At 37.9% G+C, this 72,089-nt stretch overlaps 6 protein-coding genes, 2 long non-coding RNA genes and 1 pseudogene across 8 annotated transcripts; 6 read left to right on the top strand and 3 right to left on the bottom strand.

The window, feature by feature from the left end:
* Positions 1 to 12,400: 12,400 nt before the first annotated feature.
* On the top strand, positions 12,401 to 13,325 carry LOC128133433 (uncharacterized). The gene is made up of 3 exons (XM_052770879.1): positions 12,401 to 12,492; positions 12,582 to 12,774; positions 13,008 to 13,325. The coding sequence occupies exons 1-3, from the start codon at positions 12,401 to 12,403 to the stop codon at positions 13,323 to 13,325; spliced, it is 603 nt and encodes a 200-aa protein (XP_052626839.1).
* Positions 13,326 to 15,812: 2,487 nt separating this feature from the next.
* Positions 15,813 to 16,274, top strand: LOC111878584 (uncharacterized). Its single transcript, XM_023875105.1, has one exon. The coding sequence runs from the start codon at positions 15,813 to 15,815 to the stop codon at positions 16,272 to 16,274; it is 462 nt and encodes a 153-aa protein (XP_023730873.1).
* A 22,139-nt stretch (positions 16,275 to 38,413) lies between these two features.
* On the top strand, positions 38,414 to 40,923 carry LOC111878565 (protein WHAT'S THIS FACTOR 1 homolog, chloroplastic). The gene is made up of 2 exons (XM_023875085.3): positions 38,414 to 38,852; positions 39,393 to 40,923. Exon 2 carries the CDS (start codon positions 39,524 to 39,526, stop codon positions 40,835 to 40,837), a length of 1,314 nt encoding a protein of 437 aa, XP_023730853.1. The 5' UTR covers positions 38,414 to 38,852; positions 39,393 to 39,523; the 3' UTR covers positions 40,838 to 40,923.
* A 704-nt stretch (positions 40,924 to 41,627) lies between these two features.
* Positions 41,628 to 46,299, bottom strand: LOC111878585 (disease resistance protein RPV1-like; annotated as a pseudogene).
* A 2,021-nt stretch (positions 46,300 to 48,320) lies between these two features.
* Positions 48,321 to 51,201, top strand: LOC111878571 (putative pentatricopeptide repeat-containing protein At1g19290). The gene has a single exon (XM_023875092.3). The coding sequence runs from the start codon at positions 48,352 to 48,354 to the stop codon at positions 50,968 to 50,970; it is 2,619 nt and encodes an 872-aa protein (XP_023730860.1). The 5' UTR covers positions 48,321 to 48,351; the 3' UTR covers positions 50,971 to 51,201.
* A 3,017-nt stretch (positions 51,202 to 54,218) lies between these two features.
* On the bottom strand, positions 54,219 to 55,180 carry LOC111878531 (uncharacterized). Its single transcript, XR_006190345.2, has 2 exons — positions 55,042 to 55,180; positions 54,219 to 54,949 (listed from the first exon to the last, which is right to left on the bottom strand). It is a non-coding gene; the product is annotated as an uncharacterized LOC111878531 (long non-coding RNA).
* LOC111878530 (cytochrome P450 76T24) lies at positions 54,512 to 56,253 on the top strand. The gene is made up of 2 exons (XM_023875046.2): positions 54,512 to 55,414; positions 55,505 to 56,253. The coding sequence occupies exons 1-2, from the start codon at positions 54,512 to 54,514 to the stop codon at positions 56,108 to 56,110; spliced, it is 1,509 nt and encodes a 502-aa protein (XP_023730814.1). The 3' UTR covers positions 56,111 to 56,253.
* Positions 56,254 to 64,855: 8,602 nt separating this feature from the next.
* LOC122197297 (uncharacterized) lies at positions 64,856 to 67,065 on the bottom strand. Its single transcript, XR_006190344.2, has 2 exons — positions 66,024 to 67,065; positions 64,856 to 65,199 (listed from the first exon to the last, which is right to left on the bottom strand). It is a non-coding gene; the product is annotated as an uncharacterized LOC122197297 (long non-coding RNA).
* A 53-nt stretch (positions 67,066 to 67,118) lies between these two features.
* LOC111878563 (mavicyanin) lies at positions 67,119 to 68,182 on the top strand. The gene is made up of 2 exons (XM_023875083.3): positions 67,119 to 67,443; positions 67,560 to 68,182. Exons 1-2 carry the CDS (start codon positions 67,266 to 67,268, stop codon positions 68,000 to 68,002), a joined length of 621 nt encoding a protein of 206 aa, XP_023730851.1. The 5' UTR covers positions 67,119 to 67,265; the 3' UTR covers positions 68,003 to 68,182.
* The last annotated feature ends 3,907 nt before the right edge of the window (positions 68,183 to 72,089 follow it).

Below are 72,089 nucleotides of genomic sequence, written 5' to 3'. Positions count from 1 at the left end.
CAGGTCGAAGATCTCGATACATCTTCGTCGCCCCTGGGTGGATAGAAAACCGAGACTTATGAGCCTCATCCATCAACACTTGTCGTACTCCACCCCAGTACGGTACCCACACCCTCCCGTGGAGCGTCAGCAATCCCCGACTATCATAATCAAACGAGGCTACTCGGCCTACGATCCTCTCACACTTCTGTCTCTCCTCCTTGAGGCCCTCCACCTGTGCCTCCTTGATCCGCTCCAACAACGGAGTGATCACTGTCAACCTCAAACACAGATCTCTGATAGGGGCCGCCGACACTTTGCGGCTTAGGGCGTCGGCCACCACGTTGGCCTTCCCTGGGTGGTAAAGGATCTCACAATCATAATCCTTTAGCACATCCAACCACCTCCTCTGCCTCATGTTCAGACTCGGCTGATCCATAAGGTACCTCAAACTCTTGTGATCCGTGTAAATAGTACAACGGACCCCATAAAGGTAATGCCTCCAAATCTTGAGGGCAAACACAACCGCCCCCAGCTCCAAATCATGGGTAGGATAATTAGCCTCGTGAGGCTTCAACTGTCTCGAGGCATAAGTTATCACATGGCCTCGCTGCATCAATACTGCTCCCATACCTGTGATCGAGGCATCACAGTAGATTACGAAGTCCTCTACTCCCTCTGGCAAGGTAAGGATCGGAGACTCGCACAATCTCTGTCTGAGGGTCTCGAACGCTGCCTGCTGCTCAGGCCCCCAACGAAATACCACCGACTTCTTGGTCAGTCGGGTGAGTGGCACTGCTATTTTGGAGAAGTCCTGAATAAATCTCCGATAATACCCTGCCAACCCTAGGAAGCTCCGAATCTCAGATGGAGACTTCGGGACCTCCCACTGCATCACGGCCTCTATCTTGGCCGGATCTACCAAAATACCCTTCTGGTTGACGAGGTGACCAAGAAACTGCACCTCGCGCAACCAGAACTCACATTTGGAGAACTTTGCGAAAAGTCTCTCCCTCCTCAAAGCCTCCAGCACCTCCCGCAGGTGCTCCTCGTGCTGCTCCTGCGTCTTGGAATATACCAAGATATCATCTATGAATACTATCACTGACCGATCCAGCATCGGCCTGCACACGCGGTTCATGAGATCCATGAACGCGGCTGGAGCATTGGTGAGCCCAAATGGCATCACCACAAACTCATAATGACCATACCTGGTCCTGAAAGCAGTCTTCTGAACATCCTCATCTCTAACCCGCATCTGATGATAACCGGAGCGTAGATCGATCTTGGAGAACCAAGACGCTCCCTGAAGCTGATCAAACAAGTCATCTATCCTCGGAAGTGGGTAACGTTTCTTCACCGTTACCTTATTCAACTCCCGATAATCTATACACATACGATGCGACCCATCCTTCTTCCTCACAAACAAGACCGGCGCTCCCCAAGGTGAACTGCTTGGCCGAATGAAACCCTTGTCTAACAGCTCCTGCAGCTGTGTAGACAACTCCTGCATCTCAGGGGGAGCTAGTCGATACGGTGCCTTGGCTATCGGAGCCGCACCAGGAATTAGGTCGATCCTGAACTCAACCTGTCTCTCAAGAGGTATCCCCGGCAAATCCTCGGGAAACACATCCGGGTAGTCTCGCACTATAGGAACATCATCAACTGTCGTCTTGCCCTTCTCCCGGGCATCCAAGACGTAAGCTACAAAACTGGCGCAACCCTGCTGAACATAGCGTCTCGCCCTTTGCGGCGGAACAAAAGGTCGGTCCACGCTATGGCCTCTCGCCCTGAATCACTAACTCTCCCCCACTGGGAGTGCGAACCCTCACCAGCTGAAGCTCACAATCAATCACCGCCCTATTGGGGCTTAGCCAATCCATGCCCACAATAACCTTATTCCCTCGCAGGGGAATAAGTACCAGGTCCACTGAAAACTGCTCATCAAACAACTGAAGGGAACACCCTCTATGCACTCTGCCGACCCTCACGGTCCTATCATCTGCTATCTCAACCTCTAATGGACAATCCAGCTCCCCAGGAGCTCTACTAAATCTCTTGCTAAGCGCAAGCGATACGAATGATCGGGTAGCCCCCGAATCGAACAATACCATAGCAGCAATGCCGTTCACGGAGAACGACCCTAAATAAAACATACAATCATAAGCAATATTCAAACGATAATAATAATAAAGAGATGAAGGGAAGATACATACCCGTCACCACATCAGGAGTCGCTCGCGCCTCCTCTGATGTCATCTGAAACGCCCTGCTCTTCGCCACTGGCTTCTCGGCTCGGCCCTGCCGACCATCTGTAATCCTCAAGGTAGCAGGGGCAGGTGCAGCCACCTTCCCTGCTGCAGCTAAACTCGGACACTGGGACTTTTTATGTCCCCTCTGATTGCACTGAAAGCAAATCAGATCTGATGCTACAACGGCAGTAGCAGGGGCCGTATAATCCCTACTCAAATGCCCAATCCGACCGCACTTGTAGCAGCCGGAACTCCCTGCCTTGCACGCCCCCTCGTGCAATCTCCCACACTTGCCACATCGACCGTGGCTCTGCTGACTCCTAGATCTGTGATCTGAAACCCTGGGCTTTTTGCCCGAACCGCCCGAACCGCCTGAACCCAAAACCGCCTCCGGTTTCCTCTTCTTCTCCATCTCGAGATCAATCTCCCTCTCCCGAGCCCTAGCAATCATATCTTCCAGCGTTTTACAGCTGGACCGGCTCACAAACTGGCAGATATCGCTCTGTAACATCTCATGATAACGGGCCTTCTTCATTTCCTCATCAGCTACGTACTGAGGAACGAGAAGAGCCCTCTCCCTGAACTTGGCGGTGATCTCTGCCACTGTCTCTGTAGTCTGGGTGAGGTCCTGAAACTCCCTAGCTAACTGTTGCACCTCAATGACCGGTGCAAACTCCGCCCTGAACCTGGTAGAGAAATCAGCCCAGGTCATGGCGTCCAATGCTGCATCATCCCCGATGGCATGTCCGACCTCCTCCCACCAATCCCGTGTCCTGTCCTTCAGAAGACAGGACGCCAATCTGACCTTGTCCCCCTCGGGACACCTGCTAGTGCGGAAAGCGTTGGCTACATCCGCCAACCATTTGGTACTCGCTATGGGGTCCCGCGCCTCATGATAGTCCGGAGCTCCACATGCCCTGAACTCCCTGAAAGTAACGGTGCGCGACCCCATCATGGCCGCCACCTCGGCACGGAAGGTGCCCAATCTCTCATCCATCAGCTCCAGGATCCCCTCCTTGATCGAACCGAAGATCACAGGAGTCTGCTCTAAAATGATGCGCGTAATCTCCGAAGAAAGAAACTCTCGGGTCTTCTCATCCATGCGCTCGTCACCCGAGCCTGAACCTGATCCCTCCCCGGCACCTCCGCTGCCGGCTGCTGGTCTGGAACGCAAAACCACCATTCTGAAACACATCACAACTACATCAGAAAACTGAAATATCTTAAGGGATCATTGATACTACAACTAGCTCCCTTGTCTTGTCTCAGCCTTTCTTGATTCGAGTACGGATCCTCTGCTTTCAGTAGTACGGGCCCATACTACCTTCCACATCTATCCGTACTTTCTTCAAGAACTGCCTTGACTTCACCAAGTCACTTCTACTACTACAGATCTCTGCTACTCTCATCCTAGGCTTGCCCTAGGGAAACCTCAGACTCAACTCAACTAGTCCTCAGCTGCTGAAGGTCTCCTTATAATGCTAATTAGCCACCACCTGAACACCATCACATGTGACGAGGATCAGATAATCCTTCAAGTAAAAGACCCGTCCCTATAACGGTTGGACTCAAACAAGAGCTGCGCAATAGGTCCAGTTCCAGCACTCTGGGATTATTCAACCCTGATCACATGTGGTGTGACGTGTTCACCTAATGGCTAACTCCCATCACTCAGAACCCCACAAAGCACGAAGCAAGCATCATTCGGATAAAGGAAACATACTCAGGCAAAACTATTCTCATAATGAGAAACTGTACTAGCATACAATGCTAAGCTCATACTATCAGGCATAACCTAAACAGGCTATCCTACTGCTGTCTACTCAATACTAGCATGCAATACTCATAAAGCTGTAACACATAAAGCAGGCACATAAGGCATCCTCCTAGATCCTTAGTCCTATACTAGCATGCTGTTCTACTGAAACTGAAACTGAACAAATAACTTGTATGGGTAATTTGGGAGTACTTACTTGAGCTCGGCTGATCGCATGCACCACACCCTTATCTCGTTTAAAAATTTCTTTCTTTCTAAGTGCTTTCAAAATTCTTTTAGAAAACATTTTCCTTTTAAAAATCTTTTTATTTCCCCTTAGTTTGAGCTCAGATACACCCGGAAGTGTATCCGAATCCCTCAAACCAGGGCTCTGATACCAACTTGAAACGACCCAAAAATACAACCCAAAAATTTCATTTTTCGATATAACTAAAAACCATAATCTGAGTGTCATATCATAAAACCATACGTAATATATCTCAACATAACAAAACACTGTGCGGAAAACTGTACCATATCTATGTCATAACAAATCAAAAACTAAATCAACTCCCAGGATAAAAGCTGAAGCTGTGGTGTGTGCGATGCCATCATCCTGAGCTCTTCCCTCTGCTTGCGGAAGTACCTGAAACCAAAACTGAAACTGTAAGCACGAAGCTTAGTGAGCTCCCCCAAACTACCACATACCATACAATACATAAATAAAGCACATACTGGGCCTTGCCCACTGCATCAGACCGAAGTCTGGAACTAGCTGCATCGGACCAAAGTCCGAAACTGACCGGGACCTTGTCCCCTGCATCGGACCAGAGTCCGGAACTAACTGCATCAGACCGAAATCCGGAACTGATTGCATCGGACCGAAGTCCGGAACTGACTGCATCGGACCGAAGTCCGGAACTGACTGCATCGGACCGAAGTCCGGAACTGACTGATCATGGCATAGCATAATACATAACAACTATTATAATCACATATACTGCATACTGCATCGGAACAGAGTCCGGAACACATAACACAAACATGCTTGTATCACAAAGACATCAAGCACTCCAACTACTGCATCAGACCAAAGTTCGGAACTACTGATAATTAAACGGGCCGGCATTGTGGCCGTAGACCCGTTCCTACTGAAGGGAAACTCACCTCGTGAACTGGCTGCTGAGTGTATGGCTCTGGAAGCTAACTGCTGCTGCTCCGGTATCTCCCCGGCTACAAGTCCATAAACACACTCAATCAAATACTAAACACTGTATTGGGTAAAATGACTCTTTTACCCTCGGTCAAAGTCAACTCTCGGTCAAGGTCAACTCTCGGTCAAAGTCAACTCTCGGTTGACCTGACTCGCCGAGTTGGGCCGCCAACTCGCCGAGTCCTTATTCTCACTCCTCGACCCTACTCGCTGCTACTCGTCGAGTATGGCATCGACTCGACGAGTACCCTCTCGATCCAAGAACTCAGACAATCTTCATCCGACTCGCCGAGTCATATGAACAACTCGACGAGTTGTTCTTGAGCTTAAGAAGATTGCCTTGGACTCGCCGAGTTGTATGAACAACTCGCCGAGTCCCTCCATTACTGAGTCTACCCTCAAACTCGCTGAGTCCACTCCACTACTCACTGGTACCACTCGACACCGCTCAAAAGGAAGAAGTCGGGGACTCGCGACTCGACTCGCCGAGTCGTTCTTCCGACTCGCCGAGTCACCGCCATGCAACTATTCTACACTCGATTCTGCTCGAATCCAAAACATACAAATGATAGATCTGAGTCCAATAAGCTGATTTACCACGTAAAGTTTCCAACTTTACGTGTACAAACACATGAACAAGGGAATAAAGGCTAAAAAGGCACTTAAAGGGTAGATCTAGGGTTATGATGCAAAATAGCTCCATAAAGGCAATAGATATGGGCTCTACAACTCCTAAATGAACAGATCTAAAGATATCTTGACATAAAAGGGCTTCCATATCAACATAAGGCTTGAGAAAAGCATCAACTAGATCTAGAGGGGGTTTTAAAGCATAAAAGGGAAGGAAATCCGAAGAATACCTCAAAGAACTCTTGTTTTCCCTTGAATCTCTGCTCTACAATCCTTCTCCTTGCTCCTTTCTTCTTCTCCTTCTTCAAGCCTTCACAATTGCACACAAAATCACTTAGAATCACTCAAGAACGAATTAGGGTTTTCTCACAGCTTCTGAGGGTGAAGGAGGCGAGAATGGAGGCCATAAGGTGGCTTAAATAGTGGGCAACCCGGGGATTTAGGGTTTCTCCCAAACGGACAGACTCGCCGAGTCGCCAGCTAACACGTGCTCGAAATCCCGTCCCTACTCGGCGAGTCAGGCTATGAACTCGCCGAGTCCCTCTTGCAAAACTTCAAAATAAATACCAAGGAATCATCATACCGGAGACGGGTCGTTACATTAGATGTAGGAAACGGAAGCATTCAAAAATAATCCTAAGTGTACCTGCACCCTAGATCTAGGTTTTACTATTATAGCAGCCTACCTTCAAAACTATGAATTTTAACTATCAAAAGGGAGAGGATTATTAAACTTTCAAGTATAGTCTTATATACTTGTGATTCCTTTGAAGATCTTGAATTCCTTGCAATTACTTGGAAAGACTAGCACCCAAAGTAGAATGTCTCGAATGGGTCACACCCAAAAAACTAAAACCATATAGTAGTTAGGAGAGAGGAGGGACGCTATCAAAACCGAATTCTGAAGCCTTTCAGCATGTTGGATCAATTTTCTCAAAGGCCATAGGATTCTAATTATACTTGAGGTAGCTTGCAGACAAAACGGATTTGAATCAATTAAATAATCAGATTTAATCCAGATTCAGATCATAACATTATCAACTACCAGAGATAGTTCCAGAAGCCTTCCGAAACTTCTCAAAACCGTCCACCCTCATAGGGTTCCAAAATGTTTATGTTAGGTGTGTCAAACCCAATGAATAATATAGGCACAATAGACTCCAAATACATTATTGTAATGCACTATAAAGTAGTATGAGGCAAGCACGGTTGATCCTTAGAGACATGGGATAAAAGTCTATACCTTTTTGCACAAGGTACTTTAGTCACAAAAAGGGGGGGGGGTATATGCAAAATCTGAAATAATGTAAATAACAATCTACTTTGAAAACATGTGGAAAACTAAAAAGATTTGTAAACAGTTTGTTAGAATGGTTCTAGTTCTAGTTCTCAATGTTGTTGTTTAATTTGATTATGACTTGATGTAATTCATGATTGTTATTCTATCTTTGTACTAAAAGATATTAACACGCTCTAACGTAAAATCCCGATGATAAGGTACTTTTGATTTCAACCCTATAATTTAATTATGTAGCATTTTGGTCCCTATGTTCAAGAAAGTGTGCAAAAGGAGCCATAGTGGCATTTTTTTTTTAATTTTGGCCTTGGGAGTACGCAATGCGTACGTGATATACCGTGTACATTGAGCATACTAGGGCGCGCCCTAGTACGCGGGGCGTACATCAGTGTACGCTAGGCGTACTTGCCAGATATGGAAATCCTAATTTTTAGGGTGTGACTCGTATTTAAGCACTCGTATGGCCTCATTTCATCCACCTTATCTGCCTCCATCCCTCTCATACGTCCTTGCAACCATAGTTTCACCTTGAGGAGCCTTTTCAAGCTTAGAGTGTGTATTTTGGTACCTTAGAAGAAGAAGGGAGGAAGCCAAGCTCATCTTCATGGAGGGAAACACTTGGATCTAGGATTTCTACATCATTTGCAACCTTCCTAATATATAAAGCTTGCAGCTTTATCCCTCTAACATATAGATCCAGTTTTGGATGTCTTTATGGAGCTTTTTGGTCCCAAAATGTTAGAACTTGAACATGGCATGTTCTTGACCTTTAAGATATCCTTTTAGACCATAGGAGGGGTCTTAAGTCATAAAATGGGTTCCAAATGGTTAGTTTTGCTTTATGCATCATTTAGAAGGTCTTAATGGAAAAAGACCTTGAGCTAAACACTTATTGGTCATGCTAAGTCATAAAGTTGGAGACTTTATGACTCCTAAGAGTATTTTAGTCATGGACCTAAAGTATGGACGTAAGAGCTTAAGGCATTAAGCTCTTAATGGAGTTTTAGACTTCTATGAGTACGCCCTATGTACGAAGTAAACCATCCCGATGGTGGTCAACATGCGAGAACGGAGTACGCCCTGCGTACCATCGGAGTACTCCCCGCGTACTTACACTAGGTCAATTCGATTGAGTTGACTCGTTTGGGTTGACTCAGTTAACTTAGTTGGTTCGACCAGCTGACTTTGACTTTGATTTTGACCAAGTTTAACCTTAAGGATATTTTAGGAAATTTTGGGATTTTGATGGAGATTGGTCATTTGTTTGGAATAGGTGTTGGTTAGAGAGCTGACATTCGGAGTCGAGACCTCATCAACTTTGTCCAGTTTGCGAGGTGAGGTTTCCTCACTGTACTTGCGAGTCGAAGTCACCAAGACCAGCCATTTGGATTTGATATCTTGTTATGCGATAGTATGTTATCAAGCTGTAGTGATCTGTTAGATCTGTATCCTGGTATATAGGATGTTTCTATGCTTAGTGATCAATAGATCTGTTTGTTTATCTGTTGGCTGATTATATATGTTATGTATATGTCCACATATTTGGTTGGTGGTTGAGGCTTTACTGCTTTGTGCGTGAGCCAACAGACCGGGGGCATTCCGACTCGATGGTTGAGCGGGTCCGAGGGTATTCCATCCTTATGATGACATGACCCATTGTATGTTGGCATTCCAACCCGATGGTTGATGGGCTTGGGGTATCCTAATCTGATGGTTGACTGGACCCATAGTTTATTGGCATTCCAACCCGATTGTTGATGGGCCTGGGGTATTCCAACCCATGGTTTGGACCTGACATATTGTTAGTGTATATGTTATTTGTTTGTGTGTTGGTACTTTAGGGATCACGCTAAATTTTGGGTTATATTTTAAGTACTTCTGATAGTTTCGTTTTTATTACTTCTTTTCATAGTTTATTTTTAGTTAAAGCCATCTCATTTTAGTTAATCTTCATACATATTTTCTCTTTTTGTTATTTTTCTCCTTTACCGAGTGCTTTCCAGTCTTTTAACCTTATTTGCAGGATTTATCGAAGACTATTTGTTATTAGAGGCTTCGAAGGAGTGTGAGACTTATGGAGGCTTGCGAGTTGCTTGTGGATCTGAAGTGGTGCGATTGAGCTTGGTGTTAGCATAAACAAGAAATCAATTTGGACTTAATATTTGAGCAAGAATGATGATGAGGCGACGCGGACTCGAGCTATGGAAGATTGAAGGAGCATTGGATCAATCATTAGAGGCTTTGGAAAGGCACAAATGAGCTATAAAGAGCTATGCATGTGGGATGAAGTGTGAATGAGAAAATTGGGCTAGATTGTATTTTAAATGGCCCAAGTCCCACATTCAGCGTGACCCACGCGGTCCGCATGGACCCATACGCGGTCTGTGTGAATTATGATGAAATGAAGCCGGGTTTTAACTTGTTGACCCTATTTGTGGAAGGTTGGTGGGAGGCTTTTGGCACCTTTTTAAATCCGGAAACCAACTCCTTTTTGCTGGAGGGTGGAGGTATTATAGCATATGATGACTTAAAGAACACATACCATTCTCTCCCAAGAAGGCTTTGGAAGATTTGAAGATTTGTTTTGAAGATTACTGTAATTTCTTTCCATTTTGCAACTAGAACAATGTTTAGTACCACTAAACTATATTACATTTCTCTTACTTTGGCCATGCTTGGCTAAACTTTCATTTGGTTGATTAGGGTTTAACCCATGGATAATTAGTTGCTTTGAAGACTTATTATTATCTTGTCTTTGAAGTTTATGGAAATATTTTATAGTCAAACATCTTGTTGTGTTTATTTATCTTTGATCATGAGCTTAGATGAATGAATGCTTATTTTTGTTGACTAATTTCTTGGTTAAGTAATGGACCCTCAAATTAGTAAGCAACAAATGGTTTATATGTTTGTTTTCATTTCATTTAGACCATGGAAATGTTTCCTCCATAATGATAATGTAAGCATTTGATTATCTTTTGTACTTGGTAACTCTTAGAACTTAAAGCTAATTGATTTTCACAAGATTATACGTTTCATTAGTTTTGTGACTTTAATTAAGGAAATGTATTAAGAGCTCCTCTATCCATTTTAATATTTAAGAATAGTTGAGGTAATTTGTGCTTATGAATTGCTATAGCCAAGTTAAACCAATTCATAAGTGTTATTCCATTTGGTCTAATTATAAGTCAACCATGTCATCCATGTGGTGTACCCAAAATCAACCAATTTCACTTCATTGAATTTAATCAAATCTTTTACTTGTTTACTTGTCATATTTACATTTTAGCTAGTTTTAACTTTGTCAACCAATCAAAAAGAACTAACCCCCCTATTTTACTTTTATTTATGTTTTACTAGTACTTGAACAAGTCATTTACATAGAGATTTAAATTGAACCAATCTCCGTGGATACGATCCCTTTACCACTATACACTATTGTAGTGTGTAGTATTTAGGGTATTTATTTTGTTGGCCTCGACGACCACCAAATTTTGGCGCCGTTGCCGGGAATTGGTTTATTTTTAATCAATCTGTTTCTCTATGCCCAGATCTCAGCGTACAGGTGACTTGATTTACAACCCGGAAATTGAAAAAGAAGCAAGGCGTTTGGCGAAGGAAAAGCGAATTAAACATGGTCAAACTTCTAATCCTCATGGGGATCCGGAGGTTGAACCCGCTTCATCAAGTGATACGGAACCCGAATCTAGTACCGACCCTCGCCAAGAAATTCCCGAAACACCACCTCTACAACAAAATCCACCCATTATTGAACCAATTACAATGGCGGACGGATGAGAAGCTCCTGAAAGAACTTTGAGGCAAATGATGGAAACTGATGTTACACAAACTCCAATCGGTATCAACTACCCGGTTTTGGAAGGAGGTTCGGAATTGAAGTCAAGTTTAGTCCATCACCTCCCAACTTTTCATGGATTAGAGAACGAAGACCCACGTAAGCATTTGAAGATGTTTTACATTATTTGCACTAGCATGAAGCTACAAGGGTCAACCGATGACCAAATCAAGCTAAGGGCATTCCCCTTTTCATTGGCCGATAGAGCAAAGGATTGGTTATTCTATCTTCCTTCGGGGTCGATCAACTCATGGACCGAAATGGCAAGAGCTTTTCTTGATAAGTTCTATCCCGCTTCAAGAGTCTCAAGTCTTAGAAATGAGATTTGTGGAATCCGCCTAGGTCAAAATGAGACTTTTCATGATTATTGGGAGAGGTTCAACAATTTGTGTTATAGTTGCCCACAACACCAAATTCCGGAACAACTCCTCATTCAACACTTCTATGAGGGATTGTTGCCAATGGAGAGGAGACTAGTTGATGCCTCAAGTGATGGTGATGTCTTTAGTAAAACCTCACAACAAACAAGACAACTTTTCAACACCATAGTCGCGAATTCTCAACATTTTGGCCCGCGCCAAAATATGAAAAGAGACACACAACACAAAGTAAATGAAGTGGGATCATCGAACCTCGAGTCTCAAATCAAAGATCTAACCTCCGTTGTCCAAAAGCTAGCCATGGGACAAACTCCACAAGTGATGGTTTGTGGAATATGTGCAACAATGGGACATCCTACGAATATGTGCCCCATTCTTCAAGAAGATGCGGAACATGTAAATGCCACGGGAGAATTCCAAAACTACCACAACAAGCCACCCGGTTATCAAAATCCATATAATTAGAGTTGGAAGCCAAATCCCAACATGAGCTACAACCCAAGACCATTGCCTCAAAATGCATTGGTTATACCATCCTATACACCACCACAACCTCACTACCAACATCCACAACCACATTATCAACCCAAACCGCACCCTCCACAACATCACCAACAACCTCCTCAATCCCAACTAAGTAACTCCGGAATGTCTCTTGAAGAAATTGTCAAATCCTTAGCTACTAGTACCCAACAATTCCAAAAAGAGACAAGAACTAGTATCTCCAACCTTGAAGCACAAATGGGAGATATAGTCACATCCATAAGCAGTTGTAGTCCCGTGGTAAACTCCCTTCCCAAACTGAAAAGAACCCAAATGGCAATGTGGTGACCTTGAGAAGTGGCAAACAAACCGGGGAAAGTAGTTCAAAGAAGAAGCCAAGGGATGAAGAGGAAGAAATAGAAGTCATTCCCATTTAAGAATCTATAGTAAAGAATGATGCACAAGCCGGAGCCCTAAAGAAGACAACCCGTCTAGTGACTCCAATAGCCACTCAACCGCCATTCCCCTCCCGACTTGCAACTTCAAAGAAGAAAATGGAGGAGAAAGAGATTTTGGACACCTTCCGAAAGGTGGAAGTAAACATCCCTCTACTTGATGCAATTAAGCAAATCCCAAGATATGCAAAGTTTTTGAAAGAACTTTGTACCAACAAGAGAAATTGAAGGGAAATGAGAAAATTTCAATGAACGAAAATGCATTCGTGGTTTTACAAAGGAAGCTTCCACCCAAGTGCAAAGATCCGGGAATGTTTACGGTTCCTTGCAAGATAGGAGATGTCACTTTTAGTAGTGTCATGCTTGACCTTGGTGCTTCTATTAATTTCATGCCATGTTCGGTGTATGAATCATTGAATGTTGGACCTTTAAGTGAAACCGGTGTCATAATCTCTCTTGCGGATAAATCAAGTGTCTTTCCTAGAGTTGTTTTGGAAGATGTCCTAGTGTAAGTAAACCAACTGGTCTTCCCGACGGATTTCTATGTGATTGATCTAAATGAACAAGTGTCCTCAAAGTCGGGTATAATTTTACTTGGGAGACCATTCTTGAAGACAGATAGAACAAAGATTGATGTGTATGCGGGAAGCTTAACAATGGAGTTTGATGGTGAAATAATAAGTTTTAACATTTATGATGCTATGAGATATCCTATGATGTTTCATCCTTGTGTTTTGTTGATGTTATTGAACCATTAACCCAAGAGTTGTTCGAGTTGTCTAATGATGACATGTTGGAGATGGTTTTGAGAAAAGGGTATGATTGTGGAAAGTTAGCCAAGAAGTTGAAGCTCTACTCACTAGACCTCGAAGTTGAAAGATTGGTTAACAATCTAGAGATCAAGAAGACCACTCAATTTAGTGTGAAGCAAATTGAATTACCTCAAACTCACACAAGATTGCCACCCTCCCTTGTTCAACCACCAGAATTAGAATTGAAGGTCCTTCCACAACATTTGAAGTAAGCGTACTTAGGAAACAACAAGACTCTTCCGGTCATCATTTTTCAACTCACTTAACCGAATCTGGAGAAGAGCAACTCCTCAAGGTGTTGAAGGAGCATAAAGAAGCCATGGGATGGACGATTGCGGACATCAAGGGGTTGAGCCCTTCTACTTGTATGCACAAAATTTTGATGGAGGATGAATGCAAGCCAAGTCGGGACACGCAAAGAAGGTTGAACCCGCCAATGATGGAAGTTATGAAGAAAGAGATTTTGAAGCTCCTAGATGCAGGAATGATCTATCCAATCTCGGATAGCAAATGGGTGAGCCCGGTCCAAGTTGTGCCTAAAAAGACGGGAATCACGGTGGTCGAAAACAACAAAGGTATGATGGTCCCCACCCGTGTGCAAAACGGGTGGAGAGTATACATTGACTACCGCAAACTCAATGCAAGCACACGAAAAGATCATTTTCCATTGCCTTTCATTGACCAAATGTTAGAAAGTTTGGCCGGGAAATCTCATTATTGTTTTCTAGACGGGTATTCCGGTTTTCACCAAATCTCGGTGGTACCGGAAGACCAAGAAAAGACAACATTTACATGTCCATTAGTCACTTTTGCATACTGGAGAATGCCATTCGGATTATGTAACGCCCCGACCACTTTCCAACATTGTATGGTTAGTATCTTTTCGAAATATGTTGAATATATAATTGAAGTTTTCATGGATGATTTTACGGTATATGGAAACTCCTTTCAAGAGTGTTTGTCCAATCTCACCAAAATTTTAAAAAGATGCATTGAAATGAATTTGGTTTTAAACTTTGAAAAATGACATTTTATGGTGAGTCAAGGTCTTATTTTGGGTCACATTGTATCAAAGAAAGGAATTGAGGTAGATAAGGCCAATATAGATGTTATTCAAAGCTTACCTTACCCGACTTGTGTTCGGAAAGTTCGTTCTTTTTTGGGCAATGCAGGTTTCTACCGGAGATTCATCAAAGATTTTTCGAAGATAACAAGACCAATGTGCCAACTCTTGCAAAAGGATGTTGATTTCGAGTTCAATGAGGCATGCAAAGAAGCTTTCGATAAGCTCAAAGAGTTGCTTACATCCGCCCCCATCATGCAAGCACCAAATTGGGATCTCCCCTTTGAGATCATGTGTGATGCAAGCAACTATGAAATAGGCACCGTTTTGGGTCAAAAGAATGGATGAGCCTCCCCTGTGATCTATTATGCATCGAGGACACTAGATAATGCGCAAAGCAACAACTCTACTACGGAGAAGGAACTATTGGACATAGTGTTCACCTTGGAGAAATTTAGACAATATCTACTTGGTACCAAGGTCATTATGTATTCGGATCACGCAGCTCTTAAGTACTTGATGACGAAGAAAGATGCAAAGCCTAGACTCATTTGGTGGATTTTATTGTTACAAGAATTTGATTTGGAAATCCGGGACAAGAGTGGATGCGAGAATCTTGTTGTCGATCACCTAAGCTGGATCACTTCAAATGAAACTCCTCTCCCTTTGCGAGATGAGTTTCCGGATAAGCATCTCTTTTCCCTTACTCAATATACTCCTTGGTATGCCGATATCGTTAACTTTTTGGTCACAAAAAGGTATCCCGGCACATTTCACACGTGCTCAAAAAGATAAGTTAAAAAGTGATGCAAAATATTATGTGTGAGATGAGCCTTATTTGTGGAAACATTGTCCCGATCAAATTATTAGGCGATGTGTACCCCAACAAGAGCATCAATCCATTTTGCAATTTTGTCATGAATTTGCTTGTGGGGGACATTTCGAACCTAGCCGGACCCTGAGGAAGGTCCTTGAGTGTGGATTATTTTGGCCAACCATGTCACACGAATGTTACTTGTTTTGTAAAAGTTGTGAACGATGCCAAAGGATGGGGAACATTTCACAAAAAAATCAAATGCCACAAAATCCAATCCTTGTTTGTGAAATTTTTTACATATGGGGGATTGATTTCACGGGACCATTCCCCGTTTCATTTGGCAACGTTTACATCTTGCTCGCGGTTGACTATGTTTCTAAGTGGGTTGAAGCCAAAGCCACAAGATCGGATGATGCCAAAACAGTTATTAACTTTTTAAAATCTAATGTCTTTGTGAGGTTTGATGTGCCTAGGGCTTTGATTAGTGATAGGGGGACACACTTTTGCAACAAGATGATGGAGGCTTTATTGAAGAAGTACAACGTGACCCACCGTGTTTCAACCGCCTACCACCCTCGAACGAATGGTCAATCGGAAGTTTCAAATCGTGAGGTGAAGAGTATACTTGAGAAAACGGTAAATCCCTCAAGGAAAGATTGGGGTTCAAGGCTTGATAATGCCTTTTGGGCCATCGGGCCGCGTACAAGACCCCGATAGGAATGTCTCCATTTAGGTTGGTTTTTGGAAAACCATGTCATCTTCCTGTGAAATTGGAACACCGTGCATTTTGGGCGGTCAAGCAATGCAACTTCAACATCGATGAAGCGGGAAGGCATAGGAAGCTTCGGACTTCAAGAGTTGGAGGAGTTGAGAAATGACTCCTATGAAAACTCAAGAATTTACAAGGAGAGGACAAAGCTTTTCCATGATAAGTCCATTACCCGCAAGCATTTCGAGTTGGGACATAGGGTTTTGCTTTATCATTCGCGATTGAAATTATTTCTTGGAAAGTTGAGGTCAAGATGGATAGGTCCGTTTGTTGTGTTAAAAGTCTTTGAGCACGGAGCGGTTGAGATCCAAAGTAAAGAAACGGGGAAAATCTTTAAAGTCAATGGGCATCGTTTGAAACCTTTCTATGAAGGTTTTAATACAAATGTCCTAGATGTCATCCAATTGGATGCCCCGGTGATTGAAATCGAAAGGGAAGCACGTCTCGCCAAAGACGTTAAGACAGACATTTTTGGAAAACTTAAAGTTTTCATATTTTCTAGTTCCAAATAAATGTCGTAGATAGGTCCTTTTGCATTTAACATTTCTTCTTCTTCCTTCTTGCAGTAAAAGAGTGTTGGATTTTAAGGCCCGATGTTCGTATTGGTCAAAGAGCAAAAATTGAGAAATTCACAACAGACAACACGCGGTCCGCGTGTACTCGGAGTAGTGTTCGCGTGTATAAACAAACGGTCCGCGTATGGTCTCTCAAGTATGTCCACGTTATTTTTTGAAGATAGAAAGTTCCAGTATAACTCATGCGGTCCGCGTGTACTCGTGGGTCTGTCGGCATGTTTATTGAAACGGACCGCGTGTCATCGTCGAAGTTGCCCGCATGCGATGAAGGGAAACAGAAGTGCTTAAGGTTTATTCACGCGGACCACATGTACTCGCGTTTGCGTCCGCATGTGTTGTTGACCAACGTTGACTCGCTTTTAACCAGGTTTGACCGTGATTTTTGACTAATAGACACCACCAGCCGGCCCTTCTACCCTTCTTCTTCTCCATTCTTCTCCCCTTAATCTCCATTAGAGCACCTCCTTCTCCACCACTAAAACTCAATTTCCCGTCAAACCGTCGGTCGGAATTCCGCGAGACCACTGCCATTCTTCACCAATTTACGAGCTCTACAAAACCCACTAAAAATCTAGTCCCCGATCTATGGCCGAAATTCCGGGCGCCACCACCACCATCTCACCACTTTTTGGGTGTTTTCCGGCCAACTCCGGGTACCTCTCACGATTCCGACACCACCATTGTGCTCCTCTTGGACAAGGCTACAAACCCCACCAAAATATCTCTCAAAGCTCGCTGGAAAATTTCGCCGGAATTTCAAGCCATTGCCGGATTCCTCGGGTTTTCGTGGTAAAGTTCTCCTCACAGGATATTGAACAAAACTTAAAGCTTGGGGTGGAGAGTTGCAAGATTTTCAAATCCCGATTTTTCGCGCGCAAATTTTGATCTTTCAACAAAACGGGTACTTTCTTTCCCTTATTTTAATTGAACAATATGCATGTCTCAGAACAACAATTCATATGCTATTGCATCAAATGAGTCTAGGAATTATTTCTTGCTTTGATTGTTGAACTGCTTTAGAGGTCCATACGGAGGCGGTTGGGGAATTTGAATTGAAAACATCATTTGTTAGAATTGTGGTTCGTGTAGTGCTTATTTTTCGTGCAGGTAGATCATGTCCACATCTAGGAAGCGCCCGACTACTGCCTGAGGCAAAGCCCCGGCTAGAAATCAAAATGATGCTCTCGATATTCAAAGATTTCAGGATGCTAAAGCGGCCGAAAATTACACGAAGAGCTTGCCTAGAAAGGTTGCCTCCACCAAATTTATGTGCAAACCCACGCTCATCTCATTAGGGGTTCTTGAGGGGGTCACCCAATTGTTATGTACCATTGGGTGGGAAATCCTTCTCAATCTCATGGCGAACGGAGTACACCCAGTGTACCTTCAGAGTACTCCCCGCATACTCACACTAGGTCAATTCGATTGAGTTGACTCGTTTGGGTTGACTCAGTTGACTTAGTTGGTTTGACCAGTTGACTTTGACTTTGACTTTGACCAAGTTTAACCTTAAGGATATTTTAGGAAATTTTGGGATTTTGATGGAGATTGGTCATTTGTTTGGAATAGGTGTTGGTTAGAGAGCTGACATTCGGAGTCGAGACCTCATCAGCTTTGTCCAGTTTGCAAGGTGAGGTTTCCTCACTATATGTGACATCCCCATTTTTCACGGCCAGAAAAGACCGATTTGTTTATGCTTCGTTTTATAAATCAGAGTAATCGTTTAAAGAAAACGGTTGCGGAATTTGTTCCCAAAACAAAATATGATAATAACTTATCAAAACATTTCTCAAAGAGAATTTATTTTCATTTAATAATAAAACCTCGGGATGTCATGTTCCGATACAGACATATAAGCATAAACAGAACTTACATTTAATTACACAATTGATTTATATCTCCTTTAAATCTCTCTGTGAAATATGTCTTCGTACTAATACCTGTGATACAAAGAAAACTGAGTGGGTCAGGCTTGGGAGCCTGGTGAGCATATAGGGTTTTCATCCCACAATGTTATATCATATATTTATAAATATAGAACATTCAAACCTGCACAATTTCACCATATAAAGACAACTCTTAACCCACCCCATTGATCCTCACAATGACACGATCTAAACTCTCGCATCTAATATTTTTCCTCTTTACCTGATCCCTACTCATGGATCTAAAACTACCCGATCCATACCCACGGATCTAAAACTACCTGATCCATACTCACGGATCTAAAACTACCTCCTGATCTGATCCATACTCCCGGATCAATAATTGTACCCAATCCATACTCCCGGAAATAGGGACAATTAACTATACCTTAATCCTGATCTGATCCATACTCCCGGATCTATAACTGTGCCCAATCCATACTCCCGGACTAGGGACAATTATCTTAATCTTAATCCATATCTGATCCATACTCCCGGATCTATAACTGTGCCCAATCCATACTCCCGGACTAGGGACAATTAACTTAGTCTTAATCCATACTCCCGGACTAATAGCAAGTTTATCTCTTTACCTGATCCATACTCACGGATCTAAAACTAACCTCTAAATCTGATCCCTACTCACGGATCTAAACTGACCTCTTGATTTGATCCCTACTCACGGATCTAAACTAACCTCTTGATCTAATCCATACTCGCTGAATAACTAGATCAACAACAACAACATTGGGGCCTCTCATCTGTTTATCACACATCAACTGTCTCCCCATGTTCTACCCAACATATTAGTAGATAAAAATATATATTTTTTATCCATAGTTTGAAACCTGTATAACATTCTCATTCAATACCTATTCCACATAACAGATGAGGCACACCCACATAACACGTATTTCATAGAGAATAAATCAGATCTATGAGATAGAAGGAAGTGAATATACATTCACACACATAACAACAAAACTATACACATAACACGTATTTCGTATAAAATACTTCATAATTATGCGTTAGAAGAAAGTAACCACACACTCACCTGATTAGAAGATGATCGGACAGCACTACGACTCGCAGAAGTAGTATTCTCCGGTAGATCTGGAAGATCTCTACAAAAATCGAACTTCTCGCGGGCAGAGCTTCGGCTCGGGAACCGCACTTCTCGGGATCTTCGAGATCTCGGGACTCGCCTCGGGGCTAGAGTATAATACCGGGGCTTCGGGGTGGAATCGGGAGTAAAAATGCAGAGCTTCGGCACAAAGATGAGAAGAAATGAGCAAATAAACCCAGAACCCTCGCATCCTATTTATAGTGAAAATATCTGATGTACTCGCCGAGTAGGGGACACCTACTCGCCGAGTTGGTCCATACTCGCCGAGTAGGGGACACCTACTCGCCGAGTTGGTCCATGTGGCGGCTTTCTGGTGGTGCCACGTGTCAAACTCTGGGTGGAGCCACGTCACCCCTATCGCGTGTTAGCCTTCGAATTTAGAAAAATCATAACTTTCGCATACGAGCTCCGTTTTTGACGTTCTTTATATCCACGCGTAGGTAAAATCAAGATCTACAACTTTCGTTTAGACTCCGTCGGCTAAATCTTGACCGATCTCAAATTTAACAGTAGGAGGCGTTTAGACTGTTAAATGACCGCGAAGAATTCGTAACTCCTTCATACGAACTCCGTTTTCGTCCATATTTTTACCGTTGAGTTCCTATTAATGAGACCTTCAAATCTTATTTAGGTCGCGTAAGCCAAAAACCGCTCGAACTAAAATTCGAGTTTCGGGTCGTGCACTGCTAAGCCGAATCTTAGAAAAATCATAACTTCCTCATACGAAGTCAGATTTGGGCGTTCTTTTTATTGACGCTCTTATTTTAACATATTCTACAACTTTTGTTTAGATTGATAAGGCTAAATCTCGCTCTATCGTAAATTCATTATTTACGCTTCCCGGTGTCGTGCCGGTTTTGCCGTAAAACTTCGACAGGTCATAACTTCTTCGTTATAACTCGGATTTTGGCATTCTTTATATGCACGGAAACCTTGTGACATATACTACAACTTGGTTGAGATTAATCCTTCTAGATAATCTTCCATCAAAAAGTCATTTTTGACGCCTATCGTCTCTAAATTGACTAGCCCTGATCTACGGGCGTTACAATTATCTCCCCCTTAGGATGATTACGTCCCGGAATCATCAACGAAAATTGAACTTGTATAATGATTCCATACGCTATCTCTTCATCCTAAGTATTAACCGTAAATTCTATGTTTCCTCGAAAGAGTATTTAACTCTATGGCTTTCTTGACCGTAGACGATGCCCAAATCTTGCATCTGCTTATCGTACTATGTTGTACTTTCAATCGTAACCCTCGAGTTACCAAATAAGTCGTTATTATGGACTCCTTCTTCTTCTCAGGATAAATACTTTCCTTTATCTATTGTAACAAACCGACGGGTCGTGCTCTACTGACCTCTCATCGAATGATGCAATGCTTAGACTCAGGTCTCTTAGAGTTAAATTCCAAAATGGAATATACCTTCCTTCATATTCTAATGTGATATAATCACATTTCAGCATGTAGCATTTCTGCCTACAAACTTCTTTTAACAACGAGCGCGACACTATCAATCGCATTAACTTCAACCTTCTGACTTAAGTCAGATGTTACATCTAACTTGGTCCTCTAGACCACGTACATACTCCTCGCCGTCGAACTCAAATTAAACATGACCACTAGGGTCGGAACAAGAACCATCTTACTAGTCATCACCGAAACAATGGTAATGACATACCAGAATAAAATGGAATCAATCACTAGTTTCTTGGTAACCTTGCGACTTTCCCTGATCCAAGTGCGAGTCCTGTGCTTCCGGTAGTATATGCATCTACTACCTTTCACACCTACTCATACTCGTCCCAAGTATTGTCCCGCAGTCGACCAAGTCACCATACAAGAAAATCACATAATCATTCAACACATCAGATAGCAAAACTAGGGTTTATATTAATTCTTGAAACGATTACACAAAGGTTCAAGTTCACCCTATACTATGCCTCTAATAGGCTACGCCACATGTTACTTTTCATATCGCTACTTTATAACTTGATCTTTAGATATAAAATCCTCATTCCTGATTCCTTGCATTGCCATCTGCTTCATCAAGGATCATGTGGAATGCTTTTGGTTTTGGTGGTGCATTTGGCCTTATAGCCTCTTCTCTTCTTGGGCAGTTTTGCTTGAAGTGCCCTTCTTCGCCACACTTAAAGCAGACTTCTCTTTTGGTTGGGCATTTACTGGCGTAATGACCAGTCTTCCCGCATTTAAAGCAGGTCATTTCTTTAGAGCATTCACCAATGTGCTTCCTTTTGCACTTGTCACACCATTGTGCTCCTCCCTCGAGCTTCTTCGAATCATACTTCGAAAATTTTCTCTTCTCATCGGACCTTGAAGATCCTTCCATCTTTCTTTTCTCACCCACCTCGCTTCTCTCCAGACCCCTTTCCTTTAACTGGGTCTCCACATTTTTAGCTGCTCGGACTGCTGTCTTCAAAGTAGTTGCCATCTTGACCGTTGGGCCAAAGTCGGCAGGCAGTCCATTTGCGAACCTCTCAATTTTTGAGAGTTCAGATGGCACTAAGTATGGAAATAACTTCATCTTTTCGGTAAATGTAGTAGCATAATCATCAATGCTCAATTTACCTTTCTTCATGTTCTGGAATTCATTGTTCAGATCAATCAGATCTATCTCTGAGCAGTACTGCATCTTTAACTGCTCCAGGAATGATTCCCAAGACATCTTCAGGGCTTCCCCTCGAGGCATCATATCTGCCAGTAACTTCCACCAGCTCAAGACTCCGGTCTTTAGTTGTCTAACTGCAAAGACAGTCTTCTGTTTGTTGCTACAGTCGCAACTCTCAAACACCATCTCCATTTCGGAGATCCAGTCCATAATCTCAACAGGCTTTGGGCTTCCAGAAAGACTTGGCGGTTTGGCGCCCAAGAAATTTTTATACATACGCCCATCCCTGTTTCTTTCCCTCTCTGGGTCATTCCTTTCTACTACTGGGGGTTCTGCTCGTCCAACCGTCCCACTGTAGTTACCTCCCTCTGAATGCCCTCCATTCACTTCAGGCTCTTCCACTTGAAGTGACACTTCCTCACGATTCTGTTGGAGTAATCGCCTTGTCTCCTCCATTTGGCGATCCAACATCATCTGTATCATCGCTTGCACCCCAGCCATTGTCATCGGCTCTGGTGCTGCTGCTACAACAGGTGCCTGCTCAACCACAGGTGGTTGATTCCTGTTTTCATCAGCATTTCCAACCCCACTTCTTGTTCTCACCATTTTTGATCTACACACCCAATAAGGTGAAATTAGATCCTCAATCATGATAGATATTCAAATCATCCTTATCACTCCGAAACGTTTACATGCTAGTTCTAATATCGTAGACGTACGCTTAGAATCCTACACACATAAGGTTTCTAGATCCGGTCGGCAACAGACCATAGATCCGAACAAATAATATCATATATGGCAACATATAACATTTAGCACATAAAGCATTTTAGGCATCATTCCTAAAATGAACTAGTGCTTGTGTCAATTTAGGTGTACTACCTAACATATTTTAGACACACTCCTCACAATCACTACTTAGCATTCTAAGTTTAAGTCTAGAAATTTCCTACAAATTCCTAGTTCGCTTAAACTAATGCTCTGATACCAACTGTGACATCCCCATTTTTCACGGCCAGAAAAGACCGATTTGTTTATGCTTCGTTTTATAAATCAGAGTAATCGTTTAAAGAAAACGGTTGCGGAATTTGTTCCCAAAACAAAATATGATAATAACTTATCAAAACATTTCTCAAAGAGAATTTATTTTCATTTAATAATAAAACCTCGGGATGTCATGTTCCGATACAGACATATAAGCATAAACAGAACTTACATTTAATTACACAATTGATTTATATCTCCTTTAAATCTCTCTGTGAAATATGTCTTCGTACTAATACCTGTGATACAAAGAAAACTGAGTGGGTCAGGCTTGGGAGCCTGGTGAGCATATAGGGTTTTCATCCCACAATGTTATATCATATATTTATAAATATAGAACATTCAAACCTGCACAATTTCACCATATAAAGACAACTCTTAACCCACCCCATTGATCCTCACAATGACACGATCTAAACTCTCGCATCTAATATTTTTCCTCTTTACCTGATCCCTACTCATGGATCTAAAACTACCCGATCCATACCCACGGATCTAAAACTACCTGATCCATACTCACGGATCTAAAACTACCTCCTGATCTGATCCATACTCCCGGATCAATAATTGTACCCAATCCATACTCCCGGAAATAGGGACAATTAACTATACCTTAATCCTGATCTGATCCATACTCCCGGATCTATAACTGTGCCCAATCCATACTCCCGGACTAGGGACAATTATCTTAATCTTAATCCATATCTGATCCATACTCCCGGATCTATAACTGTGCCCAATCCATACTCCCGGACTAGGGACAATTAACTTAGTCTTAATCCATACTCCCGGACTAATAGCAAGTTTATCTCTTTACCTGATCCATACTCACGGATCTAAAACTAACCTCTAAATCTGATCCCTACTCACGGATCTAAACTGACCTCTTGATTTGATCCCTACTCACGGATCTAAACTAACCTCTTGATCTAATCCATACTCGCTGAATAACTAGATCAACAACAACAACATTGGGGCCTCTCATCTGTTTATCACACATCAACTGTCTCCCCATGTTCTACCCAACATATTAGTAGATAAAAATATATATTTTTTATCCATAGTTTGAAACCTGTATAACATTCTCATTCAATACCTATTCCACATAACAGATGAGGCACACCCACATAACACGTATTTCATAGAGAATAAATCAGATCTATGAGATAGAAGGAAGTGAATATACATTCACACACATAACAACAAAACTATACACATAACACGTATTTCGTATAAAATACTTCATAATTATGCGTTAGAAGAAAGTAACCACACACTCACCTGATTAGAAGATGATCGGACAGCACTACGACTCGCAGAAGTAGTATTCTCCGGTAGATCTGGAAGATCTCTACAAAAATCGAACTTCTCGCGGGCAGAGCTTCGGCTCGGGAACCGCACTTCTCGGGATCTTCGAGATCTCGGGACTCGCCTCGGGGCTAGAGTATAATACCGGGGCTTCGGGGTGGAATCGGGAGTAAAAATGCAGAGCTTCGGCACAAAGATGAGAAGAAATGAGCAAATAAACCCAGAACCCTCGCATCCTATTTATAGTGAAAATATCTGATGTACTCGCCGAGTAGGGGACACCTACTCGCCGAGTTGGTCCATACTCGCCGAGTAGGGGACACCTACTCGCCGAGTTGGTCCATGTGGCGGCTTTCTGGTGGTGCCACGTGTCAAACTCTGGGTGGAGCCACGTCACCCCTATCGCGTGTTAGCCTTCGAATTTAGAAAAATCATAACTTTCGCATACGAGCTCCGTTTTTGACGTTCTTTATATCCACGCGTAGGTAAAATCAAGATCTACAACTTTCGTTTAGACTCCGTCGGCTAAATCTTGACCGATCTCAAATTTAACAGTAGGAGGCGTTTAGACTGTTAAATGACCGCGAAGAATTCGTAACTCCTTCATACGAACTCCGTTTTCGTCCATATTTTTACCGTTGAGTTCCTATTAATGAGACCTTCAAATCTTATTTAGGTCGCGTAAGCCAAAAACCGCTCGAACTAAAATTCGAGTTTCGGGTCGTGCACTGCTAAGCCGAATCTTAGAAAAATCATAACTTCCTCATACGAAGTCAGATTTGGGCGTTCTTTTTATTGACGCTCTTATTTTAACATATTCTACAACTTTTGTTTAGATTGATAAGGCTAAATCTCGCTCTATCGTAAATTCATTATTTACGCTTCCCGGTGTCGTGCCGGTTTTGCCGTAAAACTTCGACAGGTCATAACTTCTTCGTTATAACTCGGATTTTGGCATTCTTTATATGCACGGAAACCTTGTGACATATACTACAACTTGGTTGAGATTAATCCTTCTAGATAATCTTCCATCAAAAAGTCATTTTTGACGCCTATCGTCTCTAAATTGACTAGCCCTGATCTACGGGCGTTACACTATACTTGCGAGTCGAAGTCACCAAGGCCAGCCATTTGGATTTGATATCTTGTTATGTGATAGTATGTTATCGAGTTGTAGTGATTTGTTAGATCGGTATCCTGGTATATAGGATGTTTCTATGCTTAGTGATCAGTAGATCTGTCTGTTTATCTGTTGGCTGATTATATCTGTTATGTATATGTCCACATATTTGGTTGGTGGTTGAGGCTTTACTGCTTTGTACGTGAGCCAACAGACCGGGGGCATTCCGACTCGATGGTTGAGGGGCCCGAGGGTATTCCATCCCTAGGATGACATGACCCGTTGTATGTTGGCATTCCAACCCGATGGTTGATGGGCATGGGGTATCCCAATCCGATGGTTGACTGGACCCATAGTGTATTGGCATTCCGACCCGATTGTTGATGGGCCTGGGGTATTCCAACCCATGGTTTGGACCCGACATATTGTTAGTGTATATCTTATTTGTTTATGTGTTGGTACTTTGGGGATCTCACTAAGTGTTGGCTTATAATTTTGGGTTATGTTTTAGGTACTTCTGATAGTTTCATTTTTATTACTTCTTTTCATAGTTTATTTTTAGTTAAAGCCATCTCATTTTAGTTAATCTTCATGCATATTTTCTCTTTTTGTTATTTTTCTCCTTTACCGGGTGCTTTCCAGTCTTTTGACCTTATTTGCAGGATTTATCGAAGACTATTTGTTATTGGAGGCTTGGAAGGAGTGCGAGACTTATGGAGGCCTGCAGGTTGCTTGTGGATCTGAAGTGGTGCGATTGAGCTTGGTGTTAGCATAAACAAGAAATCAATTTGGACTTAATATTTGAGCAAGAATGATGATGAGGCGACGCGGACTCGAGCTATGGAAGATTGAAGGAGCATTGGATCAATCATTAGAGGCTTTGGAAAGGCACAAATAAGCTCTAAAGAGTTATGCATGTGGGATGAAGTGTGAATGAGAAGATTGGGCTAGATTGTATTTTAAATGGCCCAAGTCCCACATTCAGCGTGACCCACGTGGTCCGCATGGACCCATACGCGGTCCGTGTGAATTGTGATGAAATGAAGCCGGGTTTTAACTTGTTGACCCTATTTGTGGAAGGTTGGTGGGAGGCTTTTGGCACCTTTTTAAATCCGGAAACCAACTCCTTTTTGCTGGAGGGTGGAGGTATTATAGCATATGATGACTTAAAGAACACATACCATTCTCTCCCAAGAAGGCTTTGGAAGATTTGAAGATTTGTTTTGAAGATTACTGTAATTTCTTTCCATTTTGCAACTAGAACAATGTTTAGTACCACTAAACTATATTACATTTCTCTTACTTTGGCCATGCTTGGCTAAACTTTCATTTGGTTGATTAGGGTTTAACCCATGGATAATTAGTTGCTTTGAAGACTTATTATTATCTTGTCTTTGAAGTTTATGGAAATATTTTATAGTCAAACATCTTGCTGTGTTTATTTATCTTTGATCATGAGCTTAGATGAATGAATGCTTATTTTTGTTGACTAATTTCTTGGTTAAGTAATGGACCCTCAAATTAGTAAGCAACAAATGGTTTATATGTTTGTTTTCATTTCATTTAGACCATGGAAATGTTTCCTCCATAATGATAATGTAAGCATTTGATTATCTTTTGTACTTGGTAACTCTTAGAACTTAAAGCTAATTGATTTTCACAAGATTATACGTTTCATTAGTTTTGTGACTTTAATTAAGGAAATGTATTAAGAGCTCCTCTATCCATTTTAATATTTAAGAATAGTTGAGGTAATTTGTGCTTATGAATTGCTATAGCCAAGTTAAACCAATTCACAAGTGTTATTCCATTTGGTCTAATTATAAGTCAACCATGTCATCCATGTGGTGTACCCAAAATCAACCAATTTCACTTCGTTGAATTTAATCAAATCTTTTACTTGTTTACTTGTCATATTTACATTTTAGCTAGTTTTAACTTTGTCAACCAATCAAAAAGAACTAACCCCCCTATTTTACTTTTATTTTTGTTTTACTAGTACTTGAACAAGTGATTTACATAGAGATTTAAATTGAACCAATCTCCGTGGATACGATCCATTTACCACTATACACTATGTTAGGGTGCAAAGTCACGCTTGGATGAGGCTTTACCCACTTGTGTGTGTAATGAGTTGCCTTTCCTTTATAAGGAAGTGAGTGGCACTCATTTTATGTAAGGAACACTTATGAGAGCATTAGTTTAGAGAGAGAAATATTGCAAGACCCATTTGTACTCTTTCTATGAAACTAATGAGAGCTTACAAAGAATTATTTACTTCTTGTGTTCTTGATTTGTATGATGAATCACTAGATCTTTCTAATTCCGCACATGCCATCATAATCAACACCACTACAATTGGTATCAGAGCGGGTGTTCTTGATTCTCCTCAAGAATTGATCCTTGATGGCTATTTTGATTTGGTGATTCTTTTTGTTCATTGATCTTCGTCTTTAGAGAGTGTTTTTGTGTTTTAGAAGTCGAATTTTTCTTTGATTTGATCCATAATTCGACTTTCTCTCTCTAGAATACTTGTTTGTATCACTTTATCTCTCTAGAAAACCCATTCAAAATCACTTTCTCTCTCTAGAAAATTTCAAGTTCTTGTAATCATGGAGAAATGGATGATACGAAGGAATGATTTTCAAAGTGAATGCTCATTTGATTATCTTCTTTATAGCTTAACTGTTGGATTGATAAGTGAATGTGATATTGTTGTAAATGGAGAAAAGAATGAAGTTGGAGAATTAATTAGTTGTCCAATTTTTTGAACCAAACATTTGTTTAATCGTTTGATTACAACATATCAAAAGAGACGAAGAAATAGAAGAGATGGAGAAGTCATAAAAGGAATTTCTCGTGCCGAATGCAAATATGGAAGCAATAAACTTGAATATTATGCAGATTGTCGTGAAGCTCGGGATGGTGTTCTTGATGATGATGATGTTCAAGAAAAAGGAGTTCAATGTGATGTTCTTGATGTTCAAGAAAAAGGAGTTCAAGTTGATTCTCAAGATGAAAAAGTTTTTTGCTCAATTGGAGTTCAAACCGATGATATTTTGTGTTCTTGTGATTCGTTTGAAGGAATGATTCCATATCGGAAGCCGGTGGTTCAACAAATTCACAAATATCAAACTCCAAAAGATTTGATTCAAACTCAAAATGTTCATGTTGTTGAAAGTGGGTTTGTTCATGAAGTCGAGTCTTCAAGATGCAAAAAGATGAGAAAGAAAAAGAAGAAGAAGATGAATCGGAAGAACAAGCGGGTTTACTCACAAAAATTGTCATATGTTATGAAGCCAAAATCCGTGAAGCAAATTTGGGTTCCAAAGCAACAATCTCCAAGTGTTGAATTGAATTTGAAGTCAAAACCCAAAAGTGTTGGTGGTTCTTTTGAAGATATTCTTGGTTTGATGAAGAACACGAAGAACACGAAGAACGAGTTGTACATCTCGCATGGTGGGTGGTACAATGTTCGATTTGGAGATTTTCTCATTCCGACAAAAGAACCAAGATCTTCCAAATTTGATTCGTTCGTTGAAAATGGATCTCGATTCGTCAAAAAGGTATCACAAATTCTCAAATGGATTCCAAAACATCCATGATTCCGATTCGTATTTTGCGTTTTTCATTTTTGATCAATTTGCCTCATTGGATCAAATCCGTTTCAACCTCATTGATTGATCCATTTATTATTGTTTAGATCAAAAGTTCATAAACAAAATTAAATTCCAAAATATTTCGAAGTTACTGTTCATCAATCCAATTTTCAAGCCAAAACTGATTCTCAGTTAATATACATTGATTTGAGCCCATGATCAAAGTTGATTACTGTTCATTGAGCCCAATTTTACAAATTCGTATACTGTTCATCTAATAAGCCTATCTTTGATCCGATTTCTTCAAAGTCAAAACATTATTCAATTTACATATGTGTTGTTCATCAGTCGACTTGTACACCAGCTTCATCTGGTTGTACAAATGTGTTCTTCATCGTTTCTTCGATAACACATTTGTGTATAATCGATTTCTTTTCATTCTATCGATTTCATTTAGTTGTTTTAATGATTGATGATTTTATTCACATCAAGAAAGCTCGTGATTGAAATCAATTCCGAGATCAATATGGTTGATTTAGTTTGTGTTGACTTTTCGGAGTCAAAATCAGTGGTCTTGAGATCTTAGAACTAAAATTGATGAAATTGATTTTGATTTACCAACATGATATTCGTGTTTGATAACGAATGGATATATGGTTATTTCAATTTCAATTGGTGTATGTGTGTTTGTTTGACTGGATTGTTCATATACTGGGAACACATTGGTAGTCGTTCATTTACATCTGGATTTCGAAATTGATATTGTTGGTAATATTGGATTTTGATTTCGAAGCTTTTGGAGTCGACAATCTTTTGAATGATGATTGAATGGTTATATCGAACGAGTGATTGTGAAGTCATAATCGACTGGGTTTAAGAACGAAGGTTGAGAATATAGATTTTGGAACGAACAGGTTGATGTTCGAAGAATTGAGATTTGGGAATTGATTTTGGATGATGTTGATTCAGTGAATGGTTTGGATGTATGTCAAAAGCGAATGGTTAATCTGTGAAAAGAGAAGATCGATTTGGATTGTATGATGATCGAGTCGACGTTGATGATGTAGATTCGAAGATATGTGATTTGGTTCATATGAGAATCGTGTTTACAGTCGAATGGTTATAGGTCGATGTCAAATGGGAAGCTGTGTGGGTTTATTTTCGTTGGAATTGGGAAGATGATAGAATATTTCACAATTGGTCCCTATTGATTCTGCAAAGTTACATCTTTCACCCAATTTTGACAAAATGGGTGTTTTTGGTATGTTTGTGAAGTGAAGAATGCAGAAGTTTTGAAATGAGTCCCTGCAGTTTCGAAATATTGGCAGAAAATACCCAACTTCGAAATTGGCCAATTTTCTGAGAAATTGAAGAATGTTCATTTCTGGTCCCTGCAGTTTGTGCAAATTGACGCTTTCTACCCAACTTTGGAAAAGGAGGAGGGTTTCGCATATTTGGCTGTTTTGGACGCAACGGGTCCCTGCAAGTTTCAGAAAGTGACAATTTATACCCGGATTTTGAAAAATCTTGCAACTTTCACCCAAAAAGTCAAAATTTTTCATAAATTGAAAATTTTTTGTGGCTTTTTCGTGATTGTTTTTCCGTGCAAGATTTTTGGTGATTCATTTTTGGTACACATCAAGGGGGAGTATCGTGAAGACTATTCCTCGGGCGCTTCTCATCCTTAGTGGGATTTATAATCATTTTTTGATTATAAAAAGGGGGAGAATGATGGGTATTCGAAGCTTCTCGGGTTTGTCGAATATTCATTTGCGGATTTGAAGACCGGTGTTACTTCGAGGGGGAGTTTGGTCTTGATCGCGCTAGCTCGTTGGAGATTAAAGCCGGACATCCAATCCTAACTTTGAGGGGGAGAATGTTAGGGTGCAAAGTCACGCTTGGATGAGGCTTTACCCACTTGTGTGTGTAATGAGTTGCCTTTCCTTTATAAGGAAGTGAGTGGCACTCATTTTATGTAAGGAACACTTATGAGAGCATTAGTTTAGAGAGAGAAATATTACAAGACCCATTTGTACTCTTTCTATGAAACTAATGAGAGCTTACAAAGAATTATTTACTTCTTGTGTTCTTGATTTGTATGATGAATCACTAGATCTTTCTAATTCCGCACATGCCATCATAATCAACACCACTACACACTGTTTTAGTGTGTAATATTTAGGGTATTTGTTTTGTTGGCCTCGACGACCGCCAACTTCAGATGACCGCAGGAAGGTGAAGGCGGTACCGTACACATATTTCTGCAACAAAAACAAATAAAACGCGTAAAAAGAACAAAAACGAAAACTAAAATTAATTGTTACGACACCACGACGTGGTAAGTCAAACAGAAGAAATACTAAAAACATAAATTTAAAAGAAAATAGATAGAAAATTCCTAATAAAATAGCAGATTCAAATTAACTAAAAATGGACCGTTCCCCGGCAACGGCGCCAAAAACTTGATGCGTGAATAATTATGCTCTAGTTTATCCTACTAATGTAACTAATTATTACCTAAGGCAGTGTAACTTGTTGAAAATAGTATAACACAATAGATAGGTATCGAACACATGGAATAGATTAATTAGTTGATTCTTATCTAATATCTGCCTAATTTACTATTAAATTTAGAAAAAGGGTTTTCTCTAGTTTTTCAAGACTACAAACTTAACTAATCAAACTAATTAACTATTAATTAATGAAGAAAATTTTTAATCTAAATGCAAGAAACACAAAAGCGATATATACCAAGGTAATTAGAGACTTTCGTTTAGCTTCGATTTACTTTTTATTATGGTTGATTTATGGAAGTGCAATGGATTATTGTTTCATTGTTTACCGATTCCTAAGATGACTAGGTTAATGTTCACTAATTCTAATCCTTTAGCAAACAAGCTTATTCATACGGTGATCAGGTGGATAAACTAACAAGTTTACTAGTGTTCAGTTCGATTTAAATTAGACTTATAACAAATTGATTAATTTGGTTTATTGGCTCGATTCAATATATGATTGGTCGTCATATATTAGCTCCGACGATTATTTACCCACTTTTATATTTAACCCTAGGTTTTGGTCAAAACTCTAGTCCTACAACTTTTCAATTCACAAAGATCATAAGATTCAAGTTCAATTAAGAAAGATGGTCATACAAACTTAATTAAACTTAGCAATAAATAGAAAAAGCAGTTCTCATAAGCACAAAAGGGTCTTTAATAAGCTAAAGTAACAAATAACCAAGAAAACTTAATCCTAACCATAAATCAAACCATAATAAGTCAAGCAAACCTACACTAAATGAAAGTCATAGGGTTTTAGCCCATGATTTCAGCAATCAAACACAGAAAAACGAAATTCATTGTGATAAACATGATTAAACTAAAGTAGAAAGTCGTAATTAAGAGTTGTATTGCCTTGATTCTCTCAATTCCCAAGCTATGATCCACTTCTTCACTACCAAGCTTTAAAACAAATACTTGGCCTTCAAAAATCGACAGTAGCTTCCAGCAAAAGTTATAATTTCCGAGGAGAGTGGCTTATATTTATACTTTTCCTGAAAACAAATCACCACCACGTTGTAAGTCCACCACGTTGTGGTCTTCGTAATTATCCTGTATCCAACAAGTCTTCTAAGTCAATCGTGAAAGTCCAAAGTGCCACGTCGTGGTCAAGTCACCACAACGTGGTGAGTGTATTTTTTTCTTCATTTTAAAGTCTTGATTCAATCTCCTAGCTTCCTGCCTCCAACTTCCAACATCCTTTTTGCTCCAAGCATGTCTTTTACCCCTACAACACAATACATAACAAATTAAGTACCTTTTGTTCTATAAAGGGCATAAAAATAATTAGAAATATTAAGATATGATGTAAAATTATATGTATAGATATGCATATGTCTTCAACTTAGTTGACTTCTTCGAAAATGAACAAGTAAGCTTTGTAGAGCTAATTTCAAACTTCCAAGTACCACTTGAGATGGCTGATGAATTTGTTCTTCACATGCTCCAGAGCATCAGACTTTTCTGTATTGGCAATGAATTTTTGGAGGGAAATAGGGGTTTGTCAAGAACTCGAAAAAATCTTTTCGGTTGGTCTTCTTTTGCATGTAGACATATCTGAGCTCTGGTTCCTCAATAGCCCCCCTGCCAGAATATGTGCTTCACGTAGTTCATAGTTGATATTTGCCAAAAAAATTTCAGTTCCTAATAGATGTGCAAACTCGAAATCAAATCTGTAGAACATAGCTACATAATCTTTCAGGAAATTCATTGTGGCACTGTATGATGCGATGTTCATTTGATCATTTTGGCGACTTCGGAAGTGAGCGACAATAGTGAGAATATCATTTGATTGATGGAAGGGAAACCTGCATCTGTGATGGTGATGGTGGTGTGTTTGTTCTGATTGATTTAAAATTTGTACAACATGTAGTTCATATTGAACTTGCTTTGAACCTTTCTTAAAAACCCACCAATTTTTGTGATTCTCTTCCAAGACCACACTTTCTTTTGAGGTCGTGCATTAACGGAGTAAAATGTCTTTAATCTCTCTCACTCAATTCCGATGATTTTTTATGGATCATCATTGGTATGGAGTTGAACGAACTTGATATAATACTTTCCGAAGGGAGAGATTGGGAGATCAATGTGGTATGAATCTTGTGTGGGTAGATCAAAGTATATGAAGGGAACAATGTCTTGGTCGTGAATTATCCCTTCTCGGAAGAGTGGGGATATGCCCAACATCAGATTGGGGTTGTCTTTTAAAGCTTGGATCTGAATGCTCTCTTCAAGTGCTTGATCGATGTGAGCTTGTGACCAGCCTTTAGACTTTCTGAATGTCCTTTCAAGGCTGTGAGGTTCCAAGGAAATGTTCCTTCCTTTGTCTTTATGTGGATGGTTTAAGTCAAATATGACTTTTTGAATGATTTCAAGGATGCAGAACTCAAGAGGAGGAGGAGTCAGAGGCTCTTATGGAATGTCGTCAGGTTTCCAGAGAGGAGAACCTTCATCAATAAGAGCAATTCTTGGAGAAGGAATATGAGGCAGCATTTACTAAGTAGCTCGAAATGCATCGATGGTGAGATTAGTCTTTTCATTAGCCATTTCACGGCTTCTTTGAAGAATATCTGCCAAGGATGATGGCCAAGTAATAGCGGACCATATCCTATTCTCTTCATCGCTTAGAACATAGGTGGAAATTTTTGAGGAGCATGAATTCCTATGACAACATTTGTGATCAAATCTTCATCATAATCTTCTTCTTGTTCATCATCATCTTTAGATGGACGGTCGATGGGCAAAACTTGTATGTCATCATCATCAGATTCATCTCGGAGACTGAACTCCGAGGCATGTTTCCATTGAATGGTTCGACCCTTTCAGCTAGGTCATTTTCCCCTTCTGGCTTCGGAAGGCCCTGCATCCGAGGCACGTCGAGCTGTAGCTTGAGCTTCGAACAACCTTTTGAATACTCTCTGTAAGCTCATGTTGATTTTCTTGGAGAGAGTATCGTAGGCTTTAGCATTGGGAGCTTTTTCTTTAAGATGATCAAACATGGAGGCAAGGATGGAGAGCATTTCGTCGAACTTGTTGTACGGAATGTCGACGATGTTCCAACAAGCTCAGATTAGCTTGATGAGGACCTATTGCATTATGAGATTAAGTTCATCCTTCTTTTTTATTTCCTTTTCCAACCTCTGGATCTGCTTCTCATGTTGGACATGCGTTTGCTTAATCATCTCGTTGGTGGCACTAATCATATCTTCATGGATTTGAGCATGGTAGAGGTGGTGTCGATGTAGTGATCCAGGTTGGTGTTGTATTTTTCTCAACTTCTTCCAAGGTATGCTTGAAACGCAGGGAGATGAGCTGATCAATTTGATCGGTCCTTTCTGCTTTCGAGGGCCCAGGTTGCTTCATCTCGGATAGAGACTTGAGAATAACATCAAGCTTGGAATCAAGGCTGGAGACCTTGTCATCAATCATAGAGTCTAACTTCGCCACATATTTTTCGCGTGATTCAACCTTGGAGACAGCTGCATCTACGTTGTCTCGGAGTTCCAACAGGGCAAATGGATCAACTATGTTATCATCTGATGATCCAGTGTCCGAGGTGGAACTCTCAGACTTATCTTTATCAGCACTTTTGTTGATTGGAGGTTCGAAAGGAGTTGGATTGCTTTCTGTTTGATTTTCTTTGGGAGAATTTGTTTATGCTTCACCTCCAAATGTTTCATGGACTTGGTCATCTATCTGTATTTCTTCATCAACATGCTCCGATAAAGATGATGTCAGTCCAAAATCATAAACAATCATTGATTAAGAAGGCTTTTGCAATAAATGTAATGAAGAGAATATTGGAGGAGCGCTAACAGATGCGTAGTCATCATCGAACATAAACTCCGTTGAGTGTTCTTCGTCAGAGTGAGGTTGAAAGGAATTGTGATGAGGACACTTCATAGGATCTTCGGATATGATTTTTGTTAGATGAGCTTCTCCTGTTGTAAATTCTTGATCAATGACATCGTCTGAAGGAGCAACAAAGGGCTGGTTACTCCAAATGACTTTATTTCTCATGGAAATGTGAGTTGATTCAACTTGAGAACGAGTGAGCTCTAGATGTCTCGTGTGATCCCTATTAACAAAATCAATCCACTTTGCATCGTTAGAACCTGGTCGTCCTTTACCTGAACCAAGTATCAGACCAGTTGTGGCTCTTGAAGTTGGAGGGACAATCCCAGCTTCAAAGAGCTTAGGATCTGATGCAGGGGACTCTAATCGTGCTTGTGTTGAAGAAAGAGGGATTTCTGAGATTACTTGTGAGTGTGTTCCAGGGGGTGTGCAAAGAATGTTTTTCAACACCGGCATCAAATTTTTGGGAAAGTGGGGGTGGATCATGTGGAGACTCTCCGTATGTGTGTGCAAGCGGTATTGAAGCTCCGAAGGGTACTTCAGAAGAGTGGCCTGGAGGGGTAAGCGGATGACCAAATTCAATTGGAATGTCATCGTGTGATTCCTTTTGAGAAGAAGCACCGAATCTGGCTCTCTTTTTGGTTTTAGGTTTGATAGGAGAGGTTTTGCGTTTAGTTGCCTTCTTCTTTTTTCCACCAGTCGAAAACTGGTTTAACCACATCCGAGGACTGTGCAACAGAGACTGGTGCATACTATGTTGGTTCATACACAGTCAAAGTCTCTAAGTGATATTTCAAGAAAGGAGAATCAAATGGAAGAGTGACCAACATGTGTTGTGGTAGTCTATGAGTGGGTTTGAAATACGATCGGTTCAGAAGTTTGTATGTCTTAATAGCTTTAAAAGAGAGAAATACCTCTTTGGTTCTATGTTGATCGAAATTGGCTCTTGTCTCTCTCGGTAGAGTTGTTGATGTGTAAGAGCTTGGAACCTCGGACTTGAAATTTCTTGTGGCTTTCTCTTAATGGAAAACTTCTAAAAGTCTTGCCACAGGACCTCGGTTAGGTCGACATCATGGGTCCTCCCTGAATAGATGATGTAAACAACATAGAGTCAATCTTTGCTCAATGTATCGGTACCACCATGTTTGCTTGAAAGACCTCAAAGAATGAGGTGCATGAGTACAGTCCAAAGGCCAGGAACGACTGATTTCTTAAATTTCTTGGCCTTAAACTCTTCTGTACACCCAATTTCGTTGAGGAACATCTGAAACTCTTCAGTCGTTGGTTCTTGCACTGTAAAACCCTTAAGGTTTTCTAGGATTCCAATCACCTTGAGGAAAGTTTTCTATGAAACAGGAACAATGTGATCGCCTATGATTTTCGTTTCCAAAACCCCATCTTGAATCTTGATCCTCTCGGAGGCAGTGTGAAGGATTTGAATAGGTATTTGGGGAGTTGGGGTTTTAGTGAGGGGAATGGTGATGGGATGGTGTGATATGAACTCAATCATCACTCAAATGGATTCATCATAATCCACATGATCGGGTGAGAAGAGTTGAGTGGTTTCACGAAGAAAAGGTTCTGTGGATGATGATGAAGCGGAACCTTTCGAGGATTTCTTCTTTGAGAATGTTTTTGGAATTTATGGGGCATTTTGAGAAGAGGCGATTATTGCAGGTATTGATGTTGTAAAACTCGTCGAGTTGGCCGAATACTCCTCCGAGTACTCGCTACTCGGCCCCTTACCGAGGCAAATTAGAAAATCCCGAGTACTCCCCGATCAGCCCCTTACTGAACCGAGCAGTGTTGTAAACTTCAGTCAACTCGGTGATTAATATGTATAATATACTTAATGATTTATTATTTAACACACACATGTGATTATTACTACATATATATCTTATATTTTCAGTAATTATTCACGAAGTGAGACCATTATGTGTTTTTCAGATTTTTATGTATTCACATGTATCTAATTTTGTTATATATTTCAATCAACTTATGATTTTAACTTATGATTTTGCCATATATAATTTTTCTCAAAATATTTCTACATGAATTAGCGAATCCGAGTACTTCCCGAGTACTCGCTACTCGGTAGTCGGCCGAACAGGTACCAAGTAACGAGTTTTACAACCTTGGCAGGTATGATAGCTTCAAGAACAGGTTACAGAGATATTGTTGGAGAAAAAGGATAATAGAGCGTAAAAAAGGAACAGTTGGGATTTGAAATCTTTATATAGTTTGGATATTCGAGTCAGGTTAGAAAAAGGTATAATGATGACACCTAATTTGTAAACGGATCTCATTTAATGTGTTGCCAAAATTGGTATGCGTTTGACCTAGAAGGACGAAAGATGCGATGACAATACGTGCGAAAAAGAACACCATCGTTTTAGTTGAGCTGATGTGCACTTTATCGAGACGTGTGCAAAAAGCGCGATTATTTAGGAGTTAAGGATAATCATTAAAAAAATAACCGTTAAGTCATTTAAGAAAAACATTTTGGAAAAAAACTTTAATGAAAAACCTTTGAACTTCTCTTGAAACGGAAGATCTCAGAATAGGGAGGTTCCGATCCTGTGTCATAAGATGCTTCGAGGAGAAAATGAACACAACACTTGTACATGATATAGAGTTCGAGATGGAAGGCTCACACTGAATATCAGAGGTAAAATCTATGAAGATCTTAGAGGACATTTTTTTAAATAGATTTGAGATTCCGAGACATGAAGAATCAGAGCTCGGACAGTGTTAAGAGGTGACTGCACATTACAGTTTCAGACTTGAATTCCGAGGTAAACTGCATAACACACTTTTGAGATAAGATTCTGAGGCAAGATCAAAGCAAAATACCAATGTAACTATATTATGTAACTATATTGGTCATGAACTTTAAAATGAGGAAAGCTGTAAAACTTAAAACTAGAAGACACATGTTTCTTCCCGTGCTCACATTGTCCTCGTCTCCTGAATCGTTCAGTCAACATGACCACACCATCGCTTAACAAAAATTTTGACTCTCCCTTTCCCCTCGTTCCAGCGACGTCAACAACAGCCTCCATCGCCACCCTCTTCTTTCCTTCCCCGCCACAGACGCCACGCTCCTTCTTCCCAGTAGCCACCGACGCCGCCGTCTTCTTTCCTCACAGCAGCGATCAGAAATATAATCAGGGGAAACCTAAGTTATCAATTATCTCAGGCACGTCTTGCAGACTTATTGAAGATCTCCACGGCTTTAACTTATAATAATTTGCATTTTCAGGGTTCCAACTTCGAAAACCCTAACACCTTCAAAGACCAGAATTATCTCCACGTTTCTTTTACCCTTTTCATAAAGTACGTACGTCTACATAGCTCAAATCTTTCAGTTCGGTTTACCAAACATAAGGCCTTCTGTTTTTTCATGCCAATTTTGATGCTTGTTTGTGTACTATATATAAGTTTTTGATGTCAAACACTGTAAGAGTCATAGTGTTGTGATTTCTATATAATGCTCTGTTTCCTTTTTCGTATTGACACATGTCCGCTGGAGCTCGAAAAAAAACATGCACACAATCTGTTTGTGTAAATGCCCAAGTGAACATGCGGGTTGCTTTTCAACTCTTACCTGTTAACTTTATAATGCTATGAAAAATACACCAAATGTATTAGTAAGATTCTTTCGCACACATTTGATACTGGAATTGAATTGTATTGATTTACATCAACACTCGATAGTTGTTGATTCAATATCTCAGAGGCCTAAAGGCTTCCGTTTCATTACATTTGAAATCTGGTTTGAATTGAAATAACTCAAAAGGCTAAAACCATCTTCTTGATCTCTTGTATCACATTTCAAGAATCTCTCATTTAACTGTTTGAGTTTGTTTCTTTCAGAATGGACATTGCCAGTGTACTCATTCAAGTTCAATCAAATCAATTACACAGAAACCTCTTTGTTGCATAAGGTTGATTCAGTCAGGCATTTCTACAAACACTTGATCAACACTCTAATTCTCACAAACTTAATGGCAAATCAACTGATCAAACCTCCAAACAACTTCACCAAATCATTGAAAAATCTTTACTTCATAGCCTCAAATCTACAATCGATGACAACAAGCAAACGAGTTCAAGATCGAAGCCAAAAGAAACGAGTCCACGCCCTTGAAGTTGCAGTTGAAAAACACAAAATCGCATCCAAAATCTTGTTTTTGTTGGAATTACTAAAACATGAACCCGAACAAATCATACCCATAAGATCTCTTGATCAACACAGACGCCCTCTTAACTTGCCAAAACCCCACAAAATATCAGACTTCATTCGAAAATCCCCAAAGTTATTTGAGTTGTATAAGGATCAAAAGGGTATAACATGGGTTGGATTAACAAAAAAAGGTGAAGAATTAATCGAAGAAGAAGAGAGATTAATAACCGAAAATGAAGAGAAAGCTGTTGAACATGTAACAAGGCTTTTGATGATGTCAGTGGAAAAGACTCTTCCTTTAGATAAAATCGCACATTTTAGGAGGGATTTGGGTTTGCCTTATGATTTCAGGAAGCATTGGGTGCATAAATATCCTGAAATTTTTAGGGTTTATAAAAACGAAGATGAAATCGAGTTCTTGAAGCTTGTTTCTTGGAACCCAAACTGGTGCATTACTGAAGTAGAGAAAAAAGTTTTAGGTATCACAAAAGCAGACGATTATACCCCTGGTGTACTTTCATTACCATTTCCAATGAAATTCCCTCCTGATTACAAGAAAGTGTATAGATATAAAGGGCAGATTGAGAATTTTCAAAAAAGGGAATATCTTTCTCCTTATGCAGATGCTAAAGAGCTTAAAGCTGGATCTGTAGAGTTTGATAAACGAGCAATTGCAGTAATGCATGAAGTGTTGAGTTTTATGAATGAGAAACGATTAGTTACTGATCATTTGACTCATTTTAGAAGAGAATTTGTGATGCCACAGAAGCTTATGAGAATCTTGTTGAAGCATTTTGGGATTTTTTATGTTTCTGAAAGAGGGAAAAGGTTTAGTGTGTTCTTGACAGAAGCTTATGAAGGTTCTGAATTGATTGAGAAATGTCCACTGGTTGTTTGGAAGGAGAAAGTTGTGAGTCTTACTGGTTACAGAGGAAGGAAGAAAAAGATTGAAACTTTTGATGATTTTGATGATTTGGAGGATGATGATTTGTTTGAAAGTGATTCTGATGATGAGAAGACTATTCGGATTGATCAAGAAGATGATATGATGAGTAGTGATGTTGAAGATGATTTGATTCCAGAATGTTCTGAGATGGATATTTCAGAAGTTCAGAAAGCTTATACAGAGAAGTAAACATTTTAAGGTTATAAATCTTAGTTTTATAGTCAAACATAAAAAATGACACTGCCATTCTTAAGAATGATCAATTTTGACTTCAATATTCTGTTCAATTTTTATGAATCTTGAAACTGTATTATTTTCTAATAATTTTTGTAAGGATGCTGTTTATTTGCACAAAAATGGCTAGTTTTGGATAACCCAATAAATGATTGCCTTTTTCTTTAGATATATAAACTTTTGTGGGGACAAATTGCAATTTCATTTCTAAATATAATAGACACTAAAACAGTAGCTAAGTGGGACTTCATATGTAAAAATTTAAAGATTTAATCAGACATTGGAATAGTTGGTTGCTATAAAAGAAGAAAGACTCACATTTTTGCAACAAATGATATCGGTTGGTATTTTGCAAAAGAAATACGTATAAAAAAAATAAATAGTTATCCGTGGTAGTTTTATTAAAAAACGAAATTACCTATTTTATAATCCATATTACATATTCCCTTGGATAAAATATGTAAAAACTACAAACGCAAACATACATTCCAAAATTAATTTTTTATTTTATTTTTTGATAATAATTAAATAAGAATTCAAACATGCACCATTGTTTCCGAAAGAAAAAAACAACAACAATATGTAAATAAGTAAGTCCCAAAAAGAATTATGTACCAAAAAAATGTTAGCCACCATGAATATGATTACTAGTGATCATTTGGGATTTAATCATAATGTTACAAGGTTCGAATCTTACGTATATTTATTCAAACCTTGGGATGAAATGACATGTAGTTCACAAAAGTACAACAAAAAAAAGGTGTAACTATATGTATTCCACTTCACTCACATAAATCGTCACATCATGGGAGTACATAAACACTATTACATTCGCATATAAAAGATACACAAAGCAATTGGGGGGTACGTATAGAATTTCCCCAAATTTTTTTTCAAAAGTGTTATCGTCACCACAAATATTTGTGGCATCTTTTGGCTAAAACCATAGACTTGCTTTAGGATCAAATGATACATAACAACATTGGTCGAAAGATTCTCCTCATACATATCTTCTCTTCGTACATTTGTGCCACTTTTCTGTCCTTAAATCTCATCATTCTCCTTTGTCCTTTTGTCTTTTTTGTAGCCTTTGGAAAACCTCAATTTAGCTTGGCCTTTTTCCGAATTCATTTTCCTAAATGAATAAAAAATCAAAATCAATTAATAAAGTAATAACACCCGTAACTGAATCATATATTAAGGGTGGACGGAGTCGATGGCGTGGTATGCCGGTGTAACGGATCCGTCGAAGCATTGATACCACCGAAGTGAAGACACACGAGTATACTAACCCCTCTCTCTCAAGCTTTACCACTTGTACAACATGCTACATCACTTGTACTCTATATAGTTTTGTACGTGTTTAATTAGTTGTGTATAATTTTAATTAGTTTGTATTTATTTTAAAATAAAAAATTGAGTGTTTTCAGATGAGATAGGTGGAAATGAGAGGAGAGAAAAAAATTTGATATGACGGTTATGTGATAAGTCAATTGGGAGGGATATGAAAAATGGGTTCCCTCCACCCTAATAGAAGTAGCCTTGTGATTACAGCTAGTGCTTGAGGAGTGAAATTCCGTGTAGGAGGTACAGGGTTCAAACATTCTGTGATTGATCTTCTACGTGGGACCCTAGGAAGGGTTAGTGTGAGCCACGTAGATGGTGATTTTTTTAAATACTAATAGAATTGTAGTAAATCCAACAGATTTTACCAACGTAAAATGCACATTTACACAGTCATGTATTAGTTTTAAATTGAAGACAAAATAATAAAACCAATAGATAAAAAAAAGTAGTACCTCTTTTTTGATGGTTCTTCGTGGACGGCTCCTCCAATATTTGATGCTTCTGATAATCATCTATAGAGGTGTCTATGGATTGACCCTTTGATTCAAATCCACAGATTTTTAGACCTTTTAACAGAGAAATGCTCAGGGGAAGATGACTTATGCATGTACCTTTTACATTTAACAGTTCTAAAGCTTCTAAATCTCCCAGTTTCTCGGGTAATTCCTTAAGTTGATTACATCCTTCAAGTAAAAGCTGTTTGAGATGCTTCAACTTACATATGCTGTCCGGAATTTCTCTAACCTTGCTAAATGATAGATATAATCTCTCCAAACATTCTAATCTCCCAAGATCATCAGGTAAGTTTTGAATGAAGTCACAATGTTGAAGATAGAGATTTTCTAGATGCTTCAACATACAAAAGCTTTCAGGGAGATGTTTAATAAGTGTATATGATAAATTTAACCAATCTAAACATTCTAAATGACCAAGGTCCTCAGGAAGTTCCTCTATCGCGCACTCCTTGAGGTTAAGATGCCTTAAATGTTGTAAACTACAAATGCTTTCTGGAAGACTCTTCAGATCTCTGCAAGAACTGAGATCTAGGGAAACAAGATAATGAAGATTTCCAATTGATGAGGGTAGTTCTTCAATATTGTTCTTGGAAAGATCTAGGGAAACAAGACAATGAAGATTTCCAATTGATGAGGGTAGTTCTTCAATATTGTTCTTTGAAAACTTAAGCTCTCGCAAGTCTACAATTAGATCTGGGAATTCCCACAAAGATAATTCATTTAGATCAAGAACCTCAACTGATTCTAACTGCTTGATAAATGAGAGAGATCTCAATCTCGTACAAAAATCTAGATTCAAGTACACTAGACTTTTTCCACATCCATTGGGCACATGAATTTCTATCAAATCATCACATGCTTCAAGTATTAACCTCTCAAGATTCGGAGCCATCCCAAGGTCAAGGGTCCTCAACTTTGTAAAACCTAGGTCAAGGATTCTAAGCTTGTTGAGAACCTGTTGCAAGCAAACAAAAAAATGAATATTGATTTGGTTTGAAGGGATAATCAGTCTCCACAACTTAACAATGTCGCTTAGACAATGGTGTAATTTAGGAGTAGATTACAGTGTATTTGTGTTGATGTTCTAAAAAAATTTAGGTAAAATGCACAACATTATTATTGGAAAGAACATTAGTTTTACCTTTTGTTCTCCTTTCCAAAGTTTTACGATTCCGCTTAAACTCATGTCAAGCACAACAAGATTATTTGCTTGAAACGTTTTTGGTAAATAATTATAAGGGTAAGCTCTCCAACAAAGATATCGTAAAGCTTTTGGAAAGTAGTGGCTAACTTGATCAAATTTCCAACCTTCAGTAATCCAACTATAATCAGAACCATAACACATGTCATCGACATGAAGGTGAAGAGCACTAAGTTCCTTCATTTTTCCGAGACCTCTCATAATAATTTCAGGACGGAGCTCCTCTGATATTATTATAGATTTTGTTGCTTCAGTGCCCTACAATCCAAAAACAATGACCATCAAACTTATGTCATATCTAATGAAAATGATTTAGGTTGTGTTTGATACGCTATTTGAAAAACTAGTTTATAAGCTACTTTAGTAGTCTCACAAAACACTAAATTGCAATAAACTAGCTTATGACCTTATGCACGCGAAACATAACTTTTTATAGTTTTCTATAGCACAAGTATCATGATCCTTACCAAGTCATTAGCCAATACATCTTCAATTTCCTCATGAATAAACAATCGGCTATGTCTTCTTGGATCATTAGGGTGCAATCGACGAACAATATTCCTTCCCATTTCTTGTAGATGATCATGCATGTGCAAGAACATACTTGAACTAGTTATGAGAGATTTTTCCTCAAGAACCCTTAAACCAATTCTAGCATGAAATCCACAGCTTTCAAGTATTCTAATTGCATCCTCCTTGAACACATCTTTTAGTCCACATGCAACATCAAGGAATATTTCCTTGTAGTCATCCTCTAGTGCGATATAGCTTAACTCCAATTTTTCCAAGGTTTCCTTAAGTGGAATTCTCTTGTCTTTTTAGTGCATCCATCCATTCAAGCTCATCTTTCCCACAAAGAAAAGAACCCAAAACTTTGATTGTTAAGGGAAGACCAGCAGCATAACGTACAACTTCAAGTGATAGCTTTTCATACCCTTTAAATAGAAGAACTGTCCCAAATGCATATCTATTGAAAAGAGTAACTGCTTCCACATTAGTCAATAGATTGACATTATGAATCAGATCTACTCCATGTGCTTTCAACAACTGCTCATCTCTTGTTGTAATAATAATTCGACTTCCAAGCTTAAACCACTTAGTCGCCCCACCTAACGCCTCAAGCTGACTTATATGATCTACATCATCTAGAACCACAAGAACTTTTTTATAGCACAACCTCTCACTTAACATTTTTCTCCCATCATGCACACTATTTACAATGTAGCCTTGATAATGTAATATGTCTGAAATGATTTGTTTTTGCAAAGACTGCAAACCATGCACTTTAGAAACTTCCCTCACGTTCTCAACAAAGCTTATACCATCAAATTGAGTTGATACTTTATCAAAAATAGATCTAGCAAGAGTTGTCTTACCACTACCTCCCATTCCCTTGATCCCTATCATTCGAACAACATTCAAATTATCGATTTGTAAAGATGACTCTACATCCTGCACTCGATGATGCATGCCTATTAAATTTTCATCATCGCTGAAATGAATGGAACGTAATTTCAGCAAAATCTGTTCAACACTAATTTTGATGACTTTAGCTTCATACCTGTAGATTAGAGAATATTCAGTTAGCTTGCTGATCAAGATCCTACATGAAAAATTAGTTTTTGGATCTATCACATACTCACTTAAGTTGAACACTAACATACACATACTTTATTTTTCATCTATCGTCAGGACTTTGAATTAGAATTTGATAACACAACATGAGATGCTAGTGATAACCCTTATACTGTTATACAATATACATCCTAGTCTACACGTTGGTTTGAAAGAAACAAAATGAAAGAATATTATAAACATGAGGAAGGAATTACCCATTAGCAGTGTCCTTCAATTCCCACCCAGCTAGATTGGCTGCTTCATCGAGAGCCTCTCTCCATTTCACAGTAGCCTCTTCCATTTTATGTATGGATAAGGCTTCTGCAAATGCTCCATTTGGTTTTCGGACTTCAGAAGGTTCCACATCATAGAACACAGGGTAAGCAAACTGCTGATCATTCGACTTTTGGCACTCCATAATCTTGACAAGCTCCCTCAAGCACCAAGATGAAGATGCATAGTTCAGTGAGAAAATAATAATAAAGATTTTTGAGTCTTCAATGGACTTCAAGAGCTCTTCATCGATCTTTTTTCCTTTGTGGAGTCTTTCATCATCCTTGTAGGTGTGAATTCCGCTCCGCTCAAGAGCAGCATATAGATGATCAACAAAGGTCTTACGGGTGTCTTCACCTCTGAAGCTCAAAAAGACATCATATTGATAGCTCTTGTGGATAGATAAAGTTGAAGAAGAAGTCATTGAAGGTATGTTTGACATATCCAGTGAAATCAACTCTTTGTTGGGGGAAGCTTTTACTAAATGACAGGAAAGAGAGTAGGCATGAAATGAAAAATTCTCATACTAATATAATGCTTAAAATGTTAACAACACATTTAGATCTTGACTCTTACAAGAGGCATCGTGTGCAAAAATGTCTTACGATTGATGCATATTAAATTATTAACTAAGCATTTCTATAAAGTCAAACATACAATGTCATCACCAGACATCACTTATTATTTTTTTTTTTTTTTTATGAATCACGAACATTTAATTATACAAAATAAGTGCACCGAGATTCTTAACTCACATTAAAACAATTCAAAGACTTAATTGCATTTTAAAAAAAAATTATTATTTTTCTTAAGTTTTTTTTAAGAAATATTAAGGATGCGTTTGGTCATAGAAAACCGTTTTCAGTTAATAGAGTTAGTTTTCATTTTCAATTTTCAATGAAAATTATAGAAAATGCTTATGGTTGGAACCGGCGGAGAACATTTTCCATCGTAGAGATTTAAAAATTTTTGAAAAACTATAAAAATCACTTTTCTAATTTACATGCAACTTGAAAAATAGAAAATTTTCGTTTTCTTAAAAAATTTATGAAAACCAAATTAACCAAACGCATTTTCAAAATTTTCATTTCATTTGAAAATTTCATGGAAAGCTATAAAATTTTCCGCAACCAAATGCATTCTAAGGATTTTCCATCCATATGAGCATACAAAGTGGTCACAGGAAAGGAGCGGGTGATGATTAGGATGCAATAATATCAACGGGTTACCTGACAAGGCTAAAAAGACGGGTTCACAATATAAAACCATATAAATACCATTTCAACCTTCTCATTTTCACATCATTTTTCCACTTCCGTCTCAATTTCAAATTGCGACAAGGCTAAAAAGACAGGTTCCAACTGAAGCAAGAGTAAAGCTGTGCTACGGGTTCACAAGTTCCACCACCATTTGATTTATTCAAACATAATATAACTCAATGTTTATGTTACCACAACTTCAATATCAAAACCATTACCCCCGCAATTAATTTTGGCATAGTCAGTCACAATTTGCTAACAATGATATGATTGATATTCGATACACATATTTGATGCACGGAATCAATCAAACAATGGTAAAAACCGATTAGTATACAAGGGTCCTACTCAGAAATCTACCACTTGCGGGACACAGCAATCTATGAGATATTTTTATCTCTCCCAAGGTGTCCAAGAACGTCGAATATGAGACATCAATGGTAGGAATTCAATATGTTTGGCAAACCTTAAGCTATAGTGGCTAGATTTGTGTGTGTGTGTTTTCCTAACAAATTATAAGAAGAACATCAACAAATTTATTATGAAAATTTGGGATAATAACTCAGGAGGGTAACAAACACATTTTTGTTCACATTTAGTCACTTTTTTGTACTTGAAGAACACGATCCTAAGGTTTTTCGAATTTGAAAAAAACATCTGTAAAAGACCGAGTTCTAGAATCGATTTCATGTTCGTGTTAGTGGAATTGATTTATGTTCAAACCCTTTAGATTTCAAGGGTTTTTGATTTCTATTCAAGCTCTTCGATTTCATATCAAACTCTTCGAATTTAGATATGCCCTTTGATTTAAAGGGTTTTCTTGTTTTTAGATATGTTCTTGACTTATTTTTTTTAGTTCATCAAATTTCTAGTGTTTGAGTTTGAGTTCATCAATACATGTTCTTGAACATATGAAGATGAACAAACACATAGGAGCCTTTGAAACAACAAAATCTTCATCTACATTTTGTTGGAGACTCATTGAAAAAGTAATGTTGACCGTAGAGTCGTCGGATATAACAAAGTCGTCGGTAACATCCAGTAGCTGGTCATAATGATATTGTTTTAAACACATAAATCAGTTCAATGATAAATGATAAACAAAAAAAAATCGATAATTATTACCATCATAAGTCATTATACCATTAAAATTTTAAACATGAGGGGCCTGTTTGTTATAAAAGTGAAGTTAGCATAAAACATAAGGGCCAAATGGTTGTGTACTGTGGTACCTTTCACCGCTGACAACAAATTTCAATGCTCAGATACACTCTCCATGCGACTGCGGCAGCTCGCGTATGTTCTCTCTTCCACCATCGACTCTCAATTCACCAATCGAAGCAGCTCCGGGACGTATCCGACTTGACCCAATCCGAATTAGTCGACCGCATTTGCCGTCTCCTCATACTCCGCCGCTTCACCGCGATATCCACCCTTTCTTTCGACTTTTCCGACGACCTTTTAAACCAAGTCTTAACCAAACTAAAATTAAACCCAAACGCGTGTTTACATTTTTTTAAACTAGCTTCGAAGCAGCAGAAATTTAGACCCCATGTTAAATCATATTGTAGATTAGTTCACATTCTGTCGAGGGCGCGTATGTTCGATGAAACGAGAGTGCATTTGAGGGTACTAGTTGGGTTCTGTGAGGAAGATAGTCGTTTGGGTTTGTATATTTGGCATCAGTTAGTTAGGTTTTATCGGGAATTTGGATTTTCTCCTACGGTGTTCGACATCATCTTGAAGCTGTACGCGGAAAAAGGATCGACAAAGAATGCACTCTACGTGTTCGATGAAATGTGTAGGTTGGGAAGAGTGCCTAGTTTGCATTCTTGTAATGGTTTATTGAGTGGTTTAGTCAGGAAGGAAGAGTTTCATTCCGTTTTTGTAGTCTATGATCAGATGAACAAGATTGGACTTGTGCCTGATGTATGCACTTGTAGTATTATGGTGAACGCATACTGTAAAGATGGGAAAGTGGGAAGAGCTGTAGAGTTTATGAGAGAGATTGAGGAGGACATTGGTGTGGAGCCTAACATAGTAACATACAATAGTTTGATCAACGGGTATGTTTCTATGGGTGATCTCAGAAGTGCAAAAGGAGTTTTGAGATTGATGAATGATAGACATGTGTTCAAGAATGTGGTTACATATACTCTGATCATTAAGGGATACTGCAAACAAGGGAAAATGGAAGAAGCTGAAATGTTGCTTGAAGAAATGAAAGAGGAGAATCCATCATTCATCTTAGATGAACAAGCTTATGGTGTTTTGATAGATGGGTTTTGTCAAATAGGAAAGATGAATCATGCTGTTCGAATTCAAAGTGAGATGTTAAAAGCAGGACTAAACTTAAATCTGTTTATTTGCAATTCGATGATTAATGGGTACTGTAAATTAGGCCAAGTCAATGAAGCTGCAAAAGTGGTAAAAAGTATGAGTAAATTAAAACTAAAGCCAGATTCTTACTGTTATAATACTTTGATAGATGGGTATTGTAGGGAAGGTTTTATATCCAAGGCTTTTGATCTCTGTGAAAAGATGGTTCATGATGGCATAGATGTAAATATTGTAACTTATAATACCCTTTTGAAATCTTTTTGCCAAGATAACAACATCAACAAGGCTTTACAACTTTGGCATCTCATGATAAAACGAGGTTTGACACCTAATGAAGTTGGATATGGTACTCTACTTCATTGTCTCTTTAAAGTTGGAGACTTTAAAGGAGCTTTCATGTTGTGGAAACAGTTTTTAGCTAAAGGATTTATTAAACCTGTAATTGGGTTTAATATAATGCTTAATGGACTATGCAAAATGGGAAAAATGGATGAAGCAGAGAAAGTTTTTGATAAGATGAAAGAACTCGGTTGTCCACCAGATAAAATTACCTATAATACCCTTGTTGATGGGTACTGTAAAGTTGGAAACATGGAAATGGCTCTTGAAATCAAGGACACTATGGATACAAAATCTATCCCATTGTCTATTGAAATGTATAACTCTCTTATCACTGGATATTTTAGATGTGGGAAAATGAAGATGAAGAGAGTTACAGATTTACTTGGTGAGATGCATAACAGAGGAATAATCCCCAACATTGTAACATATGGTGCCCTAATTTCTGGTTGGTGTAAAGAAGGGAAGCTGGATAAAGCATTCACTACATATTCTGAAATGAAAGAAAAGGGTTTTACTCCTAATGTTATCATATGTAGCACAATGGTGAGTTCACTTTATAGAAATGGCATGATTGATGAAGCAAACATGTTACTTCACAAGATAATGGATTTTGATCTTTTACCAAAGGACAAAAGTCTTGAGAAATTCTTCGAGTGGGATACAAAAAAGGTAAATTTGCAAACAGTGTTTAACATTGTTAATGGAGTTGTGGAATCCACTTTTCTTCCAAACAATGTTGTGTACAATGTAGCAATTGCAGGGTTGTGTAAAGTTGGAAAAGTTGATGATGCAAAAAAATTCATTTCTGTGTTGTTAGAGAAAGGATTTGTTCCTGATAATTTCACTTATTGTACCCTAATTCATGCTTTATCGAGTTATGGTGAAGTTAATGAGGCTTTTAGTTTGCGTGATGAGATGTTGACAAAAGGTCTTGTTCCTGATATTGCTACATATAATGCTTTGATAAATGGGTTGTGTAAATCAGGGAATGTTGATAGAGCATTGAGACTATTTTATAAGCTTAGGTCAAAAGGGGTGGATCCAAATGTTATTACTTATAATATTTTGATTGATGGATGTGATAAGAATGGGAAGAGTTGTGAGGTAGTGAAATTGAAAGAGAAAATGGTGAAAGAAGGTATTGCTACTTCAGTTGTGACATATTTAAGTGAAGTGAGAGAAGCTGCTAGCTGAATGTAATACATGAGTGAAGTCTAAAGAGAAAAAAAAATGCATGGAAAGAGAATGTCTCTTGATTTGTATATAAAATCAGGAATTCGAATGCGAATAGTGAGAATCACATGAATGAGGTGGTGAATTTGTTTGTATTGAAAGGTAAAACGCTATTGTATTCACATGTAAATTTTTTACATTAGCAATGTAATTTTAGATTGACCCCATTTAGTTTGATCCATTTTTCTACAAGTTTTTCACCTAATTTGGACTAATTTTCTACAAGTTTTTAAACTCTTTTGTACTGTGGATGTTTTGGTCATATTAACGTAATAAAAACAAGTTTGTAATGTCGTTTGTTAAATAAATTTTGATTGTTTGAGGATATCTTCATATTGATATTATGTTATTGTTAGTCTTCTCATTGCATCCACTTTTATAGAAATGGACAAATGGTGGACCTGATTGTATGATTTTAGAAAAATCATTGCAATTCTAATTAAAGGCAAAACAATATGTGTCAATGTTAGTTGGGCAAGGTATAACCAAAACTCGAGTAAATAAAATTTGATAAACTACTATAAAAAGAGGATTTAGCTTTGAAATTTGATAACCTACGTTTTATCTCAAGTACCATTAAAAGGTGTGAAATTTAAATTTTTGTGAAACGGTTATTGTTTCACGAAATCTAAATTTTCAATGACTACTCTATTTTAACATGCTATAAAAATTTGGGTATTATGTCCACATTTACTTAAACAAATCTAATGTCACTAGAAAGTAGTTGAAAATGTTAACATGGATGCATCACAAAACATTTGGAAGATTGCAAAATGGTTCTCGTCTCGTGAAACATAAAATTTCAAAAAGTACTCTATTTTAAGAATACATTAACAAGGATATATAATTATTTTGTCCATATATACTCAAACTACAATGTTATTGAAAATATTTGAAAATTGTTAAAATTGCCCTTTAACGAAACAATTTAAAATTTTATGAAATGGTTCTTATTTGGCAAAACCTTAATTTTCAAAAACTATTTTAATTTAACATACGATAACAAGAAAGAAAATATGCATTGGCGGAACTTATATATGGCCAGGGGCTGCCCCCCTCCCTTTATTTTTTTTAATAATTAATTCATAAGTATTAAAAGAGTTACATGTTATGCCCAAAAACAATAAAGTTTGACTTTGGTCTCTCATGTTCTTCAATTTTTATACAAATTCTATTTTCGGCCCCTGCAAATCCAAACTTCAAACTCCGCCACTGAAAATATGCATATTTTGTTTACATTTTACTCAAAGAACTACGAGCATCACTACAAAATATATGAAAGACGTTAAAATGGCCACTTCATAAAGTGCTTTCGGATTCGTGATTCGCGTAGTTGCTGTGAAATAGTGTTTTCAACATAGATTTATATAAGACAAAATTGAAAAAATAGTCCCCGTGGTATGTATTTTTTTTGGATTTTAGTCAAAACCCTGACTTTTTTGGATTTGTGATCATTTTGAGCTAGTTTCGTTACGTTTTTGGTCCCTTTGAATAGTGAAATGACTGTAATGCCCTTCTGATATATATATATATATATATATATATATATATATATATATATATATATATATATACTCCCTCCGTCCCAAAATTATAGTCCATCTTTCCTTTTTGGTTTGTCCCAAAATAATAGTCCACTTCTAAAAATAAATAACATTTTTACCAAAATACCCCCTCATTATTACTTAACCAACTAAGCATTTAATTGGACACTAAATACAAAGTAAGGACAAAATTGTCATTTTATTATATAAAGTTAGTGGTAATTAATGTTTTTCTTAATCTGTGTGTTTTTTTGTCTGTGGACAATAATATCGGGACGAAGGGCGTATATTTTTTGTGTTTTTTCTATTTAATTTAATGTTTTATTAAAAATATGGGGCCCTCTCTCCGTATAGTCAAAAGCCACCCCGATCCATCTTCTTCACCAGAAGAGTAATCGAAATCTTTCAGATCCGATGTGACCACTTTAAGATCGAAACCATCTGCTTTGGTTTTACAGATATCGATCGTTTGTGGGTGGCAATTGCTTGCTATGATGAATGTTTTCTTCTTATTTTTCTGGATGTTATTGCACATCGCCATGGCTTCTGTAGCTGCAATTCCTTCATCGAGTAATGAAGCATTTGACATGGGTAAACCAGTAAGATCCGTTACCATGGTTTGGAAATTGAGCAGGGAATGGAGCATTCTCTGTGTATTGTGTAATTTCAGCCTAGTAGGGAGTGTATTGGGTGTACCAACCAAGGTTTTCCATAATGTTCCTCAAAATCACAGGAGGAATAGAGGTGTTGTAATACCCCATACAATTAAACGACTTATAAACCCTATTTTTGGAATTTAATTCTTGCATATGTGCAATCATTTGGGATTTGGTTAAGCCTCATCGAATTTGAAGAACTTCATGGAATTAAGGCGGATCGATTTAGGTATAGTGGCGTCAATGAGTGAATCGAGACTCGAGAAGCCAACAAATTCGGCCATTTTGGTTTGTTCTGCTGGGGTGGCAGAGTTATGGCGGTGTACAAAAGTATCACTGGGTTTCAGAGCTTTGATGGAGGGAGGAGCCTCGACAGCCTCTACTGCTTCTATTTGGTCTTCTGACGGCGGAGACGAAGGAGGGAAGAAGTGGCACCAGTAATGGCTGGAGTGACTCGACAGAAGGGGGCAGAGGGCCATGGTGGCCGGTTTGAAGTTTGTCGGTCTTTTCCTTCGGCCGGTGAGATACGAACGAGAGGGATCGAGATTTGCTATAGCAGTGGGTGGAGAGAGAGAGACCCAAATTAGTTATTTATTTATTTTTTTTTAAATTAAATAAAAAAATATATCATAAATGACATTTTAGTCTTTTCAATTTTCCGAAAGATCAAAATCACAAAAAAACATGGTCAAAACGACTCAGATCCAAAAAAATCGAGTTTTGGATTAAAATCCTAAAAAAAATGCATACCACATAGATCATTTTTGTAATTTTGTCTTTATATAATTTATAAAGAGATTAGTTTGTTATCGTTTACTAGCACGAATCGATCACTCAAACCTTCACGATATTTATTGAGACGAGAGGTTCGAACCATTTGTCTATTTTCATGAGTCACCAAGTAGTATTTATGAAAGCGCGTGCTATTTTTTTATTAGAATATCTGAAAGATTGTTATTTTGTGATATAGTCGATCTATTTTTGGTATTTTATTAATTAAATCAAAAGGTTAACAACTAAAATCATTTTTTTTTATCGAGGAAAGGTAAGTTTTCATTTGACTTGGTATTTTCTATATTTCACCATTAAGCATGTTCGTAACTTCGTATCATCGTATGACGATTGATGGACCGAGTACTCCTTTTATGGTTCAAAAAAGAATTAGTCTTGTCCTTGTCTTTGAACAGGTGAGCTTTTCTGCCATTGATTTCCTTTTCTCCATCCTTGACTCCAACAAGAACCACCGCTATAAATTCAACACCATGATCCGATGAACATCAATTTTAGTATGATTAGAACAAGATGGAGTACTACACAATCATATTAATCTTACTCTCCATTTTGTCATGGGTTTATATCTTCATCACCCAATCCAACCATCGTCTCTCCACCAGACTGCCGCCGGGCCCATACCCACTTCCGGTCATCGGAAGCATCTTTAAACTCGGAAAGAAACCACACCACTCGCTTGCCACCCTCTCAAAAACATATGGACCATTGATGTCCCTTAAGCTCGGAAGCACCACCATGATAGTTGTCTCCTCGCGTGAAATCGCTCAAGAATTCTTTTCAAAACATGACATTTCCTTCTCCAGCAGATCAATCCCATATGCTGCTCATGCACACGATCGCCATAAAATCTCCATGGTTTGGTTGCCAGTTGGAGATCAATGGCGTAGGCTACGAAAAATATCCAAAGAGCATTTGTTCTCCATAACCCAACTTGACGCTAGTCAGCACCTACGCAAGAAAAAGGTTCAAGAACTTGTTGACTATGTTAACAACTGTTGTCAGAATGGCAAAGCTGTAAATATAGGTCAAACTGCAGTTACCACAACTCTTAACGTTCTCTCGAACTTCATCTTCTCCATCGATTTAGCTGAGTATGATTCTGTCTCATCTCAAGATTTCAAGAACCTCGTAGGGGGTTTGATGGAAGTTGGTGGAACACCTAATCTAGCCGATTTCTTTCCTGTACTTCGTCCGTTGGATCCAAAAGGGTTGCTCCGATCAGCAAGTTTTTATACCGGGAAGTTAATGGCAATCTTTGAACAACATATAAGCAAACGGTTGAAAGAAAGAAGAACAAGTTCATCTGATCATCATGAACCTTCCTCAAGTAAAGATCTTACGGATTTGCTTCTGGACATTAGCGAAAATGAGAAATCCTCAATTAGCATCGATGACATACGAAACTTGCTCTTTGTAAGTAACTAAATCTTGTTCAAGTTCAAGATACAATAATTTTAAAATTAACGAAACGCAAGTATTCATGAAAGAATGGTTGTTGTACAGGATTTATTTCTTGCAGGAACTGACACCACATCAAGCACGTTGGAATGGGCAATGGCGGAGCTAATCCACAGCCCGGAGAAAATGTCAAAAGCTCGATCCGAATTGGAAGAAGTAATGGGAAAGGAAGACAAAACCATTGAAGAATCAGACATCTCCAGACTTCCTTACTTACAAGCCGTCGTCAAAGAAACTCTCCGGCTACACCCTCCGGTGACCTTTCTAATCCCACATAGAGCCATAGCCGACGTCGAGATCCAAGGCTACATCATCCCAAAAGACGCACAGATTCTGTGTAACTTGTGGGCTATGGGTCAAGATCCAAACGTATGGTCAGATGCACAAACTTTCCGGCCGGAGAGGTTTCTTGATGTCGGAATTGACTACAAAGGCCATGATTTTGAGCTCATACCATTTGGAGCAGGAAGAAGGATGTGTCCAGCATTGCTTCTTGCTCATAGGATGTTGCATATGATGTTGGGGGCTTTGATTTACAGGTTTGATTGGAGGATTGAAGGGATGAAACCAGAAGATATGGATATGACTGATAAGTTTGGGATTACTTTACAGAAAAACCTGCCTCTAATGGCCATACCGGTCAAAGTTTGACTTTAGTCTTAGGGTTAACCAACAATAAAAGAACATTATAACACAATGTTGAGGTTGAAATGTATATTTAGTTATTTACTATGTAACTATGTGTAAAACCCACGGGTTTGATTAAAAAAAATATATATCAATATATTTTAATATATCTTATATATCTTTTAAGATTCTTTGCATTTATTATCATATTAAATGAATTTAATACTTTACATATATAAATTTAGTATTATGTGGCATATTAATTGATTTAATTCAAAAAAACCACAAAATGACATGTGGATTTAAATTTAATCAAAAAATTTACAAAATTACATGTGGCAAATTTAATGAGAATATGACATTTGACAAAATGATCTTCTTTTATTAGTATAGATAGATAGATGTTGTTGACGTGTAATATTTATAATACGCGTACTTTTACGGGATTTTATACGAAGTTGGTTGTCTTAATTTGGAGTTGCGTGGACGATAGGGAATTAAGTAATAGTCAAGATGTTCTTTCTTTTTCTCGCTTTGGGTGTGGTCATAAATAAACATAATAAAATAACAATATCCATATTGGAATGAGGTAGGTCATAGGTGAAGGAGCCCAAATATTCGAATGAATAATGGATAATGGATAATGGATAGTAGTAATGCTGTTCAATGAAAATGGGACACATTTACTTTTAGAAATGAAGCCACAAGCATGACAAATATCTTTCGTTGTGTTTTTCTTTGGATGCATGGGACGAATATCGAAAACCAAATCGAGCGAAGTTCCGAGCAAATGATGCCAAAGGAATATTGTTTAGCCGTCAAGAAGAGGTAGAATCAAGTCCTATAGTTTGGTTGAACGGAATGAAACATAATATGAATAGAATGGATGGAGTAATATAATTGATAACATAATTATTTCATTGTTATGTTTGTTTACCACAATGGATTACAATAAATCATCAATCAATACGGTTTGGTAAATAGAAAAAAAAAAAAAAAAAAAAAAAAAAAAAAAAAAAAAAAAAAAAAACGTATCAATAAATAAAATGTTGTAACAAAAAAATTGCATATAATTGAGGAATTTTTTTGAATATATCCAACTTGTTTATTCTCCATATATATTCAACTTGTGTATCAAATTCTCAATTTATATCCAACTTGTATATTCAATGTTAAATATATTTACCTTGTTTATTCTTCATGTATATTCAATTTGTGTATCAGATTCTCCATTTCTAATGAAATTGTGTATCAAATTATTAATGTATATTCAACTTGTTTATCAAATTACTCATGTATATATAACTTGTGTATTCTCCATGTATATTCAACTGTTGAGGAATATTGAATTTTATTTAAAAAACTAATCAAATTCAAATAATCAAATAATTTTCATAATTATATGATTATTGAAGACGGCAGTTTCCATCAATCATGATTAACACTATGACTAATATACCCTTCCACCTTAGTTGTTACCAGTTTCTTATTTTTTTTTAATTATTTAATTAATTAAATCTAAAAATACAAATGATTGGCTATATATTATTCTCAATTTTCTCACAATAAATGCACATACACTTTCACTTTTGTAATACTTAGGGTACCAGAGTGTTGCGCATGGAGCCCTCACAACTCATGAAAGGATTCGAAGGGGTCATGACTCACGTGCTACCAAGGTAATTGCTTAATGTTTTCGTGTATTACTAAATTATATAGTACACCATTATGAAAACAATGGCATGCATGTTAAGGAGACTATAATTGAGAGTGTTAAGTAATTCAAATAGACTATACCATCTATATCACAATTCGTCGTCCTAAGCGGACTATCCATTTGTTCGCCTTTTTCTAATCCATATACATCTAGTGTTGGTGATTTTAGTGTCACCGGGACATTTTGTATAATTGGAACTTACATGTGAGCTAAAGGGTTTCGTAATTTATACTCTAACATATGTTTGACTATGTGCGGAGTGTACGCATGTATAAGATCGAATTAGAAGTCGGTTCGAAGACAAGTCGGGGTTTCGGGGGTAGCGCCATTTTGGCGGGGTCTAGAGGCAACGCCGCTAGCAGGGTCTACGGGGCAGAGCCAAAGGAACCAAATTCTAGTGGATACATAGCAAAGCCATCGGATTTTACTAGTAGATACATAGTGGAAAAATCAAATTCTTGAGGGAGATTATGGTACAACTAACTAAGATCTTCAGTTTTAGAAACCATTGATTTCCTCATTAATTCCATATTCTCTTGACTTGTTTCCAAAGGAAGCCATGACAACAAACCCTAAAACGAAACCCTACATCTCGTTTTCTATACAAAATGACTCTCCTTTTGAGGAGAAGACATCGCATTTTTAGCTCTCTTTTTCTTCATACGAACTCAAAATTATCTAGCAGTTTGGCTTACGGTTTTTGTGCCCTGATGCGTAAGTGTCCCCTTGGGATTATCCTAGGCTAAGTTTCTTATAACCCGGACATAAGGTAGAAATATCCGTTCGGAAAGTGTTTACATGATCGAAGGGGTATCCGGATCTCCACTATCAACCCTACCCAATTTCTAACAATCAAATTGATATTTCTCTGTTTCTGGAGATGGGTGATTCAATCCTCGAGATGAACACGAAGTTCGAAAAATTAGAGAATTTTGAAGGCTTCGATTTCAGGCGTTGGAAGAAGAAGATGCACTTCATGCTAACCACTTTGAAAGCAGCATACATGCTGACTACTCCAAGACCACCTGAGGTGGAGGAAGGTGTTGATGAGACACTTGAAGAGACCATGAAAAGGCAAAAGTGGGACAACAATGACTACATCTGCAAAGGTCACATCTTGAACGATATGTCTAATGCTCTATTTGATATCCATGGTGATGCTTAAACTGCTAAGAATTTATGGGACACCCTTGATTTGAAATACATCATTGAGGACGCTTTTAGCAAGAAGTTACTGGTTCGTGAACAATACAATGAACTCCCTTGGTATTTATGGTTAATTTAAACAACATAGTATGAAAATGGATGAATCAATTATTGTGTCAAGTGTAATTAACAAACTTCCACCATCATGGAAGGATTTCAAACATAATGTAACGTCCGGTTCCTGATATGTATTTTAATAAAGAATTTTTCATTTTTGAAAAGGGACTCGACGAGTTGGAGGCCCCAAACTCGTCGAGTAGGAATGGGATTTTTGGACACGGGACTTGAAGTCTACTCGACGAGTCAAGAAGCCTCGACTCGAAGAGTAGGGATGCAAGAGTGAAACCCTAATTTTCAAGGTTTTCACCCTATTTAAAGACCTTAACACCCCCATTATGGCCTCCCTCATCGCCTCCCATAATCTAGCAAACCCTAATTCGTGATCTTAAGCTTTGTGAGTGTGTATGTGAGTGAAAAAAGAGTGATTCCTTGGTTTTTTCTTGAAGGGGTGGAAGCTAGAAGTGCTTGGTTGAATGAAGTGTTGGAATCATTTAACTTAAGGTCAGATGATGAATGTGGGTCTTGTCTTTTGGGTAAGATGACAAAATCACCATTCATTGGATCATGTGAAAGAGGTGAATGTTTGTTGGATCTCATACACACAGTTGTGTGTGGACCTTTCAGATAAACCACAAAGGATGACAATCAATTCTATGTGACATTTACAGATGATTATAGCAGATATGGGTATATGTACTTAATCAAACATAAATCAAAAACCTTTGAAAAGTTCAAGGAGTTTAAACACGAGGTCAAGAATCAACTGGGCAGGAAGATAAATATGATTCGTTTTGATAAAGTTGGGGAGTATCTTAGAATCGAGTTCTACGACTATCTCAAGGAATGTGGAATAGTTTCATAATTGACTCCTCCTGGGACACTGTAACTTAATGGTGTGGCCGAGAGAAAAAAATCGAACCTTGTTAGACATGGTTCGTTCCATGATGAGTCGAGCTTCGATTCCTATTTCTTTTTTGGGGATTCCTTATAGACAGTCGTCCATATCTTTATTCTTGTCCCTACTAAGAAGGTTTCCAAAACACCTCATGAGATGTAGACAGGGAAAGTTCCTTCGCTAGGTCACATCAAAGTTTGGGGTTGTGAAGCTTTAGTTATTCGAGGGACTCACGATATGCTAGAACCTAGAAGTGAGCGGTGTATTTTCATTGCTTACCCACAAAAGTCTTTTGGATACTTTTTCTATAGACCTAGTGAGAACGTAGTCTTCGCACCTTGAAGAGGAGTCATTTACGAGAGAGAGAGAGAGAGAGAGATCATATTCAAAGAGGACATTGGGAGTCCTATTGATCTTGAAGAAATTTCAGAATCAACTGGTGAAGGAACCTTGGAAGACACTAGCTCTCAACCAAAAGATGAGACTCTTGTTGAGCCCATTGACAATTCATTACCTCTTTTGTCGATCCAGTAGAGTTAACATGTCGCCTACATTCTATGGTTTCCACATAACATCCGATGGTGACATGTTTATCTGTGATGGTACACTGGTAATTTTGGATGACCCAACTAACAACAAGTAAGCGATGGCAAGCCCTGAAGCTGCCAAATAGAAAGAGGCAAAGGACATTGAGATTCAGTCCATATATGACAACCAAGTTGGGAATTTCATTGATCATGAACCTGGTCGAAAGACGGTAGGTTGCAAATGGATCTTCAAGAAGAAGAACGACATGCATGAGAAATTACACACGTTCAAAGCACGACTGGTTACGAAGGGATTTACTTAGACCTTCAGGGTTGACTATGATGAGACCTTTTCACCAGTGGCTAAGATAAAGTCTATCAGGATAATGCTTGTCATAACTGCCTTTCATGATTATGAAATATGGCAGATAGATGTCAAAACTACTTTCCTAAATGGGAAGTTGGGTGAGGATGTTTACATGAATCAGCCAGAGGGTTTGTCCATGAAAAGTTTCCTAATAGGGTGTGTAAGCTTGAGAAATCCATTTATCGATTTAACCAGCTTCTCACAGTTGGAACCTTTGCTTCCATGTGAAAGTCAAAGAATTTGGTTTCTCTAGGAGCGAGGATGACTCTTGTGTGTATGTCAAAGCTAGTGGAAGTACAGTAACTTTCCTGATTTTATATCTTGATGACATACTCCTTATAGGAAATGACATTTCAACCTTACAAGAAGTAAAATATTGGCTTGGAAAGTGTTTCACCATGAACGATCTATGAGTGGCAGCCTATAGTCTTAGGATAAGGATTCTTAGGGATAGAAAGAAAATACTTATTGGTCTTAGTCAGAATACTTACTTGGATAAACTACTGAGAGGAAGAGATAACTGAGATGAGTCGAGTCCCATATGCTTTGTCTGTAGGTTCGATCATGTATTTTATGACGTGTACTCACCCCGATTTGTCTTATGCTTTTAGCATGGTTAGTCAATTTCAGGGAAATCCTGGTAGAGCTCATTGGACTGTAGTAAAGAACATTCTTAAGTATCTGCAAAGGACGAAGGATGTGATTCTAGTCCTTGGTGGCAGCGATATGTTAAGAGTAACCAGATATAGTGACAACAGTTTTCAAACAAATCGATACAACTTGTGTTCTCAGTCAGGCTGGGTGTTTTTCTTAAATGGTGGAGCAGTGACATGGAAAAATTCTAAGCAGTATACGGTGGTTGATTCTACTTGTGAATCAGAGTTCATCGCAGCGAGTGAGGCATCAAAGGAGGCGGCTTGGTTGAAGAACTTCATCGGAGATCTCGGGCTAGTCCTGACCATTCAAGAGCCATTAGAACCTTACTATGATAATGAAGGCGTTGTTGCTTTGACCAAAGAGCCCACGGATCATGGTTGATCCAATCATATCGACAGAAAGTACCGTTACATCAGACATAGGGTTGAAGAAGGTCATCTTATAGTGAAGAGAGTTTCCTCAGAAGATAATCCTGCAGATCCTTTCAGAAGGCTCTGAGTAGTGTTAAACATAACCAACATGCTAGGAGCATTGGCTTGAGATATGATATTAGTTTTAGTAGTTAGTTGATATTTTGAAACTTGTAACAAAATAAATGTAATTGACTTTGGTGATTCAGTAATAGAGATTATTTATGAGAATGGTTACTACCTTTTTCAATTATTTATTCTTGTGTTTTGTTTTGCATGTTTTACTTCCTGAATGATTTGATTATTCAAAATTCCAAAGTCGCTCATATTTTTGGAAGTATGTAGTGAATCAAGACTGTTATGAATTGATTGTAGATTGTCTATGGAGATTAGACATTGCAATGGTCGCTACAATATTCATGAGTACTTAGAAAAATAGAGATTTTGAGTAGTGGATAAACCCATGCTCAGAGAACTACTTCATGGATTTTATCACGAGTAGTTCTGATATGATAATATCTTATATTCTTGAAATGGAGACATATGAGTTGTAATTTACAAGTCGATTATGTATTGGTGTTGCGAAAACGCATCAGTAACGTGATGTTATAAAACGTTGTGACATGCATGATTTGGTGAGTAAAAGATACAGTCATATGAGTCAGAATTTATTCGTTCATTTTGCCCTAACAGAAAAAGCGATATCTTTTGGCCCCTCTGTGAGTTGGTGTTGACATTATAGTGTTGGGCCCAACCGCAACTAAATTTATGTGTTCAATTAGTAGTCTTATGAGGTCATCACAAATCGAGAAATCTGGAAACATAATTTTGGACAAAAGATTTGATTGTGATCTATGTCTCATGTTTATATGATATCTTGTAGAACGAAGGAATATTTGATCAGTTATCTTAGGACCAATGTCTGATCAGTTTAAAGTTTGGCAGTTGCTTTGGAAAGGACTTTTTGTTGTTTGATTTGGAAGTTAAACTTGCAATTGTAGTTATAGACTTATTCAAGTGGGAGATTGTTGGATCAAGTTTTTAAGACAATAACTAAATTAGTATATACTTTAATTAAAAGCAAAGTTCTTTTGGGTTGCCCTCAAAACTAGTAATTGACAAAATGACTTTTTGGAGAGAGAGAGAGAGAGAGAGTGTGTGTGTGTGTATGTGAGACAGACAGAGATACTTTGATTTATTGGTTTATTATAAGAGTAATAAATAACAATAAATAATTGATTAATATATTATGAGATTAATTTATTAATTACAAAATAACATTATTTAACTAATACTTAATCAGAAATTAATTGGATTAATTAAAAGTGTAAGGACCTACGATGTAATTGTTGAATAGTTAAACACGAGAAGGATTCTAAAATTATATAGGGTAGGCCAAAAATATGGAGCCTTCTTAGAGTTCTAGATTAATCCTTAAGGATAATTAGAAATGTGGATAATTATCTAATTTGAGATTAGTATTATATTCAAATTTGAGTTTCTAGAGTTTCTAATTCAACTATATAAGGAGCCTTGGAGCTTAAATTTGAGTTACTCTTTGCTCAAGAAGAAAAGACGAAAATTCCACCATCCCTCCTCCCTCCTCTCAAGTCTTTTATTTCTAGGGTTTGGATACAAACCATTAGAGGCACAAGATTTCTGGTGCTTGCTTTCTGAAGTTTGTTTAAAAAGGAATTGTTGATTATTTACTACAATAATCAAAAGATATGTAAAACCTAAAACCCTTTATGAATTTTAGATTACTAGATGTGCACCCACGCAAAGCGGCGGTGCTCAATCACTTTTTTTGACGAATAATTTCTTAGGGGAAATAATGATTAGATATTATTATTGATTATTATGTAATAAAAAATTACCAACTTTAAATAAAATATTTACGTTCATACCTATTGTTTATATTACATGTTTATATTATTGATGTAAATTAATTAATATTGGTGTTTAGTTTACGAAATGTAAATTAATTTATACATATGAATTTAATACTTTAAAATTTTCATTTTTCTCCAAATTGAATTTATTAATTACTTTCTTGAATTCAAGTTTTCAAACTTTTGACAAGTATTAATGAATCATTTATGCATAATTGATTTTTACAAAAAGCTTTATAACTTATACCTCTTGAAATTCAAGATATGACTAATATGTTTTATAATATAGTATAAGATAATAGGGTATTCCTAGATTTCTTAGATGTTCATAGATTATAACATTTCATAGAGAAAACTTAGATCCAAATAAGTTGCATGTGAACTTAAGGGTTAAGTTTTTTCACCACATGAATTTTAAATATAACCCATAAAACTCATCACTCTTTTCATGTAAACGTATCTATACAATTTATACCTTCAAATTTGTTTTTAAAATTCTTTATTCATTTAAAAAAAAAATTATACATGTATTTAATAATACACATAAATACATTTAAATGAGAAAAAAACTTTAAAAACATTTTTTTAAGGTATAAAACTATATAAATATGTTTTTATATGTATTTATTATTTTTATACATATTTTTTATGTATAATTAGATTTTTTATACATAAATATGTATTTATAAATGTGTAGACAGGATTAGTGGTTAGAAGTTAATATCACAAAATCATCAACGAATGGATTAGAACTCGAGACCTCCAATTTAAGGGGCTGTTTGGGAGGATCTGAATTTATAAGATCTGAATTTTTAAGAAGTCTGAATTTCTAAGAGAGTCTGAATTTTTAAGATCTGAATTTTAACATGTTGTTTGGTTGGAATCTCTGAATTTTTATGTTGAATGATAAAATGACCATTTTACCCTTTTGTATCATTTCTTTCAATTACAACATCATATCCTTGAAAAAAAATTACATCAAAGTAAGATGCTAGAAATAAACATCATGCATGTGATTTTTTTCATCAAAGTACAATGTAAACTAAACAACCAAATATTTCATTATAGTTATCAGTCAATAATTTGGCCAACATCACACCCCATACAAGATTTACATGAAATAATACATATGATCTCACACCCCATACAAGATTTACATGAAATAATACATATGATCTTTTTGGCTCTTGAACATGTGAATGAAAAAATGATGTTAATCTACGGAAACACACATAGGACATCTTCACCATTAACATGCAACAACCCATCACCCTCTTCATTACACGCTACCATCATACACCATTACTGGGCACCCACCTGTCATTGACCTTTATCATCATCATTGCAACCTTCACGACACCATCAACTTCTATTCACCAACCCTAGTCACTCAACAATAGATTTCAACAAAAATTTAGCACATAACAACAAGATTAGCAATAGATTTCAACAAATGACCAAAATCAGCAACTTGTATTAGCAACTACAAACACATTTTCAATAAAATAGAACAAATTAGCAAAGTTCAACAACAAATTTTAGATATACATATCAAATTTCAGCTATACAAAATCTGAAAAAATAGCATTTATATGAAACATTTGCATAAATTTATACTCCACATCTGATTTAAGAAAAAAGAAGAAAAACAAAGTTTTCTATGAAATCACTGAATTCAGGGAAACATAAACTCACAAAAAACATAAGCACTTGTAGAAAATTTGTAGAAAATGATAGTACTTGCAAAAATCATCAGCAAAAGATCAAGAACATCCGATTTCAATATCAGATTTTAGCATAACATCAAGACCATCTGATTTCAACTAATTTCAACATAACAACAAATTAACATAATTTCAGCTGTGAGTTTCAAGCACATCAAAACAAACTACATACAATTTCAACATAAAAAAACTCAATTTTCAGAAGAAGAACTAAATACATCAGAAAAAAGACAAAAACAACGCTTATATCTAGTACTTGTTTTTAAGAGGAAGAAGAAAAAAAAGTAGCATCTGATACTCAAAATCGAGCATAACATCAAAAACTGATTTCGATTGAACAAATCAGAAACTGATGGCATAACATCAAGACCTGATTTAGATTTTTGATTTTCGAGTTTAGGGGGAAAGAATGAAGAAACAGAAGAAGAGAAACGAACACATTCTGATTTTGATTTTCGATTTTCAGAAGAAGAGAAATGAACCTGCTTTAGGGCGCAATCCAAAAAAACAAGTTGGAGACGAAGCGGGTGCGGCGATGTCGGCGTTGCAGGGGTGCAGCGACGTCGACGTTGGGGTGGGCGGCGTCATCGGAGAATTGGTGGTGAAGGGAAGTAGACACGAAGGGAAGCAGACGCACACGGAAGAGAAGAGGAGGCATGTTTAATCATGGTTTAGGGCAAAATAGGAAACACTTTTTTTTTAAAAAATTCAGACTTTGTTTAGTATCTGAAAAATTAAGAGGCATTTATAATTTTAAGAGGTAAAAAATAAGATACAACCAAACGATCTGGATCTGAATTTTTAAGACACTAACTCTTAATTTTGTAATTAAGAGGTAAACAAACAGGGCCTAAGAGGTGAACCTCTACCAAGTAGGCTAGTCTCACCAATATTAATATATGTATTTACTTAATAATATTGATAATAAAGAATTTTTCAAATAATATATTTATTTATATTTTTAGTAAAATAACAATAACAAAAATAATATTAATAATAAAAATACAAAAGTTTTTTTTTTTTTTTTTTTTTTTTTTTTTTTTTTTTTTTTGTAGAAAGATCTCAATATTTTAGGTAAATTTACAAAATAGTTTCAATTTATTTTTTACCGATTTTAACCATGTGAAAAGAATCATAATGCAACGTTTTACTGATTTTTAGGACTTTTTAAAAAAAAGTTAAGTTGGGAGAAACACAAACTGAACCAAAATTTTAGAATTTTATTGGAGATTTCCTAAATTTTAAAATTAAATTATTGATATTTTTTTTTGTGATTTTGGTATTTACTATATTGTAAAGTTATGTTTTTTATTATTTACATAATTTGTTTTTATAATTTTTGTTTTTATAATATTAATTTTTTATTATAAATTTTTAATTCATTGTCATTTGTGTAATTTTGTATTATATCAATCAAGATATATTTTTAAACATTAATTTTTTATTGTTTTTTATATATAATTGTTTGGAAATTTTAATTTTATATTTTTGTGGGCAATTTCGCGTAAGAATTCTCCAATGCAAAGTACGAAATGACTAAATAATAATTTAATAATAATTTCATTGATATTATTATGTAATAAACGTATAAAAAAAGGTCAACTTTTTCTCTATCGACGTGAACTTTCTTTATCACATGACGCTATCGATCACAAATTGAACAGATTTCGAGATCAGATCGCTGCTACCATTCACCGACCACCGAAAGATTTCAGCCGCTTCCAATGGCTCCGATGATGCATTTAACATTAATTGCTCTTTTCATCACTAGCGCCGCCGCATACACCAATCACACTGTCGGAGGCCCCGCCGGTTGGCTTTTCGACCCCAATACCAACACCTCCTCCGCAAATTACGCCTCTTGGGCCGGCAATCAGACCTTCGATCTTGGCGACTACTTAAGTAAGCGTAATTTTGAATCCAGAAAAATTGCTATTGATTTTGATTTTGACATTTGAGTTTAGTTTAGTTGAATTGATTGTATTGTTAATCTGATTGTGATTGTGATTCATGTGTAGTATTTAACACGAACACGAATCAGACGGTGGTTTTGACTTACAACACGACGACGTTCCGCAGCTGTAGCGTTGATAATTCTTCAGACAGTGACACTTTTATGTACAGCCAAGGAAACCAACAGTTCGGGCAGCCGTTGACCGTCGCAGTTCCGTTGACGATCGAGGGAGCGAACTACTTCTTTTCCGATGCCAGTGACGGTGTTCAGTGCGAGAATGGGATGGCGTTCGGGATCAACGTCAGTCACGGCGTCGGACTTCCGCCAAACCTTAACCAGCCTCCGCCGCCTCCCTACGTTGAGCCTCCGTCTAACGCTGATGGGACGCCGGGGACCGTCGCTGGTAATCTGCCGAGTGGCGCTGGATTGAGCGTTGATGCTAACGTGCGCAGAGCCGTGTTTTACGCACTCACGTTCTATGGAATCTTTGGGTTGCTTCAGGTGTGAAAGAAGATAAAGGGTAGAGATTTTAGTTGTTGTATTTTTCTGGGGGGCATATTGGGAATTGCAAATGTTTGTCGAGAGGTGAAATGGAAGTAAGTATTCGTTGAACTTTTGTGTTCAGAATGAAAAACTTGTTGAGGGTACCAAAAATTTTAAACTATTGATATAATTATTATTTATGTAGAGGTGGCAATCGTGTCGTGTCGTGTCGTGTCCGGTTCGTGTCGTGTCGAAACACTAAACGGGTTGAAAGTGTTTGACCCTAACCCGACCCATTTAATTAACGTGTCGTGTCGTGTCAACCCGTTTATTTTCGTGTCGGGTTTCGGGTTAGGGCTATACCTTGAAATATGTCGTGTCATGTGAGGTTAAAAGATTGACCATGTTGGAAGAATAGGAGTTGGGTAGGCGGAAAGGAAAAACTAATAGTTTGGAGGCAGAATGGATGAAGTCATAGGAAGTTCAGATGACAAAATCAAAAGAGTGGAAGTTAGGAAGGCGGATGACAAAGGTCATCAGGATGCGATAGTGGTGAAAGAGACTGGGTAGTTTAGGAGAGAATGGAAAAATTGAAATGAAGTCTTGCTATAAACGGCTAAGTCATTTCAACATTATAAAACAATTCAATTCGAAGGCTATCTTTTACTTATGGTTTTGATTTTGTATCTTTCTAGTTTATTTAAATAATTCAAAATACTTGCATATGAATAAACGGGTCATTTTCGAGTCATATTCGAGTTGAAATTCTCAACCCTAACCTTACCCATTTAATTTTCGTGTCGTGTCGTGTCAACCCGTTTATTTAAACGGGTTGAAATATCTTACCCAAACCCGTTTATTTCGTGTCGGGTTCGTGTCGGGTTTCGTGTCGTGTCAATTTTTGCCACCTCTATATTTATGTTTGACGTATCTGTGATAGTAAATTACGTTTTTTGTCATTATCTTTAGTTGATTTGTAAAAAAGTACTTACTTTATTTTATTTTTATTATTTTTAGTCCATTGTAATATTTTGTCTATATGTTGTCAAATTTAACAACTCCCTCGATTATATTAATTTTAATAAATACATTTATTGATATATTAATTTCAATAAAGGGATAGAAAATATGTGTCCGTTGGTATACAATATTAGATATAGAACCATAAAAAATGTTGTCGTTTTACTTCAAAATTTAGACCGAGTCGTGTTTTTCCTTTCTTAATCCCTGAAATTGTTTTCCTCTTCCTTCACTTCTCCATCTTTGTAGAGTTTAGTCATATTTTTAATTCAAAGCTTCTCCATATATTTAAATCATCGCTACGGAGGAAACTTAATTGATATGTTTTTCTTGATTTTAGTGGTATTCTATCTTCTTTTGGTTCATGTTATGCATTCCTGTCTATTTTATAGACTGAATTGAATCGTATGTCGATCAATTTTTAGATTTTTTTGTTTTTTTCTCATGGTAATTAACCCTTTTCAATAACTGCAACCATTTTTCTTCTTGAAAAAAATTCATATCCTCTGAACTCTATTGTATCAATTTTCTTTTTCCTTTATTCATTCCCTCCAAACCTACCAATGCTATCAAATCCACATCTTCGGTTTTAGTTCATCTACATCGATTATTTAATCACTAATTATTGTTGATCGATAGAGCAATAAAAATCGAGCATTTCCCTATACTCATGAACTATTGATGCCTTTCTCCATGTCTTGTAGCTTCCATTGTCAGAAAAATTATATGTGCCTACGATGAAAATGGTACAACGCTTTTTTTTCTTTCAAATGGAGTTGATGCAAATTCATGTAATCTGGAGTTCTTCATTGAACAGCTATAGTAAAGTTGATATTGTTAGGAATCCCTTAAAGGTATTTGACGAAATGTCTAAGAGAAAATTCGTTTCATTGTAATTTTTAGTAGCTCATATCTATGTCAATTGTCTTCATGAATCATTATGTACCAAAATACCCTGCAACACCACATTATACACTTGCTTTGGATTTACATTAAGGGTATCATAATTACTTTTTCTTGACACTACTAGTATATAATCAATGGTAAGATATTAAGCCCATATTTAACCTATTTTTCATCAACAAATACATTACAATCTTAAGAGTAGTGCTTCTAAATTAAAATATAGACGAACCAGGACAGTCGTATGTCCCCCTCAATTCAGTGATATGAGCTCATTTAGTGACAAATATTAGGAATGAAATAGGACTGTAGACAGCAAGAAGCTTCAATTTTGTAATTCTCAAGATTATGGGTATGTTCCTTTTTAACCCTTATGTAAAATTTCTATCTTTTGAGTCCCTAGCTCCTCTATGTGTACACGCTTAGCATACTAGCTCATCGTTGGATCGTTGGTTCACCCACGTACGTGGGGCGTACGTAATGCAGGGGCAAACCCAAAATTTTAGGGTTTATGCTCTATTTAAGCAACTTATAACACCATTGGACCTCCTAATGAACAACCTCCATCTCTTTATGTCCTAAGGTCGAAACCCTAGGTGTCATTTGTGAGATTTAAGCTTGAAAGTGAGTTTTGTGGTGTTTTTGGTGAAGTAGAAGAAGAAGAACACTTTGAGGTTGCTTGGGAGTGACTTGAGCTTGTAGATCCAGAGTCATCTTCATTTAGCAAACCATTTGAGGTAAAAAGCTCTCATCTTGATGGTTCTTTATGCTAGATCCAACTTAAGGTGTTATTTATGCATTTTTCGGTCTTTTAAGCCATATTTGAGATTATGGTCTACTCCAGAAGCCATGGAGGTTAGATTTTAGCACATTTGAGGTCTCTTGTCCATAAAAATGCAACCTTTATGAGTTATTTTGGTCCATGCATGTGTTACGTTCCTTATTATGGTTCTTTTTGAGTTTTGGGTCTTATTAAGACATGCATGAGTAAAGTTGCCAACTTTACGTGTTAAGTCATCATTTAGTATCTAGTCTGAGAGTTTGGCATGATGGCTTAACCGATTAAGTGTTTAATGGGTAGTTTTGGCTGTTTGTGGAGTATGCAGATCGTACCCAGCTCTTATGCTAAGCGTACTGGCGGAAGGAGTACGCCAAGTGTAAGTCTGAGTATGCCCAGCGTACTCAACAGTTTGACCATCGGTTGACTTTGACGGGTTTGGGATATATTTTGGAATTTTAGGGTTTGGGCCATTGAATTTTTTGACTTTGGGCCATGGATAGACTATGGGCTTTCTTGGAATTAGGTTCATGAGGGTTTTTAGGCCCAATTAGGAAGTTGGGCCATATTGGGCCTTGGGATGCTATTTAGGAATTTGGTCCTTTTGAACAAATGGGTTGGGCCTTAGGTTTGGGCCAAGTAAGAAAAGGGTAAAATGGTCTTTTACCCTGGATGTTGGACAAGTAATTTATATTCTTGAATATGGGTCAAGATTCGATTATTAATTGGATATTATTTGATGGTGCTGGCGCGAGGATTTTTTGGATCAGCAGACCGAGATTTTATTTAAGAGATTCAGCAGCTTAAGATGAGTTTCCTCATTGTGTTTAGCGGGTCAAAGGCACCAATGTCGGCCCATGGTTTATTATGATTAGGATTCTAGTTGTCTGTGTAACTCTGCATGTATGTTTTCTGATATGTTTACCGTGCGGGGCCTAATGATTATATTGTATGTTATTTATCTTTGTGATATTTGCAAGTGTTTATGTGTTTGTATGTTTACTGGGTGGGGGCCCATTACATGTTTGATATGTATGGTATGTGGTGTTTTGGGGAACTCACTAAGCTTTGTGATTGCGATTTTCAGTTTATGTTTCAGGTACTTTTGGTTCAAAGGGGAAGAGCTCGGGATGACTGCATTGCACACACTGCATTGTTTCTCATTTCACATGTCTCTGATGTTTTTGTAACGACCCAATTTTACAAAGAATTTTTTTTCACTTTTGAGTTAATCAAAACCAATCTCATAAACCATAGATTCCCAAACATATGCTTTCAAATTAACATTCATTACATCTTAGTTTTCCTTTTTAAAACATTAGAGGGTCCCAAATACATTAAAAAGAGAGATAGAGTGTGTGCCACGTCATCACGTCGGGACCTTGCCCTTGGGCTCAGAAGTACCTGAAA

The sequence above is a fragment of the Lactuca sativa genome, chromosome 4, assembly GCF_002870075.4.
Source record: "Lactuca sativa cultivar Salinas chromosome 4, Lsat_Salinas_v11, whole genome shotgun sequence".
Lineage (NCBI taxonomy): Eukaryota > Viridiplantae > Streptophyta > Magnoliopsida > Asterales > Asteraceae > Lactuca > Lactuca sativa.
The sequence above is the reverse complement of the archived record's forward strand: the minus strand, read 5'-3'. Positions and strand labels throughout refer to the sequence as shown.

Excerpts from the sequence above, each read along its gene's own strand:
- LOC128133433 (XM_052770879.1), top strand. The coding sequence starts at position 12,401 with ATGGAGGAGAAAGAGATTTTGGACACCTTCCGAAAGGTGGAAGTAAAC. Across the intron at positions 12,493-12,581 it reads CAAATCCCAAGATATGCAAA|GAAGCTTCCACCCAAGTGCA; the intron begins GTTTTTGAAAGA and ends GGTTTTACAAAG. Across the intron at positions 12,775-13,007 it reads CTCTTGCGGATAAATCAAGT|ATATCCTATGATGTTTCATC; the intron begins GTCTTTCCTAGA and ends TGATGCTATGAG.
- LOC111878584 (XM_023875105.1), top strand. The coding sequence starts at position 15,813 with ATGAAGCGGGAAGGCATAGGAAGCTTCGGACTTCAAGAGTTGGAGGAG.
- LOC111878565 (XM_023875085.3), top strand. The coding sequence starts at position 39,524 with ATGGCAAATCAACTGATCAAACCTCCAAACAACTTCACCAAATCATTG.
- LOC111878571 (XM_023875092.3), top strand. The coding sequence starts at position 48,352 with ATGCTCAGATACACTCTCCATGCGACTGCGGCAGCTCGCGTATGTTCT.
- LOC111878530 (XM_023875046.2), top strand. The coding sequence starts at position 54,512 with ATGGAGTACTACACAATCATATTAATCTTACTCTCCATTTTGTCATGG. Across the intron at positions 55,415-55,504 it reads ACATACGAAACTTGCTCTTT|GATTTATTTCTTGCAGGAAC; the intron begins GTAAGTAACTAA and ends GTTGTTGTACAG.
- LOC111878563 (XM_023875083.3), top strand. The coding sequence starts at position 67,266 with ATGGCTCCGATGATGCATTTAACATTAATTGCTCTTTTCATCACTAGC. Across the intron at positions 67,444-67,559 it reads CGATCTTGGCGACTACTTAA|TATTTAACACGAACACGAAT; the intron begins GTAAGCGTAATT and ends ATTCATGTGTAG.